General features: G+C 32.3%; 7 protein-coding genes across 11 annotated transcripts in view; 5 read left to right on the top strand and 2 right to left on the bottom strand.

Moving 5' to 3' along the window:
- The first annotated feature begins 959 nt into the window (after positions 1 to 959).
- Positions 960 to 3,342, top strand: LOC114170629 (BTB/POZ domain-containing protein). The gene is made up of 2 exons (XM_028056149.2): positions 960 to 1,742; positions 2,052 to 3,342. The coding sequence occupies exons 1-2, from the start codon at positions 1,206 to 1,208 to the stop codon at positions 3,009 to 3,011; spliced, it is 1,497 nt and encodes a 498-aa protein (XP_027911950.2). The 5' UTR covers positions 960 to 1,205; the 3' UTR covers positions 3,012 to 3,342.
- A 543-nt stretch (positions 3,343 to 3,885) lies between these two features.
- Positions 3,886 to 29,941, bottom strand: NRPC1 (nuclear RNA polymerase C1). Of its 5 annotated transcripts, none has more exons than XM_085668566.1 (28): positions 29,596 to 29,941; positions 28,468 to 28,546; positions 28,248 to 28,377; positions 26,865 to 27,014; positions 25,442 to 25,604; positions 23,475 to 23,662; positions 23,208 to 23,317; positions 22,874 to 22,973; positions 22,359 to 22,574; positions 21,996 to 22,144; positions 21,759 to 21,900; positions 21,546 to 21,686; positions 19,877 to 20,065; positions 19,107 to 19,320; positions 18,852 to 18,945; positions 18,180 to 18,414; positions 17,907 to 18,098; positions 11,182 to 11,280; positions 10,569 to 10,772; positions 10,185 to 10,454; positions 9,858 to 10,005; positions 9,581 to 9,732; positions 8,350 to 8,505; positions 8,155 to 8,271; positions 7,933 to 8,018; positions 6,076 to 6,283; positions 5,765 to 5,967; positions 3,886 to 4,387 (listed from the first exon to the last, which is right to left on the bottom strand). In XM_085668566.1, exons 2-28 carry the CDS (start codon positions 28,539 to 28,541, stop codon positions 4,339 to 4,341), a joined length of 4,179 nt encoding a protein of 1,392 aa, XP_085524692.1. In that variant the 5' UTR covers positions 28,542 to 28,546; positions 29,596 to 29,941; the 3' UTR covers positions 3,886 to 4,338. The 5 variants fall into 5 exon arrangements, 4 of the variants coding, with proteins under 4 accessions (XP_085524692.1, XP_027910039.2, XP_085524690.1 ...); XM_028054238.2 differs by having other exon boundaries at positions 28,468 to 28,555; XM_085668564.1 differs by having other exon boundaries at positions 28,468 to 28,575.
- A 4,028-nt stretch (positions 29,942 to 33,969) lies between these two features.
- On the bottom strand, positions 33,970 to 40,160 carry LOC114168599 (kinesin-like protein KIN-5D). The gene is made up of 22 exons (XM_028053482.2): positions 39,702 to 40,160; positions 39,471 to 39,600; positions 39,000 to 39,155; positions 38,435 to 38,911; positions 38,095 to 38,192; positions 37,833 to 37,989; positions 37,651 to 37,720; positions 37,417 to 37,493; positions 37,278 to 37,331; positions 37,120 to 37,200; positions 36,900 to 37,011; positions 36,670 to 36,756; positions 36,404 to 36,579; positions 36,165 to 36,326; positions 35,980 to 36,087; positions 35,752 to 35,910; positions 35,566 to 35,649; positions 35,237 to 35,442; positions 35,058 to 35,159; positions 34,858 to 34,967; positions 34,611 to 34,762; positions 33,970 to 34,496 (listed from the first exon to the last, which is right to left on the bottom strand). The coding sequence occupies exons 1-22, from the start codon at positions 39,872 to 39,874 to the stop codon at positions 34,275 to 34,277; spliced, it is 3,153 nt and encodes a 1,050-aa protein (XP_027909283.2). The 5' UTR covers positions 39,875 to 40,160; the 3' UTR covers positions 33,970 to 34,274.
- Positions 40,161 to 42,946: 2,786 nt separating this feature from the next.
- On the top strand, positions 42,947 to 44,112 carry LOC114170570 (chitinase 2-like). Its single transcript, XM_028056078.2, has one exon. The coding sequence runs from the start codon at positions 43,070 to 43,072 to the stop codon at positions 43,997 to 43,999; it is 930 nt and encodes a 309-aa protein (XP_027911879.1). The 5' UTR covers positions 42,947 to 43,069; the 3' UTR covers positions 44,000 to 44,112.
- A 12,967-nt stretch (positions 44,113 to 57,079) lies between these two features.
- LOC114169145 (uncharacterized) lies at positions 57,080 to 59,712 on the top strand. Its single transcript, XM_028054184.2, has 3 exons — positions 57,080 to 57,588; positions 58,425 to 58,598; positions 59,214 to 59,712. Exons 1-3 carry the CDS (start codon positions 57,127 to 57,129, stop codon positions 59,439 to 59,441), a joined length of 864 nt encoding a protein of 287 aa, XP_027909985.1. The 5' UTR covers positions 57,080 to 57,126; the 3' UTR covers positions 59,442 to 59,712.
- A 3,879-nt stretch (positions 59,713 to 63,591) lies between these two features.
- Positions 63,592 to 64,271, top strand: LOC114169475 (histone H4). The gene has a single exon (XM_028054637.2). It carries the CDS (start codon positions 63,669 to 63,671, stop codon positions 63,978 to 63,980), a length of 312 nt encoding a protein of 103 aa, XP_027910438.1. The 5' UTR covers positions 63,592 to 63,668; the 3' UTR covers positions 63,981 to 64,271.
- A 7,291-nt stretch (positions 64,272 to 71,562) lies between these two features.
- Positions 71,563 to 72,089, top strand: part of LOC114169474 (histone H4) — a 768-nt gene continuing 241 nt past the window's right edge. The window contains exons 1-2 of the mRNA XM_028054636.2: positions 71,563 to 71,696; positions 71,814 to 72,089. The exon at positions 71,814 to 72,089 is cut by the window's right edge and continues 241 nt beyond it. Of these exons, the coding sequence (XP_027910437.1) occupies positions 71,845 to 72,089 (245 nt within the window). The 5' untranslated portion in view covers positions 71,563 to 71,696; positions 71,814 to 71,844. The remainder of the gene's footprint in view (positions 71,697 to 71,813) is intronic.

Consider the following 72,089-nt stretch of genomic DNA (forward strand, 5'->3'; position numbering starts at 1 on the left):
GTCTCTATCTATCTCAATAAAAATAAATTGGATAATTCTTTTTTTTAAGAACTCAATCCAACTTGAATCTATTTTATTAGTGGAGATAATAAATGTATTGAAATGATTCTATCCATATAGGTCCTAAATATATGTAGATAATTGAATGTTCTTAACCAACAAAGTGTAGGGCATACCTTCTACCAGCTGTATTATTTGCTATTGTAAATCTCACATTTAACTATTTAACTTATATATAGAATGAAGAAAATGTGAATACCTTCAAATAAAGGAAATTAATTTCATAAGTACATCACATCAATGAATAAGACAATGTAAGAAGATATATGACAAATTATAGTTAGATGTTAAATTAAATAAATAGGTCTAATATAAATAGTTAAGATTTGATTTGGAAATGCAAAAGGTTATTTGTCAACCTCACTATAAGTTATATTTTTCATTTTTTTTAGAGAATTTATGCAAAGACAGTGACAAGTATCTTCTTTTATGTTGACCCATGTCATGCAAGTAGTTTTTGATTATATCTTGACACTTTATTTATTTAAAAATGATAAAAAATATTAAAAACTACTTTATATATAGTTAAGAACTGTACTTCTAAATGTTCTTGAAATGGGATTTCAGAAAATACAATATTTTAAATGTCATTATCTCCTAATACTGAGAGACTAATTAAAACATGATTATAACCAACAATGATTTTTTTTCCATTTTTGTGTCTCTTCATTCAACAACTTTTGTGAATAATAATAATAATAAAAAAAGAGAATTGAATAAAAGCAAAACAGCGTTTTGTTGGTAAGTGAGCATGAATGTATCTTAACTTGTAGAAAGGTAGGGCAGGTATATGCACATGCAGCTAATAATTCTTCTCTTGTAATAAAAATATGTTTTTTTTTTTCTTTAAACTAAAAAGGGTAAATTGTACAAACTTTTTTTTCTTTTTTTCGATTTCAAAGAACTCATCTTTATAAAAATGGTATCAAAATAATGTTAAAGAAATCTTCTGAAAAACTCTGGAGTTGCTCTCATCAGTCTTGGATTCTCTTTCTCTCTCCTTTTTTTTTTTCTCTGCAACACTTGCAAGTGTGAGTTTGTGAGTGAGAATTTGTGCCCAAAGCTCCATTTTTGCAGTTTGAAATTGTGAATTTTTGTTGAAAGTAAGAATCTTGCAGCAAGAATTGAGGGAGAGAAATTGAAGAATGGGAGGAGAAAGTGGTTTGAAATCGAGGGAAGTATCAGCGATGATAAAGCAGGGTTTCATACCAGACCCAACCCTTTCATTCTCGCCTTCCAGAACCTTCTCACCACCACCCTCCTCAACTCGTCCGAGTCAGACTCAAGCGCAGACTCACCCGCAGCACACGCAAACCCTCTTCGACATGATGTCGGAGGAGCACAAATTCTCCGACGACAAGCGCCGCAAGGCGCAAGATCGGCTCTCCAAGCTCCTCCGTGAGCCCGCCCTGCGCGAGGGGGGCGAGGTCCGGCTCACGGTGGTCGGGCGGGACGGCCTGAGGGTGTCGATGGAGGTCCGGAAGAGCGTTCTGGCCGACAAGAGCCGGTTCTTCGCGGAGAAGCTTCGCTGCGACGGCGCGGTGTCGCACTCGGTGGAGATCAGCGACTGCGACGACGTGGAAGTGTATGTGGAAGCTGTGGTTTTGATGCACTGCGAGGATCTCAAGGCCAGGTTGCGTTCCATGGGCGATGGGGTTCCTAAAGTTTTGAGCTTGCTCAAGGTATGATACCAAAGTCTCACACTTTAGTTACGCTCGTTAGAGTACAAAATCTAATGAAGTTGAATAAACAAATAATAAGATGATAAATTAATCTAGTTATATACATAATTAGCTTATATAATCAAAATCAGCTTTTGGAGAAGTTACAAGAAACCCATTTGCTTTCATTTTAATGTTGATAATGCATATGCATACTTTAAGCACTTTAGCCTTTCCTTGGTGTTCATTGTTTTGTACATTGTTTTTGTTCTTGTTTCTTGACTTGAATAGGTTTCTTATGTTCATACATTCACTTACCTTATTTTGTAGGTATCAGCAGCAATCATGTTTGATGTTGGGGTTGTGTCATGCCTAGAATATTTGGAATCCATTCCATGGAGTGAGGATGAACAGGAGGAAGTGATATCCCAGGTAGAACATCTGCAGATTCATGACTCTGCAGCTGAAGTTCTTCAAAGAGTATCATCGGATCCATCTACTGCTGATAGGGCTGATGACATCTTCTTGAACCTAATAAGTGGTGTTCTGCAAGCAAAAGATGACAAAGCTCGTAGGGAAATGAAAGCTCTGTTGTCTAAATTGCTCAAAGAGAATAATGCACCTAATGACAGCACCAGACTTGATGTTTCCAAAGACACACTTTATCATCTTTGCCACAAGTGCATCAGTTCTCTCCTCCTTTGCCTATCCGAAGCGACCGGTGGCGGCGATGAGAGGCCGGACCGGGGGGTTGTGGTGAGCGACATAACTCGTGAAGCAGACAATATTCAGTGGATTGTCGACATTTTGATTGGGAAAAAGATAGGTGAGGAATTTGTGGAGATATGGGCTGAGCAGAAAGAGCTTGCTGCACTTCACTCCAAGGTTCCAACAGTTTACCGGCATGAGATCAGCAGAATCACAGCACAACTGTGCATTGGCATTGGAAGGGGACACATTCTGGTGCCAAAAGAAACTAGATTTTCTTTGTTGTCTACATGGCTAGAAGCTCTGTATGAAGATTTTGGTTGGATGAGGAGAGCTTCTAGAGCGGTTGATAGGAAATTGGTTGAGGATGGACTAAGCCAAACTATATTGACACTTCCTTTACTGCAGCAACAGGCTGTGTTGCTGAATTGGTTTGATAGATTTCTTAATAAAGGAGATGATTGTCCTAATATACAGAAGGCATTTGAGATTTGGTGGAGAAGGGCATTCATCAGACAGTATTCAGCAGAGCCTGATAATAATTCCCAGTTGCAAATAACCCTTTCTGATTACCCCAGCTGAAAGATAAAGAGATTAATTCACAATTGTAAATAAGAAGTGCCATTTTGCATTTGCACTTCTGATTTCGCCTGAATCGACCAATTTCACATTCATTTTTGCCCATTTCCGTGTTTTGACCCAAAAATAGATGAAAGTCGTGTTACCTGGACTCTGGGAAAGCTTTGTATTGAAGATAAACATTGAAGGGTAGGAGAATTTTTGGGGGAGAGAGGATAATAAAACTGTTTGAAGAATATGTTGTTCTGAGTAACGGATTGAATTGAAATGGTGTAAACTTTGTCATTGTATCGGAGGAACGAATAAATAAATGATTTGAGAATTTGCTATTCAACATTGGAAATCCCAATGACACAGTTTCACCCGGAGAAAGATACGTATGAAAAAGAGGAGTGAATTAATTTCATTTTTTTATCATTAATTCCTTGGTATATCTCTTACACTCTCACTTCAATATAAAAGACTAAAGTATTATAGCCACTATCAGATAAAAACTTCAAAGCTGTCATTTTCTCTTGTCTGTTAATTGCCTTAAAACTATAAGCCCCCGACTTCAAACGTGCACACTAAAAAAACCTGCAATTTGTAATTTTAAGGGAATCGAGAAAAATGTTGCAATCAAATACATTGAAATTTATTATTACAAGTTTAATTATGATATTCTTTCAAATGAATTAAGTTAGACATAGCAAACACGAAGATCGTATACGATATTTTGAAGTATTGAAATCTTATATAAGATTGAGCAGTTGAATTTCAACTACAGATAATTCAACTCCATCATATTTCACTTCGAAAGTTTCAAGTCTTCATGATTAACGATGATAAACTTTAAAAACTTACGATGAAGTTTGGTCAAGGGTTTAACTCACAAACATAAAACTAATCAGCAATTCTATTTTCATTTTTGTGCCAATCATTTGATGTTGATAACAAAATATAGTCAAAACACTTTATAGGAGCACTAATGATGCTCCTGTTGATTTTTGACAAAAAAAAAAAACAATTAACCTAGCCGGAGATTTACAAAACACTACGAATTCACTAAATACTAATAAATATTTTGGCTTGAAGATACAAATAATGCTGGGTTGAAACCAATGCTTCCTTCTTCAGTTGTGCTTTAGCTCTATGTTGATAATTCAAGACCATTTGGAAACCAGTAATCTCATTTCATCCATGCATCTCTAAGCAAAGTAATGTTGTGAATTATTTGTGGCCAAATATATGCACATCCATGAGTAAACTTCCCAACTTCAGATGATAACGTTCACTGCACCCCCAACCAGGATGATGACCTACAACTGTTGTGCTAATAACAATGTCAAAATCAAGACAAAATAGGACTGGCTCCATGAAGCAACTCTGGAGGATCCAACCTAAGAAAGAGCCAAGAGGGATTAGCCAAAGTCTGTTGTAAGGATCAAAATACTAAATCAAATAAATGGCGTACATAATGGTGACATACAAAAGTTGTTCAGAAAACAGAGAAACATGAGTATTGCAGGATGAAATCCCATATTATGAGTTATATGTCGGATTCTTAATCTATTTCACAACTTTTTATAAAATAAAAATTTAATAAGATTAACATTTGCATGAAAATGCATAAAAAATTTCAGATAAATAATAAAACAGAAATATAATCTTATAGTCAACATTTACTTATATTTTAAAGGTATGTTATACATTATAACAGACAATAAATAAAATGCCAAATAAATTTTAAAAACTAATAAATTTATAAACTTAATCTATTTGCAAAAACTGTACATCAATGTTTAGATTTGTGGGATTTAGTATTTGAAATCTTTGAATTTAGGCTTTTAGATGAGAGAACTGCTCAAAACATAAACATCATGTTGGTTATACTTACAATCGATGTGTGATCAAGAAAAAAACATTTGGAGCATGGACAAATGCAAGTGACTAAATAATAGATCGAGCATACATTCTAATACCATTTTAGAGTTATAGACCCTATCCAATTTTATTTTTGGGCTACCTGCAAATGTCTACTAAACTTTAAATTCTAGATATCTAGTTCTTGCTGGTGAAGGCAGGTGTGTTCAGATGTAATAAATTGGTCATAAATATGGCCATAATAAAATTGAACCCCAGAAAAATGTGGATAGCAAAACACAAAAGTCATGAACCTAAACCACCACCAGGATCAAATACCATATTGAGAATTAATCTTTCAGGTATTGGCTAATCTTTCAGGCCTTTATACCTCCAAAATTTGCTAGTAGTGAAATGGCTTCTCCAAGAAAAATTCAGTGTTTTGATACTTGGCATTTAATAAATATGTTATATTGGAACGACCAATAACTTTATTAATTGGTAGCGTTGACGTATAAATATCCCAATCAGATATTTACCTACATTGCCAAAATTAACATGTCAACACTGTTAATTCGAAGGTAACATAGTAACTGTCAGAACCAAAGTAACATACTGGTTAAATGTAGGGTATAAAAAAACACTGCAACAAATTTTAAGGCACCAATTTTAGATGTACAAAAAACTTACGAAACCTTTATTTTCATATTATAATTTTATCTTTAAATTGCAGAAGCTCCTAATAGACGATACTGACATGCCTAATCCTAACTATAAAATGTGACTAGGCTAACATTGGCCCTAAACATCCTATTTAACCCAACAGAGTCATTGCATGTATGTAACACAAATAGGACTAACATTCAATGCATTACTATGCAGCCACATTAACAAACATGACATTCACGTCTCACCTTTGTTTGACCTTGATCATTCCAGTACCTATTGTAATTGGTATACCCATGATTATGGATTCACTTACTCCACCAATTGAATCATCCCTCCCACGTACAGATGCCTGGAAAAGAATATCTGCTGTCCTCTCGAATGATGCAAGCATTAATACACTTTTACCCATCTTTGAAATTCCAAATCTATTTATTCCGAGGATATGACCCTAGTTTGAAAAAATTAATTAAATTAGCGAAAACCAGCATATTTAGCATCAATGAAGATATAGTAACTTATGTTTAACTTTTTACTGAATAATTTCCAAAGAACTCACTGTGGCAGTCATCACATCTGCTAGAAGCATCATATGCCGTGTGTCAATATTCATTCCATGTGTATCCACCATGGTATACTTTATCTCCTTAACAATACACTCTCTGGCAGCTTCAATTCCCAGGGTGTCCCGCACTTCAAGAATATGATTACTAAGAGTTTTACGTCCTTCAACCCCTTCCACTCCCATAACCTCTCGAAAGCCCATGCTGAGGCGGCAAATAACAATGCGTGCAGATTAGGAAATAAACTCAACAAATAATGAACATCAATATAGTAGAATGCTATGAACTGCCGAGGGGGCAAACATGTATACATGCAGATCAGGAAGTAAACTTAACAATTAAAAAACTGCAAAACTATTGTTTCTGAGATGATAGTTTTCTTTATCATTTCATCACTAATCCTTAAATGTACAGGTAATATAAAAACAAAGGTAATATAAAAACAAGAGTGTTCATTTTTAAAAACTAGCTCAAGTTCAACTTATACAATAGATCCTCTGTCGAAGTTCTTTAAGTCCATAATCCACCCTATAATCACATTTAGTATATAATATCTTAAAAATGTAATGTTTTTTCTTCTACAGATCTATCACTTCATATGTGATAGTATATGTGTCAGACCATGCTGGTAAAGGCCTGACTGCTGCAAAGGCTGCTAACTGTACTACTAACTACTGTCCACTGTCTTCTAGAAACTTCAAATACAATTAGGCAGGTTTCTATCAAGAAGATGCGTCACAGCTGCAGCTGTTTGTCAGTTACAACTGTCTCGGTTTCCCGTAACTTTTATGGAGAGTTAGCTAGATTCCTAACTTGTAGCACAAGCTTATAGTGCAAAATATATACTATCAATTCTCAGGAAAAAAAACACTGAAATTTTCACTTTTGTTTCTTCTATTTCTCCGTCAATATTCTCTGACAGATACCTAAAATAGGTTCAAAAAGAATATTTTTAAGGCTCCTAGACTGTATATCTTCTAATATCAGTGTGAGTAATCTCACTAAAACATCTAGTCTCTTGGCATCTACAGATATTAGTATCGTCTGAATAAGCTAAGTCACGTTCCAGTTCAATAATAGCAAACAGTGTACACATGTCTTCTATGCTAGTTTAGGCATGTTTTCCGGAAGTTAGTTACGGTAGTAATGTTATATAAATAAGAACCTGTATTGACGGTTATTGTTAACTAAGAGTTGTTCAACTATAATAACAGAAAAGTCTGATTTGAGCAAGTTCACTAGAGAAAAACTTCAAGTTACGACCTTTGTTCACAATTAATTCTCTTGTGGACCTAGATTAAAGTTCGTTAACACTTCAATTGAACCATGTTACTTTTGTGTGTGATTGTTTCTTGTTCTTCTTTCGTTTATCTTTATCTTCTACCTGTTTCAACTGCAAAGTTTTTGTTTCTTGTTTGTATGGTAGAAGCTTCTACAATGAGTTTGTTTAGTGCTATTCCATAACAACCTAGCATGGCTTCTGACTCTACTCTTCCACCACCAGATCTGCTATTACCTGGGCATGATGAGCAAAGCTTCAAGCCACAGCTCTTCAACCAGAAACCCAGGTATAGCACCAGCCTATGGCCATGTCAAACCCTCAAGATTCAATTTTCCCCTAGTTAAAGAAAATTTGGATGAAAAGAACTATCCCATTTAGTAAAAATCGATCAGCTTGCTTATGCACACTTAGTAAAAGCTCAGAGCTGTGATTAAGCAACAATATTTCTGGTCATCACTAATCTGTGTCTGAAGTTTACTTGAGCAACCAATTCTTTGGTCTAAATTCCCAACCTCAAAAAGCCATATAATATGCATGCAAACATGAGTCATAAAAAACAGGATGAACTAACCCTTCTACCAGTAATTTGAACTTTTCAGCCTTGGTGATTTTATCTTCTTCTTTACTGATAACAACTCGATCAGCAGTTTTAATTCCCTGCAATTAAGAAAATAAAAGACATGCATGTTTTCCCATATATTTATCTGGAAATAAATACAAAACTGTAAAATCACACAAAGCAAGCATAATATTTCCTTCATTATTTATCATCCATGAAGTCGAAAGAAAATACCTTTACTACAACTGTTGGAAGCAAATTTTTTAGATAATGAAGCTGAAAATGCAATTTACTTCTATCGGCATCTTGGGGAACAACTCGAAGCTTTTTAATATCTAAAATCTTGATGTGCTGCATATCAACAAAAAACATTGAATATTGCAGGCATAAAAAGAAAAGAGATCAACAATAACAAAATTAACTCTTCACCTCTGGCTTCAGTTTTGCCTTTTTAGTTTGTAAAATTGATTCTTTAACAATATTAGCATCTATATTTAGATGTGCGTCCTGGATTCTTTCCATGTCAAGGGTGATAACAACTGACGCTATTCTTGAAGTCAAAACAACTTTTATACTCTTCGCAACCTATATCAATTAGCACAATTAAATTAAAGGGTACACAGAGAAAAGCTGTCCCAAGACATTAACAAAAGAATGAAACATGAAAATAGTCGCTTAATCAAGATATTGATACAAAACATGATTGATACTTACAAATTAGTAAAGATAAAATTAAAAAGTGGCCCCAATACTTTAAATAATAAATGGTTATAAATGAATATAATTAAAAATTATTTTAAATATATCTTTAGAATATTTTAGAATCTCTTAGATTATGACTTACGATTGTTTTCCATATTTTCTAATTATCTCATCTTTAGCATAATTAACAGTTGGGTTAGAGGACATAACGTATGTATAATATTAACCACAACTTGCTGAAGATTATATCTTATCTTCATTAGGCATTTATAAATAGCTTATCCTGCCCTCTTGACCTAACCAATCAACGACAATCAGATTAAGTCGCATTTTCTCCCTCTCGGTGAATCCAGTCATGGTATCCAGAGCACAGTTCAACCCTAATGCATTGGTAGGACTCCTACACCTAGTCACTCAACCACTGAGATTTTACCCTCTGGTATCTCTTTTGTCAACTATGGCACATTCCTTTTCTGCTCTACTAATGTTTTCACACAGCATTTCTGGACACCAAAAACTACCTTCTAAGCTGTCAAAAAGTGGAATACATCATCATAGGTCGTCACCTCACCATCATCATTTTTTGGTGAATTCCTTATATTTTATATATTCTAACAAATAATACAAGACAAAAATAGTAGAAGAACCTCGTATGAAAATCATGACCAACAAAATTCAAAATGACAATATGATCAACTACACTGTATACAAAACGGTAATTTGCTACAGAGAATTTACTGATACCATTGCACCTATGCACATGCGATAACAATAATCTGTGTTAAACTGATGCACTTGATAACAACAATCTGTTTGACAGGAACCCAAATATATACTACATCAATAAAGACAAAGACGGAAGAATGACATCCAAAAGAAATCAATAATTAAATAATTTATGAATGAAAATAACGACATAACTGATGATCATTGAGACTTTTTTCCCACAGCTGCATACCTGACCCAAGTTTGTTTTTTCTATTCGACCTTTAACTATTCTTGCTGTATTTGCACTGTCATCTTTCTCAAGTATTGCTGTGATAATTGGTGTACTGATTTTCTTGTTTCCATTCATTATTTCTTTAACACGTGGAACTCCAAGAGTGACATCTAATAGCAGATTAAGGGACAACATTCCAGGCCAATCAACATACAGCAATATTAAATCAAGTGTTTAAAAAGAATATTACTAACTGTGATTATCAAAGTAGACAACATGGTCACATAAAGGATACTCATGCTTGCAACTCCAGCAAAGTGGAAAGTTTTTAAAGTCATCTGGGTCCCAGGCTCTCCAATACTATGAGCTCCAGTTGCACCCACAGGAGCTCCAGCATCCATTTTTTTTAAATGATAACGAGATAGACAAATATTCAAAAAAACCTGAAAATTAGGGTACTATGTAAATAAATACAAGCACAAATAATAAACAATAGTACATTGATTAAAGGAAAAATAATCAGACCAATAGGAAATAAACACACATATTCTTAGAACCAAATATCCAGAAAGATCAGAACAACATCACGAAAATTAGAACCAATTAAAAAAACCATTAATACCTCTAGTTGTCTACGAGTGATCCCAGATATTCTCTGCCCAAAATTTTTTAGGATTTGGGAATGGTCATCAGAGAAAGCTTCTTCTGTTAATTTGGTACTACCGTTAATAAAGGACTGTAGAGACTCTACAAAATCTGCAGAGAAGCCCACCTCTAAAACCCCTTTTTCCACTTCCCTAGACACACCAAATTCTGACAGCTTCTCTTGCACTACTTTGCACACATTTGAGGAAGATAAAATTTCATCATCGTCCTTAATGGGACATATGGCCTACAAAAAACATAACCCAATGCAAAGACAGAAAAAACATTTTTTTTCAGAATGTTATAAAATTCCCAACAATAATGATGAAACTAAATAAAACAACCAAGACCGTTTTTAAACCTTGCTTTTAAGAAGCATTCGCTCAAAATTTAATGGTTTTCCATTTTTTCCTTCCATGCCTGATGGATCCATGCCATCATCTCCATAGCAAAATTGAACAATAGAACCACCGGCATTTCTTACAGTGTAATCATAATGTAAAAACAAATCCTCCATGGATTTCATTAATTGACGAGACATATATCCAGTGTCTGCAGTTTTAACCTGCAAAATCACAAGCAGAAAGAAAAATCATAAAATGAAGACCAATATTTCTAACATCCAAAGTTAATTATTGACCAACATTCAAAATTAACATGTTTTACCACTACCAGTAGCTTTTACATACATAATAGTCAACTTTGTACAATCATAGTCCAGGTAAAAACTATAATTGTGTAAAGTGGTTGTGTAACAAGAACATATTATTCCAAAACTGAGAAAATGAACATTTGTTCAAATGACTTTCATTTGCATAGTCTTGTATCCAAGTGAAAAACATGTAGCCTTGATTCATATGCCATTAATTAGTCTACATATATTACTTGGTTTTAATAGTTGATACAATGGAATGAAGTTGTTAATTAAGAATTTATTATGCACAATTTATTCAAATTCAGAATAAGAATCCTACTGCTGTATCAACAAGCCCTTCTCGCCCTCCCATCGTGTGGAAGAAAAACTCAGTAGCTGACAATCCAGTGTAAAATGAATTAGCAACAAAACCTTTGGCCTGCACCAAGAGCAGCACAGCATAATTCAATGTTAGGAAACAATTACAAGTTGCATCACATAACCAGAATAATATTCAACAATGGAAATCTAAAACAGTGCAGAGAAGGTGATAGAATTGACAGAATTGGTTCGATAAGCAATAATGATCAAATATATGGTTACACAAATAACTGAGGAATGTGCTATAAAACATAAATCACCAATCCTTACTTTATGTCAAAATAAAAGAAAAAGAGGCATAGGATGAATGTGTATAAAGCACATAGAATTAAATATTTATAATAGGAAAATACAAAGAGATGGTCCTAAACCCGTTACATCTGACAACTTTAATAACAGAAATATCATAAACTGATTCGGGAATATCTAACACTTTATTTATATACAAGTTGCAATCCTAACCAGGTTAGCACTACAACCTGTACCAATCATATGCAATATTAGTATAAATAAGAATTAGTATAAATGCTAATCAAAATTTGGAAAAGAATGAAGAGATCATAATGAAACAAAGTGTTGAGAATAAAGAAAATAGAAAATAGGGATTGAGATTAATCTCCCTTGTGTATAAACCACACATAGGATAATCTATTTATAATAGAGAGAGGTACAAGTAAAAAGAGTAACTGAAAATAAAAAGATTAAATAGAAGATATTGTTTGATATTGTGGTTATCAATATCTAACAATATCTTAATAATATCAAACAATATCTTAACACTCCCCCTCAAGCTGGAGCATACAAATCGTATGTGCCAAGCTTGTTACAAATATAATCAATTCTAGGCCCCCGTAAAGACTTAGTAAAAATATCTGCTAACTGATCACTTGAGTTAACAAATTCAGTCTTGATGTCGCCAGACAAAACCTTTTCTCGAATGAAATGACAATCAATCTCAATGTGTTTGGTCCTCTCATGAAAGACAGGATTAGAGCTAATATGAAGAGCAGCCTGATTGTCACACACAAGTGTCATTTGAGTAACATCTCCAAATTGTAACTCTTGAAGCAATTGCTTGAGCCAAACAAGTTCACAGGCAGCTGAGGCCATAGCTCTATATTCTGCTTCTGCACTGGATCTTGCTACAACACTCTGTTTCTTACTTTTCCACGAGATCAAGTTACCACCAATGGAGACACAATACCCAGATGTAGATCTTCTATCAGAAGGAGATCCTGCCCAATCAGCATCTGAATAGCAAACAACTCTTGTATGGTTATTAGAACCATATAACAATCCTTTTCCAGGGGATCTTTTAATATACTTCAAGATACGAATGACTGCATTCCAATGATCCTCACATGGGGAATTAAGAAATTGGCTTACCACACTGACTGCAAAAGAAATGTCAGGACGGGTAACGGTAAGATAATTTAATTTTCCAACTAATCTTCTATACTGCTCAGGATCAGGTATAGGCTCCCCCTGATTTGGTAGAAGTTTCGTATTGGGATCCATGGGTGTATCAACAGACTTTGAACTCACCAATCCAGTTTCCTCCAGAATATCCATGGCATACTTTCTTTGAGATATAACAATACCATCATTGGACTGTGCCACCTCAATACCCAAGAAATATCTGAGTTTGCCAAGATCTTTTGTCTGAAAATGGTGACAGATATGTTGTTTCAACTGAGAGATGCCATGGTTGTTACTCCCTGTAAGAACGATGTCATCAACATATACTATCAAGTAAACACATCCAGCACTCGAGTGTTGATAAAAAACAGAATGATCTGTTTCACACCGAGTCATACCAAATTGTTGAACAACATTGCTAAACTTTCCAAACCAGGCCCTAGGAGATTGTTTTAGGCCATATAGTGATTTGCGAAGACGACATACCATCCCAGAAGACTCCCCTTGAGCAACAAACCCAGGAGGTTGCTCCATATAGATTTCTTCTTGCAAATCACCATTGAGAAAAGCATTTTTAACATCCAGTTGATAAAGAGGCCATTGTTGAAGAGCAGCCATGGCGATAAATAAACGAACAGAAGCCATCTTTGCCACGGGGGAAAAAGTATCGCCATAATCCAAACCAAAAATTTGAGTATAACCTTTGGCCACAAGACGAGCTTTGAGGCGATCAATAGTACCATCAGGTCCAACTTTGATAGCAAACACCCACCTGCAACCAACAACAGATTTCCCAGACGGTAACGGGACCAAATCCCAAGTTCTATTGTTATGAAGAGCACTCAGTTCATCTGTCATGGCCTGACACCAACCAGGATGGGCTAAAGCTTCACGGACAGTTTTGGGAATGGTCACAGAAGAAAGAGAGGAAAGACATGTATAAAAAGGTAATGACAAGCGATGATAACTCAAAGCAATATAATGGGGAGAGGGATTACGGGTAGAACGCATACCTTTTCGGAGGGCAATGGGAAGGTCAGACTCAGGTGTCAGAGCCGGAGGAGACAGAGCAGTTGGCACTTGAGTGGAGTCACATGGTGGTAGTTGTGATCGGTTTCGACGACTATAAACCTGAAGAGGTGGTGGAGAAGCGGACTGTGGAGCAGGAACCGATGGTGAAGAAGACACAGTAAGAGGGTCACAAACAAGAGGAACATTAAAGGTATTAGAAGAGGTGTCAGGACTAGATGGAGGTAGAGGTGAAGTTTGACTCTTAAAATAAAGGGAGAACTCATCAAAGGTGACATCTGCAGACACAAAATAACGATTAAGAAAAGGAGAAAAACATTTGTATCCTTTTTGTGATCTAGTAAACCCTAAGAAAACACACATATGTGATCTAGGAGAAAGCTTGTCAAGACCAGGACTGAAATTATGAACAAAACACGTAGACCCGAAAACTCTTAGAGGTAAGGGATGAAGAGGGTCATGAGGAAATAAAATGGAATGAGGGATGTTATTCTTTAAAACCGAAGAAGGCATGCGATTAATAAGATAACATGCAGTAAGAATAGCATCACCCCAAAAATGTTCAGGAACCGTTCCATGAATTAAAAGAGTGCGAGTGGTTTCAATAAGATGTCTATTTTTACGTTCAGCTACACCATTTTGTTGAGGCGTATAAGCACAAGAAGTTTGATGCAGAATACCGTGAGAAGCCATAAATTGTTTAAAAGAATGAGAAAGATATTCACGGCCATTATCACTGCGCAAAACTCTAATAGAAACACCGAACTGAGTTTTAATTTCATGAAAAAAAGATTGAAAGATATGAAATAAGTCTGAACGATGCTTCATTAAAAATAACCAAGTACATCTAGAATAATCATCAATGAAAGTAACAAAATATTGAAAACCTAATGTAGACTTAACGCGGCTAGGACCCCAAATGTCAGAGTGAACCAAGGCAAAAGGGGATGAAGCACCACGTGTGACACTACGAGGAAAGGAAGTACGACTATGTTTGCCTAATTGGCATGACTCACACACCAAATGAGATAACTTGGACAAGACAGGGACAAGCTGTTGTAACTTAGCAAGGCTTGGATGACCTAACTGAGCATGAAGAAAAGAGGGAGACTCCATAACTGCACCAACTTGTGTAGAAGGACGGAGATGATAAAGACCATGAGACTCACATCCTGTGCCAATCACCTGTTTCGAACTCCGGTCCTGTAAACACACAGAATTGTGGGTAAAAGAAACAACACAATCAAGAGAACGAGTTAGACGACTGATGGACAACAGGTTAAAAGGAGACCCAGGGACATAAAGAACATTATCAATGGTTAAAGAAGGGAAAAGTTTAACAGTGCCAATACCATGAGATAAGACTCTAGAACCATCAGCCAGTGTAACAGAAGGTAAATGATTAGGAGAGGACAAAGAAGAGAACAAAGATTTATTACCAGTAATATGATCAGTGGCTCCTGAATCAAACACCCAAGGACCAAGAGAAGAAGATCGAGTCAGACCAACAAAAGATGTACCTGTGTGAGCGATAGATGCAGTGGAACTAGAAGACTCATGATCCTTATACCATTTGAGAAATTTGTTGAACATAGCAGGTGTATCAGGTGAAACAGAAGGAGGATCCCCAGTAGAGGAAGGTGGGGAAAGGTTGGTCTGAACAGCTGCAGCAGAGCGAGGAGGACGTCCATGCAATGCATAACACCGGTCAATCTTGTGACCTGGCTTGCCACAATGTTCACACTCATGTAAAGCATAACACTTGTCAATCTTGTGACCGAGCTTGCCGCAATGGTCACACTTAGGACGCCCTTTTCCCTGTTTGCGAGGGCGAGTCCGGTCATCGCGGTGAGATACCAAAGCAGAAGAATCATCAACAGAAGCAGGTGTATCAGTGTTAGGTTGTTCTGGTACACGCAAAAGGGTAGAGCATGTTGAAGTTAAGGTGGGAACAACCGGGGAACCCAAAATTTGATCACGAATATGTGAATATTTATCAGCAAGCCCGTGTAAGGCTCCGAGCATGAAGAACTTTGAGCGTTGTTCGATCTCCATGGCAGGGTCGGGGGAAGGAGGCAATAATTCATTGAATTCATGAAATAGAGCATGAATTTTGCCCATATAATCAGTCATAGAGTCTTGATGTTTAGAGGAAATAAGCATTGCAAATTTAGAACAGACACCATAGAGACGTTGAGTATCATTGGTGTATAATAACTTGGCATGCTCCCAGATTTGAGCACATGTTTCGTAGGAACGAAAAAGTTGCTTTAACGAAGGATCAAGAGTACCCTTAAGAACCACACATAATTGAGCATCAATGGTTTCCCAACGGTCATTCTCAGCAGGAGTGAGAGTAGATGCTTTCGGGACAAGATGATCAAGATACCTCTGACTCTTAAGCCATAAGCGGACGTCTGATGACCATGTGGCATAATTATGGCCAGTTAACTTGTCAATGGATAAGTGTACATTAACATAGTTAGTGTAGATGGACGGGTCAGACACACTAGAAGAGTTTTCTGAAGAGGCAGCGGAAGACGCCATGGAGGAGGCACGGCTTCAAGGTTGCCGGTCAGAATTGGCACTCCAGCAACAAAGGTCCGGCGGCGATGGTCCGGCTGGGTCCGGCAAAGGTCCGGCAAGGTCCGGCGAAGGTCCGACGAAGGTCCGACGAAGGTCCGGCGAAGGTCCGGCAGAGGTCCGGCAGAGGTCCCATGGTTATCAAATTCAAGCGTTAACGCATAAACAAGTGCAAGTTTAGGTTCCCGTGCCCACTGTCCCAATTCAATCCTAAGCAAACTTGTGTTTGGAGTAGGATTGGTGGGGTCACTGGAACTCAGTAAGCTCGGCCAAACTCGCGAGCATGCATGCAATTGAGTTGGCTAGTTTAGATGGGTACTTTTTTTACTTAAGATTAAAACAGAGAAAATATATGATAAGAGGGCTTCAAGGACCCCTCTCCACTTTCTTCTATTTATATTGAAAAAATGTTACAAGGATACACAAAAGACTAAGGGATTGCACTAGACACGTAGGTGCGGAACTAGGAACTAGATATGGCCGTAGGATGTTTTCAACACTCTACACCCTATATACTTAGGGTTAATGATAATACATAGATGTAATTATTCTAACATTTTAAAACAAAATGACACCATTGATTGTCGTTTCTTGTGCAAAAATAAACAAAACTCATGGCAACTAGGGTTCATTCTTCTCCTGTAGTGCTTCCAGATTAGGGTTCCTTCTTCTCATTGTCTACTGCTCGGTACAACCTTGATGACACAACATCCTTTGCTCGCAGAAGTTTTTGTGGCTCTCTCCCTGTCCTCACAACGGGCTCTCCTCCTCACCACAACATCGTTGTTTCCACAGTTTGTGATGTTGTCATTCATGTCATTGGCATGGTGGTTCACTTCTTAGGTCATGACATCACAATTATTTCTATCATTGTGGTTCTCTTCTTTTCGCAAGTTCTATGCTCTTTTTCATGTTCTACTCTTAGGTTAGATCATATTATTATATATGTTTAAGGTAGAATTAGACAGTGGCACTTTTGTATGTATATATAATATGTTTTGTAATTTATGATTAAAAGTTAGAATTAGGTCATGATGAGTAGTTTAATTATTTATAATTTTATAACAAGTTTTTTAATTTTGTAATTGAAAATTGAAATTAGGTAACAATTTCAGATATGTCTAGGAGAGGACCAAATTCAACCAACAGCAATCCAAGTGCATACTCATCTATTAAAAGTAGAAATAAAAATGTTCGAGTAAATAGGACGGATATTGGATAGATGCATGGGATAAATATATTTTAAAGGGCTTAATCACACCACTCTTATGATCTCATATTGATAATGATAGAATTATGATACAAAGAGTAGATGGAAGATCAAAGATCAATAGCATGAACTAGAAACCTAGGTACAGAGATAGGTACCACATGAAACAGTTTTCCAATACAACTACTTTCTACCCATATTGAATACCTATTCTAACATTTTCAGATGAAGTAAACTCTTTCAAGTTTACATAAAACTCGAGTTTGATAACCTTGGGATAATTTAAATCAACAAGAACAAATTAACGTGATAAGATTTGTAACCTCAGTTAGTTTGTTCATTAATCAGATATGTACAGAAGAAAATAAGAAATTAATGAGTGATGATTGAGTTCTATGTTTAAAATGGATGATAGAGTCACAAATAGTGAGGGCAGAACATACAGCAGGGGTTTTTGCATTTAGAGGGAAATGAGGAAGGCTCCGATCCAGGAACCCATTAGGTGCACGACGACCACCAACTGACTGTTGACCAACACAAGCAACCATCTGACTGATATTAATAGGAGATCCTTTGGATCCACACTGTGACATGATCAATGGACTATTTCTCCAGTGAAGGGTTTGCATGCAAACCTGTGAAAATTACAAAGTCATTGACATGCAGACCTTCATTCTGAAACACAAACAAACTATTTTAGGAAAACAAATGATTACCTTCCCTGCCATATCACGCAGTCCATTTAATACCCCAGTAATCCGAGTCTCTAATGTTTGAGCAGCATCACAACCAGCTAAGAGTTCTAGTTTTCCTTTATTGAAAGCTTGAATGTGATTATCACATTTCTTATAACCTTCTAAAAGTGTTTCATCTTTCTTGTTAATCAGTATCTCTTTTGGTTGGACATCATCAATGCCTATGGAGAACCCATGATTACCAATCCATCGTGCACTGCATCCAAGTAAAATGATCATGTTTTGTGAGGCTTCTAAATCCACCTATCCAAATGTAACATACAATACTGAAATGCATCAAATGAAAACTTTTAACAGAATTCTCCTTCAGCATGTTTCTCTCTTTACAAGTTTCCTCTTCCCTTTCGGTGCTTACTTAGGGCACTGATGCTACCCTCCCCACAACTGCTTTCCCCTGCTGAATCAATTTGCTTTTACAAAGGCAAATAAAGACAGCAGAGCTCAAGTTTGCTTTGATCCACATAGACTCTTTCTAAGGTTACTTGAAAAGACATATTTTTAAGTTCCAACAGGAACTTTAAGAAATGCTTTAAATTCCAGTATGCATTTATTCTAATTCTTATTCAAAACATTTCACACATAATTGATGTAAGACAGACATCACTATTACCACCCATAAAGAAACAAAGTTACCTCAATTTAGCTAAACGATTCATGCAAGACCCAGCTGCATGTGCTTTATAGTCTCTCAGTAGCACAGAGAACAGTCCATCCTTATTGCCATTTCCTGAACTCCATGCAAAACAAAGCAGAACATGAACAATATTGCGAAAACATGCAAAAATTTGTAAAGATATGGCCTTATTTCCTATGATTTAAAAAATATAATCTTCCTGAGCATACAATTATATAAAACGAAAGAAACAAGGCAAATTAATAGTAACTAACCTAAAGTAACCTTTCCAATTTGGCCTGAGATCAACTCAGTATTACGAAAATAAACAAACCCATCATTTGGACACAATGTTTTTAATTCTCTTTTCTTGTCATCAAGCTTTGTGTATGTTTTCTCCTTAACAGTAAGATTCACATAGACTTTTACATTTGCATGTGGGCGCAGAAGAAGGCTAAATAACTGCTTCCCACTCCAAAGTTCAACGGGCTGCAAAGAATAAAGACAGTAAGATGATATTTACAGTGACAGTATAAATTAGTAAAATGACAGCCAGCTATAACTGGTTATTTTTCCACATAACACATCTCTTGCAGAAAATTATTTTGGAAAAAAAGTCAATTATTAAAAGTATATCTCCCTCCCACTAAAGTAGCTTCAGGATAGGGTGTTCTTGGCACTTATTCAGTTAAACAGACTTCTAATAATCATTACATAAATCAACCATTAGAATAACACTTTGATTGAGGTAACCAACAAGTCTATTGAATTTCATGCAACTTAAAATAGTCAGACATTTCACCTTTTTATTTTAATGAAAGTTATGAATTTCTGATTCATCTAATTTGTTTTAAAAGTTGTATACCACATAATGAAGAAGATATCAAATTATTCAACAATTCTATTGGTTAAATTTGCATATTACAGAAAGCTATTCCAAGCCCTGAGCAAGTAGATAAATTAACTTTCTTTCATACATATTAATAAAATGGCTAAACATATTAGTGAATTTAGTGCATGTAACAACTATAAGGTCCAGTCTCACCTTAACAATTGCAGGAGTTGGCAAATCAATAGGATCCAAGCCATCACCTAAGTAAGAGCAAATAGTTGTAAAAGCAGAACGGTCATAAAATGTATCTTTTCTGGTTATGAGAAAGGAAGAGGTTAAAAAGTCTTGAGTAGAAGCAACCAGAATCTCGCCATTTTTTGGTGTGCATAAATTGTTTTGCACCTGAAAACAAACAAAAATTTAATAACAAAGTAACAGTTAACCCCCCTTTGAACCAAAATAATGTAAATACCATACTTATGAAAATTAATCTCATTTTCTGTACCGGGCAGAGACCACCTAGCCAGCTAATAACCAGTACGGAAATGGTTCAAAATCGATAATTTACAAAAAAAAAAGAAAAGATTACTTCTTAATTTAGATAAGTAAAAGAAGGCATGTTTAGTAAAGTTTACAAATTGGCATAAATTATTTTATCTTTGTAAGATGAAATTTGCACTTATATATTATTATTTAGTTATATTTCTAATTCATGTAAGATCTCCATCACATCCCTTCACACCATGAGTCGACATGGATTAGAAAGTTACTAGTGATCCAATAACAACTTGATAGAGGGTGGCATGATAGTCACCAGAATAGACAATTTTGGTCATATTCTAATGAGATGTGGGATCACCAATACAGGTCTCACACCTGAGACAGGTGGTTATAAGAGCCTGATAGTGGGGGGGCACTATACACCTAACAAACCTCGTTACATTATTAGAAAGTGAATTTTAAGTCTAACTCAATTTCATAAAATCAGCTTGTAAAGTAAGGTTTGCATCTACTAGTATACTCTATTTTAGTAATCTCTAGAGGATATGGGATCTCCAATATTATCTATTATTATCAATTTTTATCAATTTTTGATTATACTAAATACAATTCAGTTGTTTACATTAATTTACATTTTTATATCTTAAATTCTTACGATTTGTTTATAATATATTAATTTGTCATTTTGGTTTTTAATCAACATTTGTTACTGCTAATCGACATTGATTAAAATATTTCATTAAAATTTAAACATTAGCATGATATATTTGATTTAGATTTCTAGGTTTATTTTGAATGTTTAAAGAGCTTATGCAATTGTGCTTCTATTTTAGTTTTAAGTGTTATAAAGTTATGATATTATGTTTAGTTAATAATATTTTAATTAGTATTTTATTAATATAGATTCCATTACAGTTTAATCACAATTGAGCCACTAAACCTTAAAACATTCTCTTGACCAATCCAGTTTAGAAACATTAATAAATAAGAAATGTTATGTATGTATGTTGTCCAGATACAATAATTAGGGTAGCTGTTATTCTTTGTATTCACCAAGTATCATAACAGCCTCTGGTATGTTATTCATTCCCACACATGAAATTCAACACGTCTCTAGATTTCTCTCAACTGCCTACGTATTTCATTCCATTAAAACATGTAAGCAGTACACAGAAAATACAGCAGAAACAATGAAAGAAAAAAACATAGTGGAAATTGAAAGGATACGTAGAAATTGAACGGCCCACAAAAGAAATTGCTCAGTGCAAAGCCATTAGAAGATCATAGCAGATGATTCACCACAATTCTTTTGACAAATAAATTGGACCAAAAAACATTATATATAGTCAAAATGCAGACAACGAGATTCTGTGATTTTTACCCCCATCAACAAAATAGCCTCTGTCCGAGCCTCCTCAGTTTGTGGGACATGTAAGTTCATCTCGTCACCATCAAAGTCAGCATTATATGGGTTACATACAGACTCATTGAATCTTAAAGTTCTCCAAGGCATAATCCTTGCCTGCATGAAAATTAAAGATTAATGCAATTGGATCCAAATCTGTCAGAATTCTACATTTCAATCTTAAATTACCCTGTGACACATTATAGACATCCGATGTAGGCTTGGTTGTCTATTGAAAAGAACAATGTCTCCATCTTCTAAATGGCGATCAACAATATCACCAATCCTTAATTCATCTGCAGCACGCTTCCTACAAAGAACTTTTAAGGACCTACAAAATAACAATATGCTCTTTATCATTGTCAAATAAATAAAATTGGCTTGAGAACTCCAAAAACCAATAATTAAATAGTACAAACTACAAACCATGAGTGACCTCCATCACGTCTAAGCATTCTTGCACCAGGATACTTATCAGGACCATTTCTCACACATTGTCTCAACTTCTCTATGTTGTGGTGCGTAACACGCTCAGGATAAGTCAGTATATGAGCCATCAGGATGGGTATTGCAACCTAGGGCAAATGAGAAAGTTAAGAGGCACAAATATGAACCTAGGAAAAAGAGGTAACTTCCTTGTGTAATTGTTTCCATGGGAAATATTGTGACAGTAACTAATATCTTCCAAAACATATTTGTGTTATATACGTATATATCCTAGTTTATGTCTTATGATCTAAAGGATAGAAAGTAATTATACATAATTACTGGAAGGGTTTAATGTCTAACCTCAGAAATCTTCAGATTAGGATCTGGAGAAATAACTGTTCTGCCTGTATATTCAACACGTTTTCCAGATAAGTTGCCACGGAAACGTCCATGCTTACCTTTCAAGCGCTGAACAAAACCAGCCAATTGCTTGGTTGATTGCATATAGAATGGTATCCCTCGAACTTCACTATTTATGAATTGAGCAACTTCCATTTGAAGGATATCCCAACCATCCTAAACCAAAATCACCAACAGTATCACACCACCATTACATCATGGAACAAAAACAAATAATAATCTCATGATATAATAACAACATAGAAGAGAACAAACAAAAGTAATAATATCAGGCAAACAAAAATCAGCATCTACAATGTACACAATTGGAAAAACATTCTACCAAGAATAAATTCCATAGCATATATATATATATATATATATATATATATATATATATATATATATATATATATATATATATATATGGGAAAACCTATTTGTTTATATATGAAATTCAAAGATTAAAAAAATACCAGAAGTTTGGATGAAACACTTGATTCTTGTAATTCCTGGCGCAAAACAGCATTTGCTTGGATTATGTTCTTTAGCCTCTCAGTTATGTCATTTTCATTGCTACAATAAATGAAGACAGAAACCATAGGATTTAGTTATTATCATTTTCTGTAAAAGAATTTTGAGTTCAGAAAATATCTGGAATTGTCCTGAAACAAAGTAGAGGTAAAATAAACCGTAGAAATACAAGTTTCATTTCATTAGAGCTCTGTAGTCCCTCAAAATATGCACCAAAGCAAAGCCTTGTGTTACTTAAGGGGAGAAAGTACAAAAACATAGCCAAACAGACATTACCTCAGTGATTCATCCATTACAACTGAAGGTCGAATAGCTATAGGTGGCACAATAATGTTTGTTATTATGAGTTTCTCTGGTCTTTCATCTACATAAATTAATTCACAGTCCTACAACCAAATGTAACAAAAATGTTCAATTTGTGAGAAAAATATACCTCTTCATAGCACTCATAACATCCACTAAAATGCAAATTTCTTAAAATGAAAAGGACAAGGAGTTAGAAAAATCAAATCCAAAAAGATACATATAAATATAAATGTTCACCTCGTCAAGCATCTTTCTAAACAGCGAAAGAACTTGGAAAGGATTAAGAATTCGATTAGACACATTAGCGGTTGTCCTAGAGTCTTTTATACGAGAAAGTGTGGATTCGAGCTCTTCAACAATATTATTGTTACATTTTGAACAATCATGCACGATAGTCAGTGAAGCTGGAAGCTTCTTCACTGAACCTGTATAACAATAGTCATCACAAATACCATCTCAGATACATAAAAAATGCATATATTAACATGCATTATGCAAGGGCATCATATATAGTCCTCTCAAAATGGTTAAGCAATTAGTGTAAATATTTCCTGCCAACTGTATTGATAATCAGTTCAACAAAAATGGGGTCTCGAAACTGCAAAGAAGTTTACCAATAGTTGAGCAGGTGTTAGGACATAGTTCATAAAAAATTAAGGCTGAACCATTCCAAATTTGTTCATATAATAAAAGACTAATAAAACATCAAAAAGAAATTCCATTACAAGAACATAAAAAAAGATAGTTGTTAGAATCTCGTAAATATGTTAGATTCCTAAAATATCATTATTTTTTTAGAAACCATGTACATTCTATGCTTGTTGTATTTTTTTTCATACTGTGTCACTGTTAACCATTGGCAACATCACTATTCACCAATGACAACTTTCTGGCAAACTTTTACCAGCCACTAGCATCACCTATTGTTAGCTGTCTAGACACCTCGTTCACAGTAACTGTAGTACGTCAGTTCCTCAACCCTTCACTGCAATGACTCGCATTTTTTACCTTATTTTTCCAGCCACCAGCATCACCTTGTCATGCTAGGAATTACCTTATTGTTAGCTGTCCAGAATCTAGATATCTCATTCACAGTATATGTAGTAAGTCAGTTCCTCAACTCTCCACTGCAATGACTCGCATTGTTTACTATACATCAAAGGAGCTCCAAGAAAGGTTTGTTTTCTATGAAAAAAAAAAGGACACACTCGAGTTGTGGGGTAATCTGATGTAGAGAGAGCAGCCTCCCCCATAGATAGAAGGCTCATCTCTGGTTTTTGTATAACAGAGATAGTCTTGTGTCTTGGAAAAGCAAGAAACAAGATATTGTAGTCGGTTCTAATGCAGAGTCAGAGTATCAAGCATGGTTGTAGCCAGTCAGGAGCTTACATTTGCTCAACCAGATTGGGAAGATTACATGGTTATAAATTGTAAGTGACAATCAGGCCACCAAGTATATTGCCTTAAATCCAGTATTTTATGAAATACGGAAGAATATTGAAGTTGATTGTCACTTTGTCAAAGAGAAAGTCATGTCCAGAAAAATATCTATTAGCACAATCAATTCCTATAATCAACTACCAAATATATTGATTAAGTCACTAAGGAGTCCATAGATTAACTACATGTCACAATCTCGGTGCATATGACCTATATGTTCTAACTTGAGGAGGAGTATTAGAATCTTGTAAATATGTTAGAATCCAATAAATATAGTAACTGATTATATTAGGATCAATTAGATTGATTTTATATTTTTGTTATTATCCTAAAATAGGGAAAATGAATATTCTGTAACTATGATCTTTCTCATATAAATTGAATAGTCTTATTGAGGTCTAAACACAAAATTTCACATATGCTTTCTCGGCTTCTCTCTTCTCAACATTAGTGATTAAAAATATAGTTCATCATAGGTTTTGTTACACCTTTTGCTTTACTTTAAAGTGTCAAAAAAGATTCAAAGGATACATGACAGACAATAAAAAATGTATGAGCTTATTCATATCAAAGAAAAAATCTGTAACAGAAAAAATATAATAAAAATTTACTAACATTCAAATAACTATATCCTTGGATATTAAATTAAAACCAAAAAATGTGGAAGCAATTATGTTTATACCATATAGAAATCAAGTCACCAAGTATAGTCTTCAAACAAATTCAATAAAGTTGCTGATTGAATTAATCATAAGGAAACAAACCGTTGATATATCCGCATCTAGGGCAATTCACAACTTTGCTACAATCTTTAATTACATGAACTTTCACAAAATCAATCTTATCCAGCTCATTCTTTTTGGTACTTCTCATTTTCTTCAAATGTTTTTTACGGGTATCTTCGTCAAGGAGAATCCGAGCACAACCCTGGTAAAGTAGAATGTCAATTGGTATGACAGACAAACTTGCAAAGAGACTTTTATGCACCAACATAAATTTTGAATGTATTATAACCACTTTATTCTTTTGCTTTTGCCAAAGTGTATACATGCAGAAAAAATACTTTTTTCCGACAAAAAAAACAATGTTTCAACTAGTCACTTTTTTTATTACAAGTTGTTGAAAGTGAAGACCAAAAAGGCATATTAAGCGAAGTAAAACTTAAATTGGACTTAGAAGAGAAAAACTTGCATTTACAAAGGGAATGTATGTATATTAAGTTTGAGTTGTTTTCTTGCTGCAAATGAGGCTCGCATCTCAAGTTTTGGGGAGAACAAATTCACTTAACGTTGAGTTAATGACCATCAGACAACAGATCTGACAGTGCTCAGAGTGAGATAGGAGGAATGGATTGAATATAAAAGAAAATATGGAAGAAAGAATGAATCTTTATCACATTCACTCACTTAGGAAAAAAAACTATCCCTGCTGCCATAGAAGATACAAGAATGTGTTACTGCAATTTGAAAGCATGGTCTCTCCCTCACACCCCAATAATATATGTGTACATCCCCTATCCGAATTGCTTCCTAGAAAATTGCTACATTCTCATCATGATGGGTATTACGGTTGAGATTCTCCTGCAGTTCATCAAACCTTCTCTTAGCTTCTTGACTATCTTTCACAAGTCTCTCCATCAGAGTCTCGAAACCCCTCTATAAATTTTCCACTCTCGAGTGAACCATGAACAGCCCACCCATATTCGTTTGCTATGAATATCAGTGTAAGGAATATATATTGAATACAAAGAAGGCATAGAATAAAGAATGGAGCGTTATTATATCCACTAGGTTAGGAATAAAATATCCCTATTGCAATAAAAGATAATATGTTACAGGAATTTGAGATCCAGATCCCTCCCATACAACCCAATAATATTTACATCTGTCCCATCCTATTTCTATTCCTTATTCTTGTATTGTATACATACAACTGACTTTACTCCTTAATGCACTTTGGACCTCTTCTTATATAAACTCTCCTAATAGGAGGTTTGTTACTAACAGAAACTTAACATTACTTGAAAAATTCATCTCCTAAAGCTAATCATTCTGAAATTATGTCATCCATATATGCATGTTATATAAGCAGTAACTATAAGTCAATTTAAATGAGATAAAACAAGAGATGTGCTGACTATTAAGGAAAAACCAAAATCCAGAGAGCACATATGAAACATTTGTATACCTTACAAATGCACTTCAGTATTTCCACAATGCTAGCTAAATATCCAACATTGAAAACAGGAAGGGCAAGGTTTAAGTATCCATAGTGTCCTGGGCAGTCGTGAAAATTCCCATGGCATGTACCACAGCCAAGACTCTTATTAGCAGGACCCTGAATTATACACAAAAAGAAAGGGTATTTAGCATTTTGTGCATGAAAATAGCAAAAACATGAGCAGTAGGGGGAATATATATATATATATATATATATATATATACACACACACACACACACACAAACACACACACATGCACATACATAGATGATGATAAACAGATTGAAAGTCCTAACAAGTAATATCACCCAAGTCCAACTAACCATTACAGCAACCTGAATTCTTCAACATATTCTAGATAAAGGTCTGCTGATACCTCTTCTCATAGAGGCTTAAAGGCAAGACTTCTTAACAATCAAAAGCAATTAAATAGATTTCTGTTGGTCACTAATCAATATCAGTAGTTAAGAAACTGTAGGAAATAACATCAAAAGAGAAAAGGAAAAATAAGAATACATATGCATTAAAGCAGAACTACGAAGACATTTTCCAAATCAAAACTACATACCAACATTTAAGACCTAATACATAGGATTCTAGCAATTTCCATAAATTTCAGGTGTAAAACACTAAAACGTGTAAGTAGAAAGTAAACTAGCAGTGAAAAATCATTTACTCCAGTTTAAGAAGAAGTTCATAATATTCACATTATTTGTGTGTCTCCCCTGTGAAACAAGGTAGAATGCAATGGAAACATACAAACTATCAAAGATAATTTGAGAGCAAATAAGAACAGCATTGTCAAACAAGCAAGAAAATCAAACATATGCGTTACAAATGAAAAATGTCTGAAAACAGTCTAAAATGTTAAGAGAAGAAAGAAATATTTGTCATATAAAGTTGCTTCGAGGTCCAAACACCAAACCTGAAATTTCACTCGATAAGAATTGTTTCAGAAAACAGTTTCAGTTAACTATAAAGTCATAGATAAGCCCATGTCCAATTACTCATAATCCATAAAATCCCACATCCAAATTGCAATTTCCTAGTCCACATAACCTAGACAGTAAGAAAATAAAGCACTACAGGGAAACTTCCAAAACCAAATATTCCAATGTTGCATCTGCCATCACACAATAACAACGAACAGGGAAAAAATTAATATTTCATCCCAGTTGAAAATTCTAAACAACTCCAAATTAGACCCAAACACAAGGACTAGTTTTACATCATATGTTACAACTAATGTAGCAGGATTATCATATCAATATCTCAAACTGCAAAAAGAAAATCAAGCACAAGCATCAACAGAATTCAAGGTGAAAAGTGCAAAACGGATTAAAGGTTACCATGCGAGGATCCAACAAGCCACCATGGATAGGTTTCTTAAAAGAATCATAGTAGGAACCTTTCCACACTTGAACTTCACCAAGTTTGCTTATGTCCGAATCTGATAACGTGGAGAACTTCATGTTCTTTCTGCAATAAAGAAAAAACAAAAGAATAACAATCTCTTTTCAACAATCAAATGTATTGTGTGATGGTAAGCAAGCACAAATAAAAGCTCACATCTTCCGAGGCCCTGCATCTTCCATGAAAGGTTCCTTCGTAAAGGTTATGCCTTCAGTTCTCCCCCTATTCATGTCTTCTGTTTTCGCTGACAACACAGTGAAAGGTCTACAATTTAAAATTAAAAAAAGAAAGAAAAAAAAAAACAATTTGTTATTACGAACCTCTGTGTAAGCACTTCAGGAACGAAAACTGTTATATTTACCAGAAGAATGAGTTCCGAAAAGTTAACCATAGAAGAGTGGAGTAGTGTACCGTGAAGGAGAACAAAATAGGAGTGTTCGGGTTTTGAAGGTTGAAAACCTAAAGTACAGCCTCATAATTGTCCAGAGTAGGATTGTCAAAGTTATTGTCAAAGTGAGCCAACCTGACTCATATGAGTTGGGTAAAAAATAAATGAATCCAACCCGATTCACTTCATGGTCAACCAGAACTTTTACAACCTAACTCAATCCACCATGGGTTGGTGAGTTAAATAGATTGGCTCACTAACACGTGTAAAAAATAAAAATAAAAAATTGTCATTTTTAAATATTCTGATTTGCAATGTTCTTCTCACCAAATGTTTTCCATGAAACTGACACTGTTCATTCTGAGATGGCGTTCATGCGATTTAAATTTCAGAATCAATTCCAATTATAGATGAGAGAAAAAAGTGAAAAGTATTAAATTGAAGTTATAAACATGGATAGTGTTCATCATTGATAAGTAACAGATTTATCCAAAGTAAATATGTTGTCCAGAACCAGAAATCAGAACCATTGGGAGTGAAATTGCAATATCTATGAACCATGTTCAAGAGAGAACATGGGAGATCAATAACCATTAACGATGATATCTTGAAGCATAGATATATCCAAAACTTAAAATAGCAGACCAACATTCCAATAGCTGAGATAAAGGATCCAAATTCCTCCCATAATTATCATTTCTTTAAAATTTAGTCCCCAAAAGAAAACGGTTCATTTGCAGACATAAAATATAGATGCGCTTCAGCACACATATATCCTATATCCTGACACTGGAGTAGCAAATGCTATACAATAAAAAGGCACTGCAGCCGCATCAACCAATTTGTCTCCTAACATCGCCACAAAGGAAGTTAAAAAAATAAGTTAACAAACGAACCTTAGATGGAGAACGATTGCAGCGGAGGATGATTGGAGGAGCAGCCACGCAGAGTAGCAATGACGCGGACGAGCAGTGACGTGGAAGAACACCGACGACCGCGTATCGGAGGAGCACCGACGACGAACAACGATTACGAAGCCGAAGCTCTCTGTGTAGTGTGGACGCCAAGAAGAAAAGGGAATTATCAAAGTTAGGATTTTTGATTGATTTTAGAAAGGAAATAAATTTGAAGGAAGTTACTTCTGAGAGTAATAGTTAGGGTTTTTTTTAAAATAAGGCGCGTTCAGATCACCAATGCAGAAGCAGTAGAGTCCCAAAGTGGGGTTTTGGGACAAGGCTTTTAGAACCCTCACTCGCCTGTAATAGGGTTGTCAAAACCCGTTTTACAAAAAAGGTGCAATACTTTTTGAGAAAGGGAAGTTTTTTTCATAAATATCCAAAATACTATTCACTATAATTATCTTTTTTAATTTAATTATTTTCATTAATTTATAATCAGAGGATTTTTTTCTTTTTATCTACATTTCATTATTCCAACTTTATTTTTTACAATATAATTATTTGTTAAATTTTAAAAATTAACGATTACTTTTATAAGCTTTTACTTATCTCTTTCTTCATTCTTTTTCCTATTCATTAGTCGTTGTTTTTTCATATTTTCTCCGTATATTTTACTTTATTTTTTATAAATATAATATAATTTTATTTATTAACTTAATAACATTACAATATCATCTATTACTAATATAATATCATGCATATTAAAAAAATGCGTACACACATGCTGGTGACGGACCTTTATTGGAGCAGGGGTGGGCCATGGCCCCCCCTTAATTTTTTAATTTTGTTTATATTATATATATATATATATATATATATATATATATAAATTATTTTTAAATTTTTTTAAATTTTCAAATTATATGTAATATATAGTGAAATAGAAGTTTAATTTAGTATTTTTTATTTATTTTAATATAACATTTAATATTAATAAATAATAAAATATAAAATCAAATATAATAAAAAATAAAAATATTTATTAACATATTTTTTATCTTTTCATTGTATTTTTAAGTTTTTCACAACTTATTATGATCTTTTGTTTTTATTTTGAAAAAAAAACAGTTAAATACAAATTTGTTATTTTTGCTCTCATTTCTCATTTATTTATTTTTTTCATTTGTGAAAAAAAAAAGTAAATTTTTGATATCATCACTTGATAATGAAATATTTGTTTAATAGTTAACATTATTTTTTACCATATGAGTCTTATATTTATTTTTTTTTATGATTATGAGAGAAAAAAATGATTGTTCTATGTGTTTTTTTATAACTATCTTTTATTTGAAACTTGTTTGTCATTGATTTTTTCTTTCAGTGACTCTTAATTTTTCATTTTTTAATCTTAAACTTAAAAAAGAAATAGATATATTGATGTAGAATAAAAGAATGAATTTAGTTGTTAAAAGTGGTAAAAAAAAAGTTATCCATGGCGATGAAAATAATTCAAATTCAATATTATATCTTAACGTATCTTGAATCATGATTCAAATGATTATATTGTTCAATTAGAGGAACGTGTTTTATATTAATTATTTGGAAGGTGTTTGTATTTACGTTGAAAAATAAATAGTTGACAATTTTAGTTTTAATTCAATTATTGATGAGTTCAAAAATCTAAAAGAACGAAGGACAATCCTTTACATATGTGTGATTTCTTTTGTATGTACAATTATAGTAAATTATTTATTCATTTTTACTTTTATTGTATTAGTTACACTAATTAAATATATAAATTTTGAATTTTGAATATATTATTTTGGCTCTCCCAAAATTATTGGTCAATATCCGCCACTAACATCGGCGTTATCATGCATGTGTTTATGTAGTTATTCATAAATTGTGTTTACTAATAATTAATATGTGTGTTTTATACTATATTTGCTCTCTAAAAATATCTCAAATTTTAAATAATTTGATTTTTTTTTTTAACATTATTGTTTGTATGGGTGTGATTCAATTACACATTTTTCTCTTATATCTTTCATTGAAAATGTATTATAAACTTCTTGCTATCGTGTATTTTCATATGTGTACTATTTTATCAATTTTTTTATCTTGATATAAATTTCTGAAGTTTTGTCCTATTTGTTTTTACAGTTTCCAAATTTACTTTTCTTTGTTGTGTTTTGCATGGATTTGTAACCAAAAAAACGTTCAAGTCCATGAAATTTTGTTTTTTTACTCAAACATATATTTTTTATGTATAATTCAAACATATATTATTTTTTCATTTATTTTTCTCTTTTATTTTTGTGATTTTAAAACATTATTTTTTTTGTGTTACAAACACTTACAAATATTTATATATCTATAATTATATATAAGTAGAATTTTCTATTTTATGTCTATATTTTTTTTAATTTTTTATTTATTTTTAAAAACTATTATTTTTATATATTTTTTATAAAACTATTATAATAATTATTTTGTTAGTTATTTTATTTATTTATTTCACTTTAATTTTAATAAATATAAATTTATTTTGTATATTAACTTATGATATTATAATGCAGAAGTTAACAAATTAACAATAAGTTGTTTTTTAATACACCGTGAAATAAATTTGTTTAAAGCATGGATATAAAATCACACATTAACGAAAAAAATAAGGTGTATATTCGTATTTTTTAATTTTTGTAAAATTTTAAATTAAGATTAATATTATTTATTTTCAAAATATTTATAATAAATTTTAAAATTGAATAATTGTTAAAAAATAATTTTTAAGAATAACAATCAAAATAAAATACATTTTTAAAAATGGTTAAAGATAAATTAATTATAAAATAATTAATTTTTAAAATAATAATTAAAGATAAAATTAGAAAACGAAAAGGGACGGAGAAAATAACTCATAGAATATTATGAATTGGATCTTGATAATAGAATATCATAAATAAAACATCAACATTGCTTGGATTTGACATTTGTGTTATTATATATTATAGATTATAGATTTTAATGTTATTTTTATTTTTTAACAAATTAAATAATTTAATGAAACATGCAATTGAACCATTTTTACTAAGTAAACATAAAATTTATCAATTTAAAACTAATAACTACTTTCTAAAACATTTATTATAAAACTATTGTTTTTTAAGTTATAGTTTGAAGGTAATACAAATGTCAATATACAGTGCACAACTCCTATCCTTCTAGTTTGATAAAATTATTAATTCTCCTTTTCACAAATATACAAATATATTTAATATCTATTTTTTTTTTCAATAAGAACGAGATATATAGCTATTTTTCTTGTATAAGATTTACTTTTGAGATGATTTCTTATTACACCCCCATATTTTCTTTCTACAGTCCCATAATTTTCAAAATTTCAATTATATTCATGTTATAATGTTATAATTATAGTTTCAAATAGTGAAATATGTAAATATACTGAATTACATAATTTTAATAAATTTACAATTCAAATTGTAAGATTTATAATATTAAATTATATTTTAAATTTTACAATTCATAATATAATTTTATATTTTGAATTATATAATTTATAATACAAATTTATAAAACAGTCGATGATATAACTTTTACATTAGGAAATGTAAAATCTAAAATATAATTTATATTATGAATTATACGATCTATAATGCACATTTAAAACTTAAGATTTCACTGATTTTAAACATCAATTCTGAGAGACGTTAAACGGACATCAGTTGTTTAGGATCAATAAACCAGCAGCCTAGTATTTTTGAGAAAAAATGTATGGTTCCTCAAGAAAGCTCAAGATAGGGTATGAAACTGCAGTGGGAGAGGAGAGGGAAGAAGATGAGGACAAAGTTGACTTCTCAATTTGATTATGGAGTGCAGGAAGAAAACATTGGATGCAAGAAGAAACTGCCTTTATTTTATTGTTTCATACAATACTAAGTTTTGTTTCTTTGAAATTTATTTATTTTACTTCACAATTTTGTTTCTCTTACTAATTCAATATCCACCAAATTTTTTAATGTATTTTTTCTTTTCTTTTTCTGGTTTTGGAAGATTTGCTATTATGGCATAAAACAGAAGAGTTGCGGAAAAATTGGGTTTGATAATATACATAAAAAAAAACACACATTTCCTTTTTCAACAAATTATTTTTGGCACACTATTACTGGGAAGAGGACAAAAGAAAAATTACCACACTAAATATTTATATTTATATTTTACATATTTACCTTTATTTTTTCCAAAAACTTACTGTGTGAGTAAGACAGTGGAACTTATTTCTAGTGATATACAAAGCTGATACAGAAAAAATGTTGATGTTCATCATGCTTCTAAGCAAGGAAACGTGTGTGGACAATTCAATGGTTTGGGATGATCCTTACATAAAGTAGCATCACTCTGATTATAATTTCACTTTGATGTTGTTGGAATTCTATTATTACAATAGATTGAGGAGATTGACCATCATAAAAACCTAAAACCACTTTTAATATAAAACTATAAATGTATCCATGTGGAACCAATCTGTATTAAAAAAATCATATATTGCTGTATTTTTGTTCATTCTTTCTCTTTCCAAAATAAAAAATAAACGAATTTGTAATTTGTGTGGAAATACATTGGAACACTATACTATTTACAGAATTTTGACTGCTCTAGTTGATTGCTATAAGAGGAAGTCTGGAATCCCTTACAGATTGTGCAGCTTCATATGCCCCAATGTATCTAACATCACCATTTCCATGTTTTGGAGATTTAGAATCCCAGAATGATTTCAGCAGTTCCTCAAATGGTGGGGTCCTTAGTTCTTCTATGGACGAAACACTGGGAAGATTGAAGGGTCTCTTTCTGGGTGTTGAACAAGATGGTTCATCTACCTGTATTTCACATAGCAGTTTAAACACAATATTAGAATCCACAAGACAGACACAAAGATTTTTCGTTACCAGAATCTATATATGTGCATACTAAGGGGTATTTAAGTCCCTTACCACGTATTCACTGAGAAGACATTTCCCTGCATTTTCAGTTATCTCTATGATTCTATGGTAATGACCACCCTTCAATTCTCTCAAGTCACCACAGCATGGGATAATCCTAGAGTTTATATTCCCACAGGCGTCGCGATCAAGTTGCAATGAATCTGGCAACCATAAATAATTTGTCAAGTGCCATTTGTGGCATAATCTACCAAGGCATTTTGTGGTGCATAACATAGATATGAACGCTAGTACTTACGTTCAATGGAAGATTTAATATCCGTGTTTGCTATTTCTGCATGTTCAAGAGTAGTTGACGCAGCACCTGAGAATCGGGCTCGTACGACATTATTAGCTTTCATTCCCCCCCTGTTCGAAAGCAATTGGAAAAAAGATGAACAGATAGATAAAACAATATAGTGGCATTTTTTTTATCTTAGCAAGGAATGAAAAACCTACCGAATAATAGTGTCCACAGAAGCAGCATTTCTCTTCTCTTGACTAAGTATGGACTCTTGAGCATTTCTCCACTGCTGTGCGCCTACTTCGGCTTTCTTGCGGCTGTGCAATTGTTTGGTTAGGGTAGGGCTCAGTGAACAAAAAGAGAATAATAAGAACAAAATATCCATATTCCATACCAGTACTGAAGAACCTCCACAAGGTCATTCTTTCCAGATTCTACCGCTGAAGTATCCTCATGATAGTTGGACTCCGTTTTTTCCATGTGAATTTTCCATTTTGCTTTGATAGAAGAAGTGGAATCTTGCATGGTTAATGTTTCTTGCCTCAGCTTACTGATTTTAGCGTTTGCACTCTCTCGAAGATCATTAACTGCCATTTGGACCTAAACAAGCAAATAAAGAACGGTAAGAAATTGCAGTCAGGTAGTAACGGAAGCTAGCATTGCAGTCAGGTTGTAACGGAAGCTAGCGTAAGGAAGATCAGATTGTCTAAAAGAAACCGCTACCAGTTTTTTCTTCCTAGAACTAGAGCTAGCAAGCATTTCTGCCACTTTCTCCAACAGTTGTTTCTCTTCATATGCAGTACATTCCTACACCCAATAAGAGAGGGGTAAATGTTAAAAGGCAAAGGAGTATCAAGAAATTTCCAATCGTGATTTGTGCAAATGCCACAAAAAAGGCACTTCAGTCACCTCAAACTTCTTTTGGAGTTCGTACAATTTCTGGTCATTGGTACATTGTGATTCTTCCACAATTTGAATCAAATTGGATGCATGCATGTGTAATGTCTCAAAGAAGTTCACAGTTATTTTAGATACCGCACGTGTATTCTCGACTGCTCTGGCATGTGCCTGCATTCAATAAATAGAATTTATCATCTCTAACTCTGAAGTTCACCCAACAAACAAGAAATCACGCACCGCTTCTTGCTGTCGAGCATAATCAGTTAACTTTGCCTCTTGCTTTTGGAGACTACTTTGAAGATCCTTCAGTAATGAATCAGCTTCCAATGCAATTCCTTTAAACAGCTGAAGAACAAAAATTATAGTAAATGCACCAAGAAACTCATATTGAATCAATAAACTAGGAAGTGTCAGACACTTACATCCTCCAAGGCGGATGAGTGCTTGGCAACTTCAGAATTCAACTCTCCAAAATTTAACTGGTTATTTCCTTTAAGCTCCTCAGCTAAACTGTCCAAAACTGTAATGCCGGAACCATACATGTTTTTCAGTTTTCCTACCTGTACTCTAAGATTTTCAATAGCCTGAAAGAGGGAAACAATAACAATTCTGTTAATCTGATAAGACAAATAACAATCATCATTGGTAAATGGAAACCCACCTCTGCCTTTGTTGATACAAAAGAGTGCATGTCTTGTTCCATTGCCTTCAGTTGAAGCTCTTGTTGCATTACAGATGCTGCAACAGCCTTGTGCAGATCTTCTAGCTGTTGAGCTAACTGAGACTGAAATTTCTGGATAAGTAATCTGTTCCCTTCTTCAATTTTATCCTTCCGTTCTAAAGGTTAAAAAAACAAATTTATGTGATGTCAAGTTGTTCCCTCTAATTGAGGCCCAATAAAATTACCAGTTGAAAAATGATTCTAACCAATTGTAGAAAACAGGTTCGACACATCGGATGCAGCATTCTCAAGATCAGCTCGTAGCTCAATTGCATGCTCCACGAGTGTTTTTTCTGGAAGATGCAAAGAACGGAGAAAAATCACACATTGGAATGAGGAGAAAATGATTTTGAACAACCAACCCAAAAAAAGTGGTAGAAGGTATATTCAAACAGCTGGTTGATACAGAATAGGAGTTACAATTAACGTCACTAACCAGATTTCAGTAGATTAAATATTAGAAATTCCTTTTCCTTAATTGTTGCATTTGCTTGTGTGTGCTTTTCCTCAAGTTCAAATAATGACTGCTCATTTTCTTCAAGACTTTTCTGAGATAACATGTACCATAAGTAAATTTAATTCTTGAACCAGATCAGAAGTTCAAAATAAAGAAAAATCAGTTAGTGTACAGCCATCTCTTGTGAACGTTTTTTTACCTCAGTTTTTTCTAGTTTATCACTTAGCTCGACTGTCAAAAGTTGCTGACGATTGTAGAGTTCTTGAAGTTCCACCAGTTGCTGCTCACAATTAATGAAATGTTTTTCAATATTCAAGTGACTATACCCATATTGGAATAACTTACGACGGAAAATACCTTATCCTTGGACTCTGCTTCTTGTTCCATGCGTTCTATCTTTTCAACCATGGCCTATAGAATATACACTTTTAGCAATAGTAATGTCTCAAAAGCATAATTTTATTCACAATTCTTGTTAAGACACGGTTAGAGAAACCTTCTTCTCCACTTCTTCTTGAAGATAACGATCACGCGGTATATAAATTCCATTCTTCTCTCTTGCAGCATACACCTCTGCAAACCACATAAAAAAAAAAAAAAAATCAGCACAGAACTGTGAAATAAAAAGTAGTTTATTAACATGGTGCAAATTTCTCTGTTTAGAGAAAACCGAAGGAGGGACCATGCGAGGTGAAACATAAAATATTTTAATATGTAAACACTCGACAACCTTGCTTCAGCCTGTCAATTTCAGAATACAGATCCTTAATGAGTGCAGATTTCACCATCTTCTGATTGATCTAACAAAGTATTGAACTCCAAACTATTAGATATGTTCCAATGCGGATCTGTGATAAGAAAGAAAAAAGCATGGTATGGTTGACAAAGAAAAGTAGGAACAATGAAAATCACCTCTGGTTTGTTCTTGATATTTTTGGCACGGTGTGCATAATCCAAGGTACTAAGAGTTTCGTCCAGACAATGAATAGAAGGTGATATTGTAGCAACAATGCACGTCTTGGTTTTACCGCCCAAGGAATCCCTTAACAGTCTTGTTAATTTGCTATCCCTGATATAACGGGACAACTTGATAACACAAAAGCCTTTTCCTCGGGTTTGAAAATAGAATCAAGAGATGCAAACGAGAGATAACCAGAACGTTAGTCACTCTTACCTATAAGGAACATGACCTGAATGCTCCACTAAAGCATTAATCACTCGACCAAGAGTAAGCAAGCTTTTATTTATCTCCCCAGCTTCTCTTGCTCTTCCCTGCGAGCATTTTCTCACTAGTGAAGCTCAAAAAGGCAATACCATTTTACTCTTTTCAGACAAATGTCAAGAAAAAAATGAAAGTAAGCTAAAGATAATGCCAGAATTGAAGATGACTAAATAGACGAGGGGTACTTTTTCCAATATCAATATTGTAACAACACAGTAAAGCTGTCGTACTGTTCCAAATTATATCATTTTAATGGACACTGCCCAAAATAAAACTCATAATCATTTCATACCTCTCTTGCACCCGAACGTGAAATATTCTCAGAGCCTGCAAGGTCCACAAGGTTTAGCTTCCCACATTTAATCATTTCTTCACCCTCTGGAGTACACTCCTTAATGTGGATCGTGATAGAAAATATGGAGTGGGAGCGACTGCTTTGTTTGTTTAGAAGAGTTTCAGCTGTTCGCCTTTTCGCAGAGCCCTTTTCCAATATCTTATAAATTTCATTTGCAGTGCAAACAACCTCTTCCTCTAAACCTCTAACAAAAACTCCCCCCTTTCCATCCTCCATGAGAGCTATTGGTTTCTTAGATTTGTCATCCACAAATTTTAAAGTCTCCTCAGGGGCCAAAAGATCAGTTATCTCCTCGTTGTAAAGCTCTAGAAACGTTACTTTCATGCTATACTCGGCAATCTGAGATTCTAATATATCAAAAATCTGCTTCACCGCTCTTGGGATGACACCAGCATCACTGGGAAACTCACCATTCTACATAACCAAAAACATAGAAAGGAACAGATTCAGCTCAAAGCAACAAGAAATACTATAAAAAGCTATGCAATCAAAAATATATTACCTTTTTTCTTGCACCTCCTTCCATTGTGTACGTCTTCCCTGTCCCTGTTTGACCATACGCAAAAATGGTGCAGTTATAGCCTTCAAGCACTTCATTCACAATAGGAGACACGGCCTGCTCAAACAGTTCACTCTGCTTGGAGTTCGGACCAAAAACCTATTCCATAAGAAACACAATCCCGATGAATGCACGATTGCAAGTGAAGAATCCACAAATAAAAAGATAGAAAGAGAGTAATAGTTCGTTGCCATGACTATTATTTATGATGGATAGAGAACGAAGCAAGTAACTAATGAGCTACTCGATCATTCCATATTCAGTTCAAGAATATAAATATTTTCACCAGAACGAAGAATTCTTAAAATCCAGAGTAATCCACACTCCAAACAATAAAAACAGTAACTCTTCGAAGTTTACATTACCAAAAAAGTCATCATATAAAAAAGCAAAACGCGAACAAATTTGACAAACCTTGTCAAATGCGAAGGTTCTGTCGATCTGTTTGTTTGCTATGTTCTGCACAGCCGAAACCTCTCTTCTACCTTCATTACACGAAATCACGATCGGCGTGTTCAACCTCGCTTCATCCTCACTCAACGGCCTAAACAAAAGAAGAAGCAAAATAAACTCCATCAGCGACTTTTACCGAGTCACAAACGAACCGAACTCAATGAAGTGAAAGTCGGAGCTGGACTCAGTGACCTGCAACGAACGAGCACTTGCACATTGACGCCTTTGTCCTTATCGAACTTGCTGTGACCACCGGAATTAGAATCTGCAGATCGCAGATCTCGCGGCAGCTTGTCGCCTGAGCGCGCCGTCTGCGACGGCGATAACGGCACCAATCCTCCTCTTCTCTGCTGAGGAAGCTCCATTGCACCAAACAAATTCGAAGTTGAAACCTCGCTGAAGAATTGAAATCGGAAGCAATGGTAGCAAAATGAATGTGAAACTGAAATCCGAAAGAAGAATAATGGTTATCTTAGAATGTGCAGTTAGTTAGGTTGTTTTATTCAGATGGAATTTTGCAGTGTCAGAAACTTTATTCTAGAGAGAGATGACAAATAATATAATATGTGAGTGAGTGAGTGAGAGAGAGTGAAAGAGGGAGTGGTGTCTCTGTTATGGAAGCTGGAAGAAAAGGTAAGACAAAGGGAGAAAGTGAAAATGGAAACAGAGAAGAAATGGAAACTGAAGGAGGCGTTACCGTTATGTTGTTACGAGTGGAGAGACGTTTCAAAACAGAGGGAGTGCAATCGGAAAATAATGGGCGAGGATAACGGCGTTAAACCTGGGACGTTTATGGCATCACGCGACCGTTACATCCAACACAAAAACAAACACGCGATAATCAAAACAAAACCTCTTTTTTTTTTTTTGAAAAAAACAAAAATGTTAACACTCAACTCACTAATTCTCTGTTTCTTACTGCTACTGTTTACCGTTAGTTCAAGAACAAGTTTGATTTATTCTTTAGTTAATGTTTAAATTGTTGGTTATAATTTATGTCAACGATTAAGAAGAAATTCAAGTGATTTTTAAGTTATTTATGACTTTCATTATTTTTTAAAATTTTGTTGGTGATTGAATATTTAAAATTTGTTTATAATTTTTTATCAAGTATTTTTCATTCAGTAGGTTAAACTACAGTTAAATAATTGGGAAATGTGTTATCATTTTATTTAATCTTATTATTTACTTACGTAAAAAAAATAGTGAAATATTGAAATTAACATAAAATGAAACTTTAATTAATAATATATAATAAATACGCATTGAATAGATAGTCGTCATAAGCGATAGGATATAAAATATTAGGAGTTTTATCCAATTGTTTATCCTTTTACATTGAATATAATATCAATTTATATTAATCATAACACATTGACTTTTAGTAATATGTAAAAACAAGTAAAATGGCTACAAAATTTAATATAAAAATGAAAGAAAAGTTAAACGGTCTCAATTGAAAAATACAATTATGTTGTATACTCCATACATAGAAAATAAAAGAAAAATTAACAACAACTTGAATCCAAATATCCCTGAAATAACTCTAACTTAACTAAACATCCTTAAAAACACACAAGAGTTTAATTTAACCAATCTCTTAACTATGGTCAACATAATAGCAAGTAATCAAAGAGAAAGATACGATGAAAACCCTAATTTTAATTTATTCAAATTCCAATTATAATTTTTTCATAATACACAATTGTGTGTATATGGTGCAACCAAATTATCAATATTTTTCTTTTGGACATTATTATTTTATCATCCAATAAATTTTTATGAACATTTTATTCGTGACAAATAATATTAATTATCTCACGATAGAAGTTAAACGATCCAATCGTGACCTTTTGACAGTTATGCTCTTAGCCAAAATGGTACAATGATTAACTATTATAATTTTTGGCCTATTAATAATTACTCAATCAAACACTTTATATTCACTATTTTACCATTTAACTTTTTTTTATAAAATACAAAAATTACTTTTTTTAACTTTCCTTTTGGTCTACAAATCTTATATGTGAAGATATCTAGGAATGGAGGAGACGGTTGGGCCGGGAAAGGAGAACAAAGGGATTGGATTGGGCTTGAGACACAAAGGTGGGCCCAAATTTCTTGATTTTATATTGCAATTCTTCAACATAACACCTCTTTATAATAATATAAGACTTTTATTTTGTTACATTCTCAAGTAACTTCATTGCCCAGAAAAATGGATTTGATGTTGAAATTTTGATGAATTGAGGATTGAGACACTTTGCCTTCCAAGATAATTTAGGTTAAGGTTGCCGTGTACTCCCCAACAAACCAAAAACAAACATGTTCTCTATTTTTGTAACTTTATCCTAAATATTTTCTTTTGCTATATATTTCTTTATTTGTCAACACCTACCCACTTCTCTTAACTACTTTCTTTTTCTTCTACTTCTTTTAATTTCTTACTAAATTCACTCATATTTTGTTCTTTTATTGTATTTTATGGGGTAATTGTAAGTACAAATTTTAGATAAAAATGTAAACGAGTTAATATATATTGTATATCGAAAAATATGTACCCATATTTTCCATCATGGTTCACTGTAAACTTACTCAAGCATGTATTATTATTGTGTAAAATTGTTTTATTTATTTCCATACTATATATTTCAGTTCTTGACTTCAAATGTACTCACTTTCTCGTTCTCATTGATTGGCCATGCATATCATTTCACAACCATTATTTTAATACTCATTTTAATAATTTAAACTTCAAAATCAGTTGTTTTCCTTTCCCTTTTTAAATTTGTTTCCGTAAGAATGTAAAATATAATTTGATTTGAATTTATAAATTTTGAGATTACACTGTTTACCATAAATCCCAAGATTTTTTTTTTATATATAATCAATTAGTTGACAATCCACTTTTAAAAGTATTTTGAATATTAAAAAAATTAATTTTTGTATTAAAAAAAGTGGTTCAAAAATAAAACAATAGATGTAGAATACATGTGAAAATTGGTTGGGTATTAAAATAATAGTACTTATTTACAAATGGTATGAAAATTGAGAGGAGTCACCACATATATTTTTTTTTTGTATGAAAAGAAAACTTGAATGTCTGATGGAATGTAATAATTTTTTTTTTATGTATACATTTCAGGTGGTTAAATTTTCATGAGAAGAGGTGAATATAATAATTATATTCTGGATGAGAAGGAAATTAATTCGATAATAAATATACGCATTCTTTTTTTCAAATTTTAATTATATATAGATGATATTTTACTCTAACTTTACTAAAATAAGAGTCAAATATGTTTGTTATGCAGTAAAACAAACATCTTGTAAGCAACAAAACAAATCAAGCATCAATGAAAAAACACATAATTAAAATAATTGAATTCAACTTTTTCTTTGAAACGAAGAACAACCTTATGGGCACGACATGCATCCAATTATTTTATTTTTTCATCCGCTATGTTCATAACTATACATAAACTACTATATATAAGCTTTTATCAAACGAAGCATCATCATCATCACCAAGCATATCACAGTAAAAAACTCTGAACTCAATGAAAATGAGAATTTCCATGACCAGAATCAGTTTAAAACCCTTGTTCTTGGTCTTCATGTTACTCACATCAACCCATGCAGGAACCATCTCCACCCCAAGTTCAAACCTATTCCGAGAATACATAGGAGCGGAGTTCAACAACGTTAAATTCTCCGATGTTCCCATCAACCCAAGTGTCCAATTCCACTTCATTCTCTCCTTCGCCATCGACTACGACACCGCATCAACCTCTTCTCCGACCAACGGAAAATTCAACGTCTTTTGGGACACCGACAACCTTAACCCTACCCAAGTCTCCGCCATCAAGGCCAAAAACCCAAACGTAAAAGTAGCCCTGAGTCTCGGAGGAGACAGCGTGGGAGGAGGCTCCGCTTACTTCAACCCCTCTTCGATCGATTCCTGGCTTTCCAACGCCGTTTCTTCACTCACCACCATAATCAAAGAGTACAACTTGGACGGAATCGACATCGACTACGAGCACTTCAAAACGGACCCCGAAACGTTCTCGGAGTGCGTGGGGAGGCTCATCAAGACGCTGAAATCGAACGGGGTCATAGAGTTTGCGTCCATTGCTCCTTTCGACGATGACCAAGTTCAGAGCCACTACTTGGCCTTGTGGAAGAGTTACGGGAACCTCATCGACTACGTTAACTTTCAGTTTTATGCGTACGACAAGGGCACTGGTGTGGCACAGTTCATCGACTACTTCAACACGCAGAGTTCGAATTACGAAGGTGGAAAGGTGCTGGTGAGTTTCATCAGTGATGGGAGTGGTGGGTTGGCTCCCAATGATGGGTTCTTCACAGCATGTCATACGTTAAAGACTCAGAATAAGCTTCATGGTATCTTTGTCTGGTCTGCTGATGACTCCATGGGAAATGGTTTTCGTTTCGAGAAGCAATCACAGGCCCTTTTAGCTTTACCCTAGTAAATTAAGTTAGCTTCAAATGCTATAATACTGAACAAAAAAATTTAGTATGTATTGGTACTATATATCTCTGTGGATACATGCATGTATGATATAAATATCTTAAACCTTTTATGTTATTGGTGTCATTTTAAATCAATTTTGTGAAATTAAATTAAATTAAACTTTTACATTTTTAAAATTACGTGTGAATCAACCGTTAGTGAATAATACCCTTTTATTATATATATAGTTTACTTATATATTCTTGTTCATAAACTTTCCCTGAACCTTCTTATGGTACCCTTTCATGGCTATCATGTTACTGTTGTTTTTTCAAGTACAACGTATTAGTTGAAGGTTGAAACACTAGGGTTCTTTTACTCATTTGGTCTGAACTGTAGAGTACTTCCTTCGTACCGGATACACAATAGAGTTGGGTTTATCCCAGACTAATATTATATCCTACTTTTTCTTTTTTCTATATTGATATTTTGATTTATTTTTTTATTTATTTTTAACTTGTCATTTCAATTCTCCTTTTATATTATTACATTATTAAAAAATCATATTTTTTATCAATTTTGTTTTAAAAATTTTTCATAGAAATTTGTTATAAAAAATATTACAGTAATTGTTTTGCAAAATATTTTGTATAAAACATTTTTCACAAAAAAAAAATTATAGAAAATATTTATGAATTTTATAATTTTATAAAAAATAATTATTTATAAAAATATTATTTATCAATTAAGATTCTTAAAAAAAATAACAAAAAAAAATATTTTATTACAAATATTTTAATAAATTTACAAAAAAAATCTCATATAATATAAAATTTTTTAACAGTATCACATTATCCCTAAAAGAATTAAAATAAATAATCAATAAATAAAACAAAAAATCGGTCAAAATATTATTATCTTCTTGCGGATCCATGACACTTTTCCAAACATACAAAGTCGAGAGTTGGGGAACAATAAATAGGTTTAGTAAAAATGATGCACCATGCTTGCGCACAGTGCACACCATTATATACTCATATGTACTGTAATTTTTTTATTTTTTATTTTTTCCATTTCATGGCACCTTTTAAGGTTGTTTCACTTCCTCCAAGTTTACCAAAGAAGATAATTTGATGAAACTATTATGCATTCAAATGCCAAATACGTGGAGTGTCACTAATGACCATAAAATTGTCGATCCTATCATGATTAGAAAATCATAACAACACTACCGACCCTTACCCATTTTTCCTTTTTTCTCTTTCAAAAGAGTGCAGATTATTTTTCCTTCAAATTTTTTTCAACCAAACACTCACCACTTCAATTTTTAGGGCCGTCTTCCGTAAAAAAATGAAAAAAAAAAATGTTACTGGCGCATGCTTTTTGCACACATTACCCCACATTTATTCCCTTCTTGTCATTAAATTGTCGTTGCTCTCATATTTATTAACACTAATTCTGTTCACTTTATGCCAAATATATTTATGTTTGCTCTCCAATAACAACAATAAAATTATATATATTGAGGTTCAAAGTCTTATATCGACTAAAGATAAGGTAATTTCATATTATATAAGTTTGTGTAAATCTCACGATATTTTGTGAAATTGAAATAGATTTAAAGTTCACTTCTTAACATAATCAGATTAGTCTTGATCCACTGTTCTTCTCCTCTCTCGTTTCTCCATGGCCACTTCTCAATCAGAGTGGTATTGTCTATTTTTGAAGTCCGGAACATGAAATGAATTGTTAATTGCACCAAAAGTTTTACGTTTAACATTTAACATGTACTAAACACACTGGTCCTAGTAAAAGTATATGAAAGATTATTAACTAGTGAATTAAAAGTGGTGAGATAGCTAGAATTAATGTCAAAGAATGAATGATAGTAGTGGAGAAACTGTGTCTTGTTGAAAAGAGGGCACAAAGCTATGGAAAGAGTGTCGATGGGCCATAACAAATTTCGTTGTCTTCTCCATATTGGTAAGAGTTCAACTTTTCATGTAAGCAGAGAACCCACTCCATTTCATGGCTGCAAAAGTTCAACTTTCCATATAAGCATAACCCCACTCCACTTCCTCAACTCAAACATACCACATGATTGCATGCTAGCAAAGTGGAAAATATTATTAGACAATAAAATATCTATTACTATATTTTTAAATAATCAACTTTTAAGACTCACTCCATCTAATAAAATTGATTTGTAAGACGATGTTATGTTTTACAAAATTGATTTATAAGATGATATTTATATTCATTTATATCTTCACCACATGATTAATATATTTTGGGTTAAATATGTTTTTGGTCTCTCAAGTTTCAGTGAAATTTGGAATTAGTCACTCTTCAAAAATTTTGACCAATTTAATATTGCATCTTTAAAAATGCGTGAATTTAGTCCTTCTAACAAATTTTTGTTAAGTTTATCTGATGTTTCAAGTGCATTCATTTCATGATAGTATTTGAATTATTTAAACCGTTTGACACATTTTTGCTTCAATGTTAACTCAAATATTATCATTAAATACATTTAAAATATCAAATAAACTTAACAAAATTTGGTAAGAATGACTAAATTCACTCATTTATAAAGATCAAGGACTAAATTTGTATAAAATTTCGAACAGAAACTAATTTCAAAATTCACTGAAACTTGAGGGACAAAAAACATATTTAACTTATATTTTCGATCAATTATGGTGGAAAGGAAAGATAGATCATGTAAGAAAGGAAAAACTAAATTTATTTACGATGTCTACTTCATCGTTTTGATGACCTTAATTTAATAAATACTCATTTCAATTCTCAGAAGATATTTAATATAGTATTTTATTTGTTTGTGGTTATTTAAAGTAATTGTGGTTGTCGTTTACTTCTTCAAATCACGTTTCTTGTTTTTGTCTTCTTTTGTGGACGTGTCTTGCTTTCTTCGTTCATCGTAAAACAAATGTTATAATGTACATCTAAAGCATTTCCATTTGTTTTAATCTTTTAGCAGTTGATGTGTTAATTAAAAAATATATATATGTACTGAATTTTTCAGTAACTAGTTAGATTCTAAAAGTGGTTAATTAGGTCAACTTATCTCAAATTGCAGAATTTTGGAACCGAAAGTTAAATTAATTAGGGTTATAATACTTAAAAAACGAAAAAAAAAAAACATGTCAATTTTCTTTTGATTTTTTTTTAACTAATAATTATATATTTTATTATGAATAATAATTTTTAAAGAATTGCTACTATTTTTTTAAAATATTTTATGCAAAACACTTTTCTCGAAAAATTTGATAAGAAACATTTACAAATTTTATAATTTTATAAAAGATAATTATATCTAAAAAAAATTATTTGTCAATTAGAATTTTAGAAAAAAATATAAAAGAAATTTTTTTCTTATAAAATTTTATAATGAATCATGAATTATGAAAAATTCTAATAGAAACATAATATTGTAAATAATATATATATATATATATATATATATATATATAATTATGTTGTTCATGTAACTATATGCATAGAAATCCTTAACTTCACATAAACTGGTTGTTGTATTTTGAAATTATTCTTTTGTTGTTACAGTGACATGCAAGTCTTCTTATTCTTAAATGTTCCACACTTTGAAGTCAAACCATGTTGACTGATGATACTTTGGGACAAAAGATTTAATATTTAATATGGCCTCAATATTTTTGTTACCACAATATTTGTGATGGTTATAGGACTAGTCTAATTAAGTTGTTAAGATTAAAAAAATGTTGAGTTATTAAGATTAGAAAAATGTTAATTTAGCTAATAATATTAAGTTATTTTTTTGTTTTTTTTTAATTTGTTCCTAATATTAACTAGATATGTTTTTAAGTAATTTCAGTGCTAGTATATGTTAACCTGTTATCATAACTCGATTTATTGTTTTAGTTTTTGGTGGATATCAACGTGAGTGGTAGAAATAATATTTTTAAAATGTTTTAGTAAAAATTTAGATTCTGAAAGAGTCTAATATATAAAAGCTGAAAAGATAAGAAAAATATTGAAGAGATTTTAAACACAATTAATTACATAAAATTGTTGCAATAAACAAATATTGGCTATTTTTATTCATATACTTACATACATAATAAGATTATAAATATGATAATAGGAAAAATTAATATATTCCTATCAATTGTAAGATTCTAATTAAACAGGAAACAAATTGTCAAACGCGAACTAAGTTTCGCTCACTATATTATCACTATACTATTATAAGTATAATAAATTTACATATATAAAATAATACTACAACAATAATATTCAAAAATAAAATGCAATGAGAATTATTTAAGCATGCATATATTTAATAATAAATATAATTTTATTTTGTAATTTTACAAATATTATTCTAAAATTTTAAATAAAAAAAATAGTCCAAAAAATTAACAAAAAAAATAGTCTAAGACTAAAACTATAATGACATTTATAAAAAAATACAAATAATTCTATACATACAATGAACAAATATATACATACAATGAAAAACTAACATCTTCTAATTGAAAGACAAACTTTGAGAGGGAGTCTAGGGTCTTCGCACACTGCTGGGCAAATGGGAACGAAGAGCAAGTGGGACGAATCTCAAAACGCTGCAAATGGGGATGAAAACGGAAAATAATTGGTTCAAAACGCGTAAAATCAACCCATAATCAAACCCCAACAAGTTTGATGGCGAAAACCTTTCGAAACTCACCTGGAGGGGGTCGGAAATGGCGTTGCCGGCGGGAACTCTCGCGGAAACGATGAACAGCGTGAGGGTTTCTGCGTTTCGCGCAAAGATAAACCAAAACTTAACATCGGGGGTGTGGTATCCGACGTTAAGTGACGTCTGGCGCGTCCTGGTCCGACGTAAAGGGACGTCTGGCGCGTCCTGGTCTGACGTCAAGGGACGTCTGTCGCGCTGGGGTTCGACGTCCTTTTTTGAGTGACGTCGGAGTATCTTTTAACAGACGTTAAGTGACGTCTGCCCGCTCCACGTCAGACGTTAAAAAGGTCCCGTTATTTACAAAAATGTCACGGTCATTTTTAACGTTGTGCTTTTTTTAGGCAGACGTTATTGGTGTGACGTTAAAGGGCTTTTTTGTGTCAGTGAAAGATCATTTGATATACTTTAAAATATTCCAAGACAATATCATTAAACATCTCTTATACATTAAATATTTACTTAAGTGTGCATTATGATAAGTTTGATGCGGACTTAATTGAGATACAAACTTATTGAATTTTAAGAGTCAAATTATAATATAAAATATTAGAGGTTATATAATTATAGTATGAAATAGTATGGGTGTTGGGAATTTTTAAGGATCGTAAAAATATGAGATATATAATATATATGATAGATATAAGAGAGATGTTATATGATGAACTTGTTATTTTATTTTATTCATGTATCCTCTCTATATATAATAAAATATATGTAATTGGTTTGAACGAAGTTGAACTTGACCAACATAATGTTATTTTCAACTCATTAGAAAGTGTTATCATCAACCACTTTGATATGAATGTGAGTGAGATGAAAGATTTCCCTTATTTATCATTAGTTAAATAAGTCAAGCTAAGGATGCACTTTTTACCCGTCATCGCATTTTTACAAAATGGTCGATTAACAATTACATATGAGTGAATCGAAAATAATCGTCAAATATCTTAATGTAGTTTTTTCTTATAATAAAGTCATAAAATTATTGATCCGAAATTTTTTTCTCTTCAAATGTGAATTTATGTTGAATGTGGACCTAAACAAATATATAGTGTATTTATATCATGCTAAATTAATATACTGTGTTCGTTTATTTCTTGAACAGAACAAATAAATCGTAAGAAGCTAAGAAGTTGTGCAAGTTACCCTAATTCCGTGATTCTGACGTTCATTAATTTTTGAAGGCAAAAATCTTGCATGGAGGCACTTCTTTTCAATCAATTTCTAATAACATATCCCATCACTTCATCATCAAAATATCTAAATTATTCGTTTCAGTGTAATCTTCACATGCAAAACCAGTTCTGTGTGAGTTTCAGGTGTGCATGTGCTTTGCCAAAGTAACTGAAAAAAAAAAATATATTGATTACGTATGTGGGGACAACGAAGTGGTGAGAGAACTATGAAAGTTGGTGACATGAAGTATACCAAAATCAAAATAATTCATGGGTTTTTTTAGTCAACAATAATGACTTATAAGTCCAATATGCACAAAAAATTGACAAAACCTTACGGATATTTTCAATAATTTCTCCTCAAGAAATTTTTTCCATAATTTTTCTTTCAAGTGAGTTTATTTACATTGATATTTCTCCTTCCATGTAAATCTGAGGGTTTTTTGAAAAATTGTTATAAGAATTTGTAATTTTTTTTTTTTGTTAATTTTTTAGAGTTTCAATTCACAAGTCATTCATTTGTAGATAACTATTTTTTACTAAATTATTCAATTTGTGAGTATTACTTACAAAATTTGTTTGAAAAATGTTTTGTACAAAATAATTTAAAAAAAGTTGTAATAATTTCTTGCAAATTATTTTTCATAACAAATTTTATAAGGACTTTTTATAAAAAAAAAAATTACAGCAAAATTGATAAGAAATTTATGTTTTTTTAGTAGTGATGAAAACATTTCAAGAGTATTTACTTATTTTCATCTTAACAAAACATACTTACTATACTTGACTTGAGTCAAAAAGACTTTTGTAACTTTGACTTGTATAAGTCAATTATCAAGATGATTTTTCAACTCTAATACCACTTATGAATTTTTCAAATAATGATTCATTCAGAAAAAACAACAATAATAAGACATAAATCTAATATTTTAATATCAATTTTAACCTAAAACCTTAAGTTAACATTTTTTTAAACTTTTCATTCTTATTTAATATGAGAGTCGATTGACTCTTGAATTTTTTAATTCTAATGAATTAAGATTCATACAAGGCCATAATTTATTTTTTTTTACGGTCTTAGATTTTAGAAATTGGCTAAGTCATTAGGAAATTTCATTAGCAATAGTTAAGATCTTTATATTTCCATTTAATTTCTAAGTCTTGGTGGCAAATAATTTTGTCACTTTTTTTCTTTTTCTTTTTGCTTTTTTATTTAAATGATACGCGTGCTAAATTTTGAGTTGACATAGACGATTCTATAGGACCTACCTTGAAGATGCTACTTTGAGGTCCCCACCCACTCTTCATTCATTGCATACACGAATGAGAAGAACAAAAGAAAAGAAAATAAAAAAAATCAAAAGACCTTTATGCACTTCTTCATTTAAAGTTATGTGAATTTCTATATCTTTATAAGTGTGATATTTAATGAAGACTAGTATTATATAAATTTAAGAGCCGCGAAAGTGAAAATATCATATATTTAATTATAAATTTAGAAGATTGAACGAGTAAAATTATTCACCCTTATTATCGCAACAATTTTGTTTAAGCTTTTACAAATTACTTTAAGAGGACTTATGTTGTTTCACCGTATAATATGTAATATAAGAAAAAATAACCAAAAATAAACTCAAAGGAACTTCTTCTTTTTTATAAACTAAAATTAATTTACAAAAAAATAAAAATTTTGAAAATTTATATGTAATAACTTATGAAACTCAATTTATACGTATATGGAAAATTTCATTTCAAAAGGATTTCAAGAAAATAATTGTCCAAAGATACTCGTATTAATGTAATAACCTTATATGGAATGGAAATGTTACTCTACAATGGTGGCTTTGTATCACTTAGTATATTTAATTAAGATTTTATTCCAGATAATATTAGTTTAAGAAAAAAAAGCGTATTAAAATTTGCCATTGGTAACTTAATTAGGAACATCAAATTGTATTTTTAATTTATTACAGAAATCGTTGTTATTATTTTTTATGCTTCTTATAGTACAGAAAATGTTGAAAATTTTCTCTGTTTTCATACATATATCTATAAACAAGATGTAAAATTTCAAATAAATATAAAAGTGCAATTAAATTTTAACAAATGGAGTTCAAAACGTAATGATTCTTGCACTTAAAACCTAAAACTTAATTTTGTAGACGAGGGTGGGACCATACATTTTGTGTTAATGATATGGAAACTGATTACAAAGCATGTTCATTAATTAGTTAAATAATATAATCAATCACCAATTATACTTTTGTGTACTCTATTAAAATAATACATGTATAGAAATAATTGAGTGAAATAAGATATTCTACTACTGTTTGATTATAGTTAAAAAGGGTAATGAAAAATAACATCAAAAACATATTATACTGTATGGCCTATCGTCATTTCTAGCCTGACCGATGGCCTATCGTCATTTCTAGCCAGACCATTGGTCAGACGGTCCAAGAACAAGCGGTCGCAGGCCGTCCGCTACAGACGAACCATTCCTTGAATTGTTCATGTAGCAATCTTTTCGGAGTGCTTTAAGGGAGCTCACGACCAAACAGCCTCCACGTTCATTCCAGTGGAGACAACTGTCAGGACGCACGGTTCTCCGGTCGGACGACCGCACCAAAACTGAATCAGTAAGTTAAAAGTAAATTAAAATAATACAAGTCTGTAATCAAGTTTAAAAAGCAATTGGATCATGATTAAGAAAACACTAATCACAGACCATACAAAAAACTATAAATAGGAGCCCAAGGTGAGTTGGTGATGACTTTTTACTCGCATTTGTTACAACATTAGTTGCATTATCCCGATCGGAATTGAACTGACTTAAGCATCGGAGTCTTTTAGACAGACACCCGATCGTCTAGACAACCGAACGGGAGAAAGAACGAGATAGCGAACAATGTCGTGTTGGACAAAAAGACTTAAGGATTTAAAGGACAATTTGAATATTGGAGATAGTGTTCGGTCCCTATACCTGAAACACATATAAAAAGACAAAGAAACATAATATTAATAAGGTTCAATACAATTGCATAACCTTTTAATTTACGTAAATCACATTTTTGTTATAAACAAGAATGAAGGTAATAGTTGAATAGTGAAATTTAGTTATAAGAGTAAATTTTTGGTGTTGGGTAATGATGACCTTATTTGACTTGTGTCACCCACAAACTTATTGCTTTGTTTCTATTATCAAAAGGTTCAACCGAATAATAAGGTAATGCAAAATATGATGTTCATATTTCAAGAACAACGTTCAAAGAGGACATAACCATGTCACCTATCAATAGATATCATATCATTTCAGTTTTCTTCCTTCATTTTATGATTAATAACTTTGTGAACAAAATTTCTAAACAATAAAATCTTCATACAATATTCGGAAATCTAATACTGCCAAAAGAATATGAAGAATTCCCGTTTATAATCCATCCCATAAAGATTTTTTATTTGACCAAATGAAATTAATATTTTCGTTTTTTTAAATTTTAAATAAGATAGTATAAAATTATTCTACAAAATATGAAGTTGAATAATTAAAATTAACGTACAATTAACCAAATATGTTTACATTGCTCAAGATGTTAATTTTCAACTTGATTGGTCTATGTGATGTTGGTTTTGAACTTGATTCTTGTTTTAACAAAAATGGTTTCAATTGTCCCTATAAGAAAAAGTTGATGTAGCTAGGTTAGTTTTGGCACTTATTATGCATATCTACCATGTCCTTTTTATGAAAAGGTGGTGGATGAAAATATCATAAGCATTGCCAAAGATTATATAGATATTAAAGTATAGTGAGACCAAATTAGCTAGCACACATACTTGTCTTATCCTTTGAATTTAAAGGATTTCATGCACACTATGGATTATAGAAAAAAAAACACTATAGTCTTGATTACAAAGTACAATAAATATTAATATATTTTGTTTTTAGTATAATAAAACAAAAAATTATAGTCATATTACATATTTTTTAATTCTATTAGATTTGTTTGAATTTATGATTAAAAAAATTAATATATTTTTAGTTCTTCAACTTTTAGTGAAAATTGAAACTAGTTTCTCTCGAAAATCTTGAACCAATCTAGTCTTTCAACTTTGTAAATGCGTGAATTTAGTCATTTTAACCAAATTTTATTATTTGATGTTTTAAACACATTTAATATCTCATTATAGTATTTTAGTTTTTTTTATACAGTTTGACATAATGTTGGCTCCAATGTTAGTTGAGAAATGAGTTTAAAACGTCAAAAAAACTAAAAAAAATGGTTTAAAGGACTAAATGTACGCATTTATAAAGATAAGACATTAAATTTATTTAAAATTTCAAAAAGGGACTAATTACAATTTTCACTAAAAGTTAAACGATCAAAAACATATTTAACCCATAAAAAAAATTAGATACGTGTTCAATTTTAATAATTATCATACATGTCTATTAAAAGAAAGTTAATATTAGTTTGTAATTTAATTATTTAAAAAAAAAAAATCACTCAAGATTTTAAATTTACAAATAAAAAATAAGAAGTAATTAAAAAAAATTATATATTAATATTAATTATTTTTTTATAATTATTAAATATTAAACACATTTTTAATTATCTTAATTACTAACAAGACGAAAAAATAGCAAAATTAAATTTTATGAATTAAATAAGGAAATTAATTTTTTTTATATTAAAACGTTAATATTTATTGCATTGAATAAATTATTTACCAAAATAAATACATACATTTTTCTATGGGTGACAAAATGAGTTAGTTCGACTCATTGTGAGCCTGCTCGTGAGTGGTCCATCAAAAATGGATCAGGTCAAGCCGGTCTGTCAAACAAAAACAGGACCAATAGCCATAACTTGTCCCGTACAAGACGGGCTAACGAGCTAGGCGGGACTGACTTGTTAGTTTTTTTTTTAATTTATTTTAAACTTTTTTAATTTTTTTTAAAAATTTTAAAATTTGTTTATATACATATAAATTAATATTAAAATCATATTTAATCAAATAAAATATCTTTAAACTTTCAATTTATTAGTTAATATTTTTAATTATATAGATTAAAATAATTATTACATTTACATGTTAAACTACTCAATCATACTAATAATTAAAACTTAATTTGTAGGTGTTAATGATTTAATTACAATACTATTATATATTTACACATTAAAAAAATATAATATAAAAAATTATTATTATTTAATTATTTTTATTTTATTTTATTTTTAAAAAATGGACAAACCGTTTGAAACAAACTGACATATATTTTGGCCCATTAGATTGACGGGTTGGACAGAACATACTAGAACAGACTAATAAGTTAACATTTTTAACCCAAGTCAACCCTTTTAACAAGTATGGATAGGCTAAACCGTATGACCATTTTGCCACTCCTACATTTTCCATCCTAGAAAAGGAGTTTCAGAGGATTTTTCCATCCTAGAAAAGGAGTTTCAGAGGATTTGAAGATTGAAGCTAAATAAATACACAAACAAACTCTCTTAATTCATAAACAATTGTATTACAAACCCTTAATTAATTAAATTGGACAATTGTTTAAGAGTTAAATATGTTTTTACTCTAAATTTAAATTTAAAATTGGATTTCGTCCATAACCTAAATTTGGATACATTTTAATTTTCAAAATTTAAAAATGAATAAATATAATCATTTGAATTCAATAATGTTAAATTTTATTATCATGTCAAATTCAATCTAAAATAAAATTTGAGTTGTTTACATTATTTTGACACATTCTATCTAAAATGTCGTCATAAATAGAGTTTAACAAATCCAAATAGAGTTTTATCTAAAATGATTATATCATCACATATAAAGTTTGAGGAGGATTATGAGGATTATAATGTATAAAGTTTAAGAAAATTACTAATACCAATTTTTGCGTCTAAGTTTATGTAACAATTAAAAATAATTGTAAGTTTATGTAAAAAAGCAGAGAGTATATTTAACCTTTATTTAAAAATAGGTATAATTACTCATTTGGTATCCAACTTTTTCGTTAAGTTCAATTTGGTACCCAAATTTTTGGTTTGTTCAATTTAGTACCCAAATTTTCTAAAGAGATTCAATTTGGTCCTCTCCGTTAAATTGGAGTTAACACCTTATCCGTACAGGACACGTGTCAAGCCATGAAATTTTAAATATTTTTTATTTTTATTTTTTAAATTATTTTTTTTTCAAAAAAAAAACTACCACGTGTCAGTTTATTATCGTGCCACGTGGCAACTTACAATGATGACACGTGGCAATGGTAATAGTTGTTTTCAATTTAGTACCCCAATTTAAATTTTTGGTTCAATTTAATACCCAATTATTTAAAATGATCCAATTTCGTCTTTTCCAATTTGAGACCAAATTAGTAACTAAATTTAATTATAACTTATATATACATGTTAAAATGATTGTTTTGAATTTATACATCAAATCACTATACCTAAATATTCAAATTATTTTATTTTTTACATGTGTAAAAAATTACAAAGGTTAAAATGTAAAAAATAAAATAATTTAAGTATTTAGGTGAAATGATTTGATGTATATATTAGAAACAATGATTGTAACATGTATATATAGGTTGTAATTAAGCTTATTTACTAATTTGGTCTCAACTGAGAAAGGACGAAATTTGATAATTTTAGAAAATTGGGGTACTATTGAACCAAAATTTAAATTAGGGTACTAAATTGAAAACAACTATTACCACTGTCACATGTCATCATTATAAGCTGCCACGTGGCACGATGATAAACTGACATGTGGCAGTTTAAAATTTAAAAAAAAAATATTTAAAAAAAAATAAAAATTCTGTGACTTGACACGTGTCCTGTACGGACACAGTGTTAACTCCAACTTAACGAAAATGACCAAATTGATGACCAAATTAAATCTCTTTAAAAAATTACTGTACTAAATTGAATAAACCAAAAATTTAGGTAACAAATTTACCTTATAAAAAAAAGTTAGAATATCAAATTGATAATTATACCTTAAAAATAATTGAAAAACTGGGGATAGGAAAGGAAGTCAACTCTTGACGGAAATGGTGACATCATCGTCACGTCTAGTCTCAGCCTCACACTAACATTTTCCAAAGAAAAAAATGAAGTTCGAAAACCTATGGGCTTTTCTGTTTTTTGTTCTGTTTCGCAGCTCCCACACCGAAAAATATTAAATACCCACCACTCCACATTTCTAATGCACTCACTCACTAACTCACTCTTCACCTTCTTCTCTTCTCTTCTACAAATCATAGTAGAATTCTCTCATAACATGTACTCACACCGCAACGCCTCCCTCTCACCCTCCGCCGAATCCCTCGCCCATTTTCTCTCTCCGCAGGACGCATCCACGGCTGCGCCAATGCAGTACGCCGCCGCTCCTCAGCCGCACCACCACCAAGTGGCCCTGGGCGAGTTTGATTCAGAGGCGAGTTCGAATAACACGTACAACAGCTGCAGCAGCGGGTGCACCAGCTACATGGGGTCGCCGAGTTCGCTGGCGAGTTACGAGACTCGGCGGGTGCAGAGGAGCGTGAGCAGCCACTCGCTGCAGAAGAACAGTGGTGGGCCCCACCACCCCTTTTCTCCTCTCTTCGCTCAGTTGCTTGATTCCCAAAACGGTCCCGTACGGAGAGCTTGCAGTACCGGTGACCTTCAGGTCCCTTCCTTTTTTGGCTCACTAATTATAAACACACGTCTTATTAACTACACTAATACTTACTTACACTTTTAATTATGCATTAAATTGCACTTTCCAATCCTACATTAGCATTTCACAAAAAAGTAATATGTGAATTGTGGAGACAAGACTTCATTTCTAATTCAGAAACAACACAAAAAATACACCTGTAATTCTAAACATGTCTCAATTATTATGCATATCAATTATATGACTTTTAACTCATTTTTATTTATTTCAATTTTAGTATTTTAAAAATTTAATTTTAATTTTAATTTTTCAACATGAATAAATTATTTATTTATCTTGTCCAGGTCGTACGTAATCTCTTGAGAAAGAGACCAATTTCGTTTGGAGCACTGTAATTGTCCTGGATCTATGAGCTTTTGAAATTAATATATATATATATATATATATATATATATATATATATAATATTAAAGTGCTCATATCTTTATTTAGTACACCACTTAAACAACAATGATCAACACCATGACAGAGAACTTGAAGTTATTTTTCCTGTTTGGTTCACTGTATATGCATACCTACTTGGCAGCCCATGGAGTTTTTTTGTGTACTGTCACAACCTTTAATGTGTTCCCTGTTTGGTTTTTTTTTTTTTTTTAATATACGCTAATTGTAGTGATGCACATAGAAGATATATAGCGGTTGGTTTAAAGCATAAAGTTAAAATTAAACTTTGCTTTTGTTGGAGATTATGGAATTGGAGAAAAGTGGAAGTGAACTCTTAATACATGTGTAAATGATTTTGTTGTAATGCAAATTGATTCTTGGGTAATCTTTTGTATATACAGAGATTTCATGGAATGCAATATTATCATCATTCAGATAGTCCATTGTCGAGTGAAAGTAGCTTGATCATAGAAGAAATGAGCAGAACCAGTCCTTATAGCCCAGAGGAGAAGAAAGTGAGGATTGAGAGATATAGGAGCAAGAGAAATCAGAGGAACTTCGGCAAGAAAATTAAGGTATAGTTTTTATTTTTATTTTTAGATGCAGTTTTCTGATAAACTTTTATATTGCAATCTCACTACAATACTTGAAATAGTGAATATGTACCATCGAACTATGTGAATATTATTTTTCATATCAGAAAAAAAGTGAAAGTGAGATTTGGACGAATTTGAAACAAACTGCAGTATCATGGACAGATGAAGAGGAAAGTTGGTGCTGAAAAACCATGTTGCCGTATAGAAGGTTGCATCATATCATGCTAAAATCATAGAAGGGTTTGACAAATCCTGATCGAATTAGTGATTCTTTCAACACAATCTTTGCACGATAGAGACCTGTAGGCTGCACAGGGGATATTAATTAAAGACTATACATAATAGTGACTTCATGTGTATGTTAGTGTTAGTGTGTTGCAACCGGACCTGATTTGTAAAGTAAGAAAAATCTTCTCACATATCTGTCTCATTCTGTAGGGTAACTAGCTAGTAGCCCCATTACTGTAACGTCTAGGAGGAAAGAAACAAATAAGACACTGTATATAGCAATATTGGTCCACCACAACACTGTTTAGTGTTTGGTCATGATGCAACCACAACATAAATATTAATTTGTTTTCTTCTGGGAATCAGTATGCATGCAGGAAGACATTGGCAGATAGCAGGCCACGAATCAGAGGACGATTTGCAAAGAATGACGAAATTGCAATGAACCCTCCACTTCAGTGGAGTCACATGGGTAATGGAGAGGAAGAGGATGAAGAGGAAGAGAATTGGGTCAATTTCTTTGATTCCATAGTTCCTGCAAATCTTGCTCAAGAGCCTCATGGAAATAATTCCTCCTTTGGCACATTCTATTAAAATAATTACATGCTTAAATGACTAATTTGTATGCTTTGATTGTTTTGGATTTTGTAGTGGGTAATGTAAATATATGGTACTTATTTGAATCATGGATGTGACCATGTGTAGTATTAGACTTCAATCTGGGGTGAAGTTTTAGTGCCCTTTATGTTTTTATAGACTAGGCCTCAGTAGCAGCAACATTGTGTTGTTGGGTTAAAAACTTCTACAAATTGTACTTGGGGTTTCTATGTGATGTATTCTATAAATTATATATTTTTACACTAAAGTCATTTTCCTTTATAAGCTTGAGTGGAGAGGGGTAAAGAAGAAGAAAGAAGCAGTAAATTAAACAAAAAAAGTGGATACCCAAAAAGATATCAGAGATTAAAATAACTGTTGGTAAGTGGTGACCGTCACTTTCCCTATGGTGTGATGTAGCCATCACTTCTTTACAGTGTGGATTTTGGACAGAAATGGAGTGCTGAGAATTTGTCTTTAAGCTCAATCAAGAAGCCCTTTTTCCACTTTAAAGAAACATGTCACCCTTGGATTATAACAGGGTGAAAAGCTCAGAAAAAAGGTAAGAAATTTACCTTTTGGCTATTGTTACATTTGCATATACTGCCAGATTGGCATCGAAGAATGAAGAGTGACCTCTATGCTACACATTGAACATTTTTTTGTTTGGTTGGATGCTATGAGAGAATGGAGGAGAATGTGTATTGTGGTTTTTTTTCACTGTTTTGGTGCAGTTTCGTAAATAGGTTATTACAAATGCCAGATTTTAGAAAATTATAATAATGAGTGAATCATATTTATGATTCAAGACTTTATATTGAATAAATCGATAACATGAATTTGATTTGAAAGATTATTTTTTATCTTTTAACTAAAGTTATATATGATAAATATCACTTCAATTCTCTTTTTTAGTTGAAGTGGTACTTGTTACGCAGGACAACAGCTAGAAGCAAAAATTAAAGTCATACTTGCTTATATATTCGACTTTAATTCAAACATAAAACCACCGAAGTCGTATTTGTTATATAAATTTTCATTAAAAAAGTGGACTGTGTTGTACAATTAATTATAATATATTTTCAAAAATTAATCAAATTAAAATGCTCTTTGGCAAATTTTGTTAAAGAAAAAAAAATCATCTTGTATGATTTGTGTCATAGATTTGAAGTCATTTTCCGTAAACATGGCTTCTTAAATACAAGATCATGAATGTCATACAAGTTACTCATTGTTACTTCTTTTAGATTTATTTTACAAAATTACACCAAAATTATAAATGATATCGTATAACATAAAAAAACTTACTAATTATTATAAAGTTGAGATATTAAAGGTTAGTCTTCTATTGTTTTATATATATATATATATATATATATATATATATATATATAATTTTGAATAAAGGGTTTTAAAACTCGTCCTATGGAATTCCGTTTATAATGTACCATTTGAAATTATTATCACTTTATTTTTTTATTTTAATAAGAATGTAAATGTAATTTTAGTATAAGAGTCTCTTATTCTATCCAACATTACTATTTATCTTTTTGTTTCCTCCTCTATAATTTTATTGTTCATCTTCCAAGCGTTTTAGTATTCAAAACATTTACATGATAGGTGGTAGCAAAAACTACCAACAGAAGAGTTGAGGATTAGAGTGATAACCACTGCTCACCTCCATCATCACCGTTGAACTACATTGCATGGCACACCATTCAACCCAACAACGACCACTCAGTCTTCGTCGAGGATGACTAACCCTTTTGCATCTCATCTCCATTGCGTGTCTTTGTGGTGCACCTTTGTGCCTTTGTGTATCTTTGTACTTCCCCGTGCATCTTTGTGTTTGCATATATCTCCACACCTCCATGCATCTTCATGCCTTTGTGCATCCTTGTTGTTGCATATTGAACATGACAACAAATCATGGGCATTGAAAGGTAACTGGAAAGACGGTTAAACCAAGAATGGTGTCTTTCACTATTTCGATGTGGTGCTTATAGAGCTTCTAACGACACGACATAACACAACACAACAAAGCCTGTGATTTGGGTGAAGGGATGATGAATAAATAAACTAAATGAGCTATAAAATAATACCAATGACATATTTTAAATGGAACCACAATGAGTTTCAAAATCCAATTTTTTCAAACATCGAAATAATATATATATATATATATATATATATATATATATATATATATATATATATATATATATATGTATATATATATATATACACACACACATATACATCTATACATAGATATAGGATTAAGTATGTTTTTAGTCCCTGAACTTTGATCAAAAATTGTAATTCGTCTTTGTCTGAAACTTTGATATATTTTGGTCCATAAACTTTAGACATTAGTGAATATAATGTCTTTTTAATCCAATTACGTTAATTTTTTTTGACGTGTCGAACGTTTTTCATGTTAATATTGGAGTTGTTTACACTGTTTGACACATTCTCGATTTAATATCTGCTGAGAGATGTGTTCAACACTTCAAAAAAAGTTAACGTAATTGAGCTAAAATGACTATATTCATTAATTATTAAAGTTTATGATCAAAATGTATAGAAATTTCAGACATTGACGAATTTTAATTTTAGTTCAAACTTCCGGAATTAAAACATACTTAACACTATATATATATATATATATATATATATATATATATATATATATATATATATATATATATATATATATATATATATATATATATATGGTTTGCCATGGAAAAGTCAAAGAATGCACCTATGAGTAGCACCTTTTATACATATCCTCATCATGAGATAGAACACAAAAATGTGAGGAATCTTGTTTCGTTTTAGTATCTAACAATCTCTCTTTATAAATTATAATGTTGGGATCAACACAACCGAACATGGATATTATTCTATCTGAAAGTTTTACTTAAAAACTTGTTTCCATAATCAAGAAAATTTAACATATGAAATAAAAAGTTTTGTTTACATAGTTATTTTAATACCTTGAAAGTGTTGTGTTAACAACCACACAACCTCGTAATAATAACAAAAAAAGAAGATAAAACTTAAGTTATAATGGTGAAAAGTTTTGTTTCGTACTTGAGAATTGTGAGACATAATAGAAGCATGTAGACATTGCACGCAGCGATCCGTGGCAGCAGCAAAGTGTGCTTGTGAATGATGATTTTATCGTTTCGTATCACCCAAGGTACTTTCTGACTCAACATTCCACAACGTGTCGTATCAGTGGTTAACTAAGTGTCATGTTGAGAAAGATTGAGTTGACTCACAGTAATCCCTTTTCATTAGTCCAAAAAGCCTATTAATCTGGACAGGTTTAGATTTTTCTCTTCGATGCTTAAATCTTTTTATTTATAATTTTTATATTTAAAGTATAAAATATCTATATTTTATTTTGATTACACGAATTCTAATATCAAACAATTACTAGATCTTTTTAGTTAGTCATTATTTGCTTTACTTATTCTAAAATAATACTTTATTGTTTATCTCTTTTCTGTACAGTATTATTGATTAATTAAAAATTCGAGATTTACAAAGTTTCTTCTGATAACAACATTTAAGTTTGAGATTCTTTACATTTACTCATCTTACAAAATTAATAGACACAAATTTTTAAAATTAGTAATATCATCATATTTCTTTATAATTATTTAATAAAATTGGTAAAACACAATTCATAATTTGAATATAAATCACAATTATCTTGAGGCTTAAAAAATATGATGATTCACAAACTTTTTTTTATCTTTTAATTGAGTTTCATTTATCTTTTATTCCTGCTTAATTTACACTAAAACACTCTTTATTTAAAAAAAAATATGAAATCAATTAATATTTTATAACATCAGTTAATTGTACTTATAAGTTCATTGAATTTCAAATTTTTTGTTTTGAAGTGATATTTTAGCCAAATTAAGTTTCAAATTTAATTCTATTTACAAGTTTTGAACAAAATTTCAGTGGCGCCATTTAGTCGCGCGCCAAAAGAAATAGTCCACTTCATCAATCCGCGTCAACCATCATCCCAAATCGGAACCGTCCACCAACGAACCATCAACGGTCACAAACACTCCGCTGCAACCTCTCACAGATCCACACCACATATAAATAGAAACAGAATTTCCCTCCGATTTCAGAATCTCTGGTGAATTTGGTACAGATCGTGAGTGTTGCTGTCATCGCGATTTTGCAAGGAAGAAGATGTCTGGGCGTGGAAAGGGAGGTAAAGGTTTGGGAAAGGGAGGAGCAAAACGACACCGTAAGGTATTGCGCGACAACATACAGGGAATTACGAAGCCTGCAATTCGGCGTTTGGCTCGTAGAGGTGGCGTGAAGCGTATCAGTGGTCTCATATACGAAGAGACTCGCGGCGTTCTCAAGATCTTTCTGGAGAACGTGATTCGCGACGCCGTTACTTACACCGAGCACGCCAGAAGAAAGACCGTTACGGCAATGGACGTTGTCTATGCCCTCAAGAGACAGGGAAGAACGCTTTACGGATTTGGGGGTTAGGGTTTTTCTTTTCGCTGTTATGTTTCTTCTGACTTGTTTTTGTTTGGTTTTAGTGGTTATCGATTTTGTTTGTCGTTATTATAAATTTTAGTTGTGAATCGTGATCCATGAATAGGTTTGGTTGTTTGTGAGAAATGTAGCACTAGGAAAGTGTGTTTGTGAATAACTACAAAGTATACTTGGGAATTTGGTGATTTTAGCGTTCTGTGTCAGCCAAGGTCCTTTTTGACTCAACATTCCACAACGTTGTTCAGTGAATGGTTAACCAGTGCTTAAGTGTCTTGTTGAGAAGATTGAGTTGACCTACACTAACCCCATTTCATTACAAAAAGCCTATTAATTTGGGTAGGTTAAGGTTTTCTTGTTTCATTGTTTCCATGAATGAATAAATGATGAATAAGCACTTGCTAGATGAAAACGACGTAATGCTTGTCACTCCATTGCTATCATTTTCCACTTTTCTCATTGTAATCATTTGTCAACCGTCCATCCACTGTTAACTCACACTATGCTATCTTGCTTCCCACTTCAATCAATGCCTCCAAAACCAAACAAAAACTGTTATTATAATCCTTCATTAACACATCATTTGACGGCAGATTTTTTTTTTTTTAATATAGATGCAAATTTTACTTTTAAAAGTCAATTTTGTGATATTGAGTTATATTTAAAATCTACTTTTACATTATCTCAATATTTTTTAATTTTATACACTAAGGGAAGTGTAAATCCCACCTTCCAAATCACAAACACACTTAAGTGAAGCTATAGGTGTAATTTAACTGGGTTACCTTTCACTTTTCTGTAATGAAGTACCAAAATTCCAAGGTCATTATTAACCTATCAGGCACAACTTCAAGGTTCAATCATGTCTTCGATTATTAGCACTGACCACAAAGCAGATTCTCAAAAACATTTCAGAAAAACTAATATATTCTTCTTCAATCAACTAGCATTGGATTTTGGGGGCTACTTGCTTGCATGGACGTATCAACATTAAACTCCTATAAATTTAATGTGATACATTGAACTTTGCATATTTTATATGTTGACATTCTGCTACAAAATTAATCGTAGGAAAATCAATACACAATCATTGCTCATATTCAGTGACCTATAAACGTGATTTGAAAAGACTTTTGACATTAATAAGTAAATCATATTAGATGCTTTGAGAATTTCTTGAATTTTATTTCATTATTTTTGAAGTAAAACCACACATATATGAAAAATGTGTGAATTGCATAAAGGAAAGGTAAAGATTGTTGTGAAAATGAGTTTGGGTCCCTTTGAGTGATGGGAACCCACCCCATTAAATACTTAGCAAATGGATATTTGAATCCATAACAGTGAGCTAGAAGCTATGAATGCAAGCTCTATAATGTTGGAACTTTAAATTGAAAAAAGCATTTCTTAATCATCTCATCATTATTCAAGTGGTAAACTCAAGATATAGGTCATGAAAGAGATTGCCCCTTCCAAAGCAATTCCACAACAATTATTATTTATAGCACTAACAAAAGCACATAGAGAGCCATTAAACTGATATGTAGTAGCAGTTATAAATTAAACATATATTTAATATCAAAAGCATATTAAAGACATATATCGAATAATTAATTTATTTGTATTTTTTTTATCATGTGTTGATTAAGCATGGACTCCAAAAAATAGTAAAAGTAATTTAATAAGTCTTCAATTTTACAAGCATGAGACAGAAAGAAACTAAATTTAAACAAAAAAAAATCAACAATTTTAAAAAACGGAAGGACATTTATATTATATTTAGATGACAGAAATATTCTTTACACCATACTAATAGTACAAATACTTTAATCTAGACATCGAAAAATTTTGTAGCATATTTTATAAGCTATTGCGACCTACTCGTACTTACTAACATTAAAAAAAAAACACCGAAAGAATAACAACGAAATTTACGAAATTAATTTACATGCTCACAGTAAATACAACAATAAAAATAATCTTTGATATGTAGGTCCAAATAAAAGTACAGAACTTAATAAAATCAAACTTTAACATTGATATTTTCATCGATATTTTATTTTGGCAACTTAAGTTCTTAAACAAATAACATATAAATAAGACTCATGTTCTGATCTGACCTAAATTTGTCTATCAACATTGTTAAGAACAACCATTGCGTTTAGGAGGGATACCTTAGAGAGTGGAAGGATGAAGGAATGTGTTTGACCTTGACTCTTAAACGATGTGAGACTTATTAATGTACCAAAACAATTCATATGTTAAAATTATAATGAATTATTAAATATTTTTAATATATTCTTATATTGTATTAACCTTGCTATAACAATTAATCTAAATATAAAATATACAATTTAAAATGTTGATTTAATTAGCTTTTAAGTCAACTAAAATAAAAAAAACATTTATAATTTTTTACAAATTTCATTTACTTATTATTAAGCAAATTTTTACAGCGAGTATGTAACGCCCCATTTGATTTAATGCGTAAAATTAAAGGAAACGTCACACAGAGATAACAATGTAACATAGTCTTAGGGTTCTAAACACAACCCCTACAAAGAAAAAACCAGGCACACCACGATGCCAAAGGAAAACTGAAAACAGATCTAACAAAGAGTGTAGAGTAGAAATGCATAAAGAGATACATGGGCCATAGCCCTAAGGAAAACATGAAGAAAACTCCAGCCCAGAGGGCTAAGCAGCGGAATCACCATTCCCTTGTTGACCACGAGAACTTCGCCCATCTGCTCCCATCAATCAAATTGATGATCATCGCAAGAAAGAACAGCCACATACAATACAACCATGCAACAAAACGGGTAAGCTAGAGCCAACAATTTATTCATCAGACAGTTAAACATATTTTCATCATCCCATATCCATATAACAACCAAGCATGTTATGACTCTTCATTCAATACACTACGACTCGACTCGACTCATCCAGATACGTATAACTTGGTCGGATTCAGCGGATGCTTGCACTTGTGGTGGATACCTCTACTCACCCCGAGCTGCTCAACCCCGAGTTATGTGTTACAAGTGTTACAATGAATTGAATTTCCCTCACCACAAGGTTAGCCCTTACTGAATTTCAGCCCTCCTGCTACTCTCACCACAGGAGTCAGTTCGCTCTAACTAAGACTAACTGGCTCCTTAGAGTGTCAGGATGCAACCTTAACTTGAATCCTTACCTAGTTATACCGATGGGGCACCACCATGAACACCACTAACAGGGGCCAAGGAATTACGTCCCGACCACTGAAGCGCGTCCCTGAAAGTCTCACCTAGAGACCCCAAGGAATTATGCACTGACACAACTCAACCACATTCACATAGCCAAAATAATAATTACCACGCGTAGATATACATCACTCGTACCAACCTTTGAAGCCAACGCCTTTCATGATCTAGACCCAACTCATTCCTACACATCATAGTTTATCCATGTACCAAGGACCTCCAAATCATATCGTTATCATGCCTCTTTCATACCAAACATTTCATCTCAATCTCATGCGAAACTCATGTCAACCCATTATACATAATTCAGGACTTGTATTACTCTATCGTACTCATTCATATCAAACCTTTAGCACAATACCCAAAACCAAGCAAGTATTATCCATACAAAACCAAGAAAAACATCCCACCTTGCACTGTCTCGCCCAACACCTCGCTCAGGCTGGAGGGTCTCGCTCAGGCGAGATGGTCTCGCCCAGACGAGCTCCCCCTTCGCCTAGGCGAGGGCTCGAGAAGGGAGCAGAAGCACTCGCGGGATCTCGCTTAGGCGAGACCCCTCTCGCCTGGGCAAGATGCTCGCTCGCTCAAAAACCACAGTGGGTCGCCTGGGCGACCATTCGTGGAGAAAAAGGCTTAGGCGAGCCTCTGTTAATCTCGCCTAGGCGAGACTAGCTCGCTTGGCGAGTTTATCAGTGTCCGCCACTATTTTCACCTGCAACAGATGCGAATACATACCACAAGCAACAATCCCACCGTATCATACATCCATATCAAGAGGCAAACACAAAGAAATCACCAACCACATAAAATAGCAAACTCGCACCAAACAAACAGGAGGGTTCTAGCTTCCCTTACCTGGAATATGCTAGTACAGGGCTCAACAGTAACCACGGGCACCATAGCTCTAGGTTGTGCTTAGGAACTGAAACAAACAATGGAGCAGAGCACAAGATAAGCTCACTACAGATTCTTAGCTGAAACAAACGTGAAGAAACACAGGAAGAAGTACGAGCAGGGGTTGGAATGGACTTACGAGAAGTGACCAACTGATTCGAGCCCACTAGATGCGGAAAGCGGCTGAACCCTAGCAGAGCTCTCTCTCTCAGAGTAGGAGGGTGATGACTGATCTGTGAAGAGTGAGGGTAAGTGCGTTAGGACAACTTAGGGTTCGGTTTTATCACTTGGGTCAGCCCTAGGCCCAAACACAAAGGCAACCCTTTTACTTTTAGGACAGAAATAAAAAGGGGGCCTCACAAGTCTTCTTGTAACAATTGATCTAACACATCTATAAATTATATAACTACTTGAAATATAAAAAAATGGTAGAATTATATTTTTTTTTCAATCAAACTGATTTCCTACTAAATGAAATACTCAATTACGTACATATTATTGTAATTTGTTTTGCTATTGTAAGTGTTGATTACCATTTTTTCTAACATTTTTAATAACATTGAATATAAGGATAAGTAATCTTCATAATTAAATCCAATGCATGTGAAACAGCTTATTATCTATAAAAAAAGACATACGTGAAATTTTATCTGAAATATGTTAACTATAAGATCATCCGAAGTACAATTATCATTAATCAATATTAAAATATTTTTATTTTGAATTCGAGTCTATCAAACATTTCCAACAATTAACTAAGTAATTATTAAACACAGATACAAACCTAAAAATAGAAATGTTAATAATGTATTGAACATAATAAATTAATAATCGAACTATAATATAGTCTGATTATCTCACATGTCCATGAATCATCAATGAAGTTAGTTGTTATGATATTGATAATGTAGTTTATAATGTGATTACTACCAATACATATATTAATAGTAATTGCATATGAATTTTAAATCTTTGGGAATATCAATACTTAGTTGATTAGGTGAGTAGTTTTATTAATATAAAAATTATTTTAACATGTCACCGCCGCTTAGCACTAAATCACTCAGAAAAACTCATGTTCAATGACAAAGTTTGACGCTCAACGTCCTGGAGCCAAAATGCTCTTACACCTGTAGTAGAACTGGCATTCAATGTCATGTTGGTGTCGTTCAACGTTGCACTACATGACAACTACTCCATTTTATAATGTTTGGTGAACTTCGACCTGACTAGTTGTTCAAATTGGTATCCCTTCCTCAATACAAGGATTCAAAACAATTCTACCACATAGCATAGGGTACCAACTTGTCCAATTTCCCAAATTCCAAATATCTCAATCAACACAAAATCAAACAAGATCATTCAAGCATAAAAATATATCCATATATGTAAAAAACGAGATTGCATCAAAAGATGCACACCAACAAATTCATCGTACAATTCAATTCAAACCTCCAATACAATTAATCATCACCAAGTAGAACAATTAGATTTGATAAACTCACACACCCTAATATTAACTAGCTTCCTTTACCTGTTATTCAACTTAAACAACTTTAGAAACACCAATATACTTCTAACTTCACACGATGCTCTATCTACACATAGAAACATCAAAACAACGATTAGGATCTACCTTTATGATCACTTATTAGCAAAGACTCATATAGAAGATTAAAAAGACACATACAAACGAAAAAAAACCTCACGTGCGACAAAAAAACAGAAAAAGACTAAGATAAATGGTTGAAACTTAATTTAAGTAAACAAGAAAACTGATCGATCCAAAATGAATAATTCGTCCCGAGGATATCTATTACAGAACTTCAATCAAGCGAAGGATAAAAACTTTTACAGAGAAGACAAATAACTCTATAAAAGCAGTTTTTAGGAAGAGTGTATTTTTTAAAATAATGAAACTTATCTATAACAAACATATTTATACTAAAACCTTTTATTATTAAAATAATCCAGTCATTATTTTTAAATCATTATCACTTATAAAATATTACTTTCTAAGATTTTACACCTTGCAACGTAACTTAATATATTCAAATACATGTAGAGCATATTTTATATATATATATATATATATATATATATATATATATATATATATATATATATTTCTTTTTGCGAATAAATGTATGTACGAGAGTCTATGATAGATATTTGAACATAACTTCTCAAAAAAATACTTTCAGATTATATCATCTAAAAGTTATTTAACTTTCAAAATGCATAATCTATAAGTTACTTTTTACTTACAAATTATTAATCCGAATATTTTCTTAACGAAGAAAAATGGCTTTCATATTAATATATATATATATATATATATATATATATATATATATATATATATATATATATATATATATATATATATAGATTAAAAGATACGATTTACGAGTGTGCAAAAGTAACACTATTGGCCAACACATATGTAAATTCCTATTGAGCCCATAGAATGAATATGCATGTCACGAATTTTAATTAATAAATATGGCCCACCAATATTTCAAGGTTTCGTTTCGTCATATAAATGCGTTAGGACATTTTATCGGCCAAATTATTTAAGTGATATCATTAATTAAATTTATGGTTAAAAATACATATCTGTTATGAAAATATTAACCATATAAATGTCTATATTATTCTAATACGAGGAAGAAGACAAATGAGAAATATTGATTTTCAGAAGATAGTAACCGATAAATATTATTTAAAGGGTTATGATCTCATGTGAAAGGACATTCATTGTTATTTGTTTTTTTTTTCATCACAAGAAAAAATCAATAGAAAACTCAGAACTCATAGTGTTATATAGTTGAAATACCAAACACTAGTATCATTTATTGTTCCCAATAGTCAATTTCAACGAGGTAGTATATTTCGGCATTCAATTCTTTTAAATATTGGGACTGTTTAATTATATGTAGGATTTATTGTTTTTAATGTTTTTATAAACCAATAATTAATATCAAAGTACTGTTTGTGTAATAAAAATGTAAATTTACATTATATATTATAAATTTTTTGAAACGAAGTTTGTATTTCGAATTGTTTTTTAAATTTGCATTATGAAATAATTCAAAATATAAATTTGTATTATGGATAGAATAATTTCGAATATTTACAAATTGTACAGTTCAAAACTATAATTAAAACAACATAAAAATGATAGACTATTATTTTTATTAATTTCAGCGAAGATATAATAAATTTTAGAAAATACGAGGGTGCATGAAGAATACAAAACGTGTAAAAAGAAATTCCTGAATCAAACACAGCGGTCCAATGTATATGTGCCCACTTACAAATTTTGGTTCAAATTTCAGATAATTCCAATGGCGCCGAAGAGAGCATTCACTTACTTTCACCCACGTCATCGATCCGCGCCCACCATGATCTCAAATCTTAACCGTCCACTACCAACCCATCAACGATCCCAACGCTTCGCTGCAACCCTCACACAAATTGACACACATCACCCAACCCCAACACGACATATAAATACGAACAGAATTTCCCTTCCACCTCAGATTGCACGGCTCATCAGCTACCTCTGGTAATCTTCAATTTTCACTGTTCCAATTCAGTTCTGAAGAATTTGCTGTTATAATCTTGTGTTTGAATTCAGTTATGATAAAATTGCTGTTATAATCTTGTGGTTTGTTTGGTGTAGATTGTTGTTTGCGAATTTTGCGAGTAAGAAGATGTCTGGACGTGGAAAGGGAGGCAAGGGTTTGGGAAAGGGAGGAGCGAAACGGCATCGTAAGGTGTTGCGTGACAACATCCAGGGAATAACGAAGCCTGCCATTCGGCGTTTGGCTCGTAGGGGTGGTGTGAAGCGTATAAGCGGTCTCATCTACGAAGAGACTCGCGGTGTTCTGAAGATCTTTCTTGAGAACGTGATTCGTGACGCGGTTACGTACACCGAGCACGCCAGAAGAAAGACGGT

This window comes from Vigna unguiculata, chromosome 11 (genome assembly GCF_037176805.1).
Source record: "Vigna unguiculata cultivar grain cowpea cultivar isolate G323 ecotype 2 chromosome 11, ASM3717680v1, whole genome shotgun sequence".
Lineage (NCBI taxonomy): Eukaryota > Viridiplantae > Streptophyta > Magnoliopsida > Fabales > Fabaceae > Vigna > Vigna unguiculata.

Coding starts and splice junctions, on each gene's coding strand:
- LOC114170629 (XM_028056149.2), top strand. CDS start 1,206: ATGGGAGGAGAAAGTGGTTTGAAATCGAGGGAAGTATCAGCGATGATA. Junction 1,743..2,051: donor AAGTTTTGAGCTTGCTCAAG/GTATGATACCAA, acceptor CTTATTTTGTAG/GTATCAGCAGCAATCATGTT.
- NRPC1 (XM_085668566.1), bottom strand. CDS start 28,541: ATGAATAGGGGGAGAACTGAAGGCATAACCTTTACGAAGGAACCTTTC. Junction 10,006..10,184: donor TCACTCGTAGACAACTAGAG/GTATTAATGGTT, acceptor CCTAATTTTCAG/GTTTTTTTGAATATTTGTCT. Junction 8,506..9,580: donor AAAAAACAAACTTGGGTCAG/GTATGCAGCTGT, acceptor TAATTGATATAG/GTTGCGAAGAGTATAAAAGT.
- LOC114168599 (XM_028053482.2), bottom strand. CDS start 39,874: ATGGAGCTTCCTCAGCAGAGAAGAGGAGGATTGGTGCCGTTATCGCCG. Junction 37,494..37,650: donor AATTGACAGGCTGAAGCAAG/GTTGTCGAGTGT, acceptor TGTGGTTTGCAG/AGGTGTATGCTGCAAGAGAG. Junction 37,201..37,277: donor AAGCAGAGTCCAAGGATAAG/GTATTTTCCGTC, acceptor AATTGTGAGCAG/CAACTGGTGGAACTTCAAGA.
- LOC114170570 (XM_028056078.2), top strand. CDS start 43,070: ATGAAAATGAGAATTTCCATGACCAGAATCAGTTTAAAACCCTTGTTC.
- LOC114169145 (XM_028054184.2), top strand. CDS start 57,127: ATGCACTCACTCACTAACTCACTCTTCACCTTCTTCTCTTCTCTTCTA. Junction 57,589..58,424: donor GCAGTACCGGTGACCTTCAG/GTCCCTTCCTTT, acceptor TTGTATATACAG/AGATTTCATGGAATGCAATA. Junction 58,599..59,213: donor ACTTCGGCAAGAAAATTAAG/GTATAGTTTTTA, acceptor TCTGGGAATCAG/TATGCATGCAGGAAGACATT.
- LOC114169475 (XM_028054637.2), top strand. CDS start 63,669: ATGTCTGGGCGTGGAAAGGGAGGTAAAGGTTTGGGAAAGGGAGGAGCA.